The sequence below is a fragment of the Setaria italica genome, chromosome II, assembly GCF_000263155.2.
Source record: "Setaria italica strain Yugu1 chromosome II, Setaria_italica_v2.0, whole genome shotgun sequence".
In the NCBI taxonomy this organism is placed as follows: Eukaryota; Viridiplantae; Streptophyta; class Magnoliopsida; order Poales; family Poaceae; genus Setaria; species Setaria italica.
The window spans coordinates 37048903-37110416 of NC_028451.1; the positions used below are offsets into that span (position 1 = coordinate 37048903).

Here is a 61514-nt window from a genome sequence, read left to right on the forward strand (position 1 = left end):
CCCGCCTATCAGCCCCCCCTTTCATCCTTCTACCACCTCCGGCTGTACGCGTCACGCGCGCCGGATGGGATGGCCGCTCCTCACCGTCCGTGCTGGCACGCACTCCTGCGTGGGAGCGCGCACCCATGACCTCACCCGCGGCCGTCGCTTTTGCGCTGGCGGTGTCGAATAGCCGCCATAGCACCCTCCACCGCATCCCGGCCGTCCACTCACCGCGCCGCACCCCTCGAAACCCTAGCACCGGCGCTGCATCCCTTCAAACCCTTGCCGCTCCTTGCCACTATAAAAGAAGGCCGAGCCCCGACCCTCTCGCCATCCACACGGGGCTCCGCCCTAGCACCGCTAGCCACCTGAGAGAGCAGAAGGGGGAATGAGGAGAAGGCAGAAGGAGGAGAAGGGAAGGAGAAGGAGGAGGGAAGAAGAGAAGAGAAGGGAAGAGAAGCAGGAGGAGGCCCGCGTCGGAGGAAGCCGTGCCCGAGGGGAAGCTGCCGCCGTCGCCACAACAAGGAGGAGGAGGAAGCCGCCCGCCGCCATCCGCCGTCGAGCCAGCGGCACCTTCGCTTCACCGTGAGCTTTGGCGCCCCATTTTCCTTTCTCTTGCCACCTCGTATCGCCACAAGCTGCCACGAGCCTAGGATGCCAGGCCCCGCACGCCACTGCAGCCGTACCGCGGGCGGGGGCTACCCCATCACCGTGCGCACGTGCCACCTGCCACGTCGCACCGTGCCACGCGCCTACGAGCGCATGGCCGGGGGCGAGCGTTGGCCCGGCCGCCGCATGCCGCAGCCCCTCCGCCACGCCCCCACGCGCGCGTGCCGCTCGCCGTGCACATACCGCACCTAACCGCCGCACGCTAGCCATGCCACGCCGCGACGTCACGCCACGTTGCATCGTCGCAGTCACCACCGCCTAAACCCCAGGACGCCGCGTAGCCGCCGCGTGCCGCGTGGATGCCACGTAGGCACCACGTGGCAGTGCCACATAGGGTAGAGCGCGCCACATGGCACTGTCGTGTCCAAGCCCTGAGCCACTCATGGGCCCACTGACCTGTGGGGCCTACCGGCTGACCAGTGGGACCCAGTTGACCATTGATCGGTCAACATTGACTAGGTTAACGCTGACCATTGACCAGTCAATGCTGACATGATGCTGACCTCAGCAAACACGTGGCGCACTCCCGCGCTGCCATGTGGCACAACAGGAGCTGACACGTGTCACCTTTAATAAAATATGTTCTGAAATTTAATAAATAATTAAATAAATCCTTTAATCTTTAAAAATTCATAACTAATTTATTTTAACTTTGAAAAATATGAAGCTAGTTGCATTAAATTTGTAAAATCGAGCCCGTGCTTTTTTAGCTAGTTTGGTGTTATTTGGATCTTCTAATTTTTTTCTTTCTTGGAGTTTTTGCCTAGATGTAATGCCATTTAGTTTACTTTACGTCATATATCGTTCTGTTCAGACCTGAGCTACGACCCGAAAGACCCTCAAGATCAAGATTACGCCGAGGTAGATCCAAACGACTACGGTCAAGGTGTCATGTCACTTCCAATCATATAGATCCTATGCATGCTTAGTTCCTAGCGTTTTATTTATGATGCTTGATGAAGATGGATTGCATAGCCAATATTTTTAGCCATGCCTTGATAATTGTTTATCATGTTTTCCTTATTACCTATTTTTGTGGATTAGCTATAGATCCCTAGCTAGTCCACCACTCATATATCCATATACATGCTTTTGAGTTATGGATGGGCATGTGACATGGTTTTGGTGATGGGATTCCTTGAACACTCTTGCATGTGTTTTGGGTGGGTGTGACTCCTGTATGTGTTTTGGAGGGAGCGAGCCATGGTTGGTACTAAGGAGTGCCTTACCAAGAGAGAGCATTCTAGACTCTCTCTATACCCTGTACCTATGGTAGGTACCTTATTTGTTACAGAGGGACTCTCTCTATACCCTGTACCTATGGTGGGTACCTTTTTTATTATTGAGGAGCAGGTGGCGTACTTGTACGTTGCAGGTGCTTCGGCACATACTTTTGGAGTAGAGTGCTTGCTCTGAACCGCTTAAAAACTGAGTCAATTTACCACCAGTCACAGCATCTATTTTCGTACATACCACGCTTACGTTATCGGTGGGGTTTGGTCCGAGACTAGTGGTGGATAGTGCTTAGCCTGTAGATGGATTGGAGGATCATGTAAGGAGTTCGAGGCGTTGGCCTGCTCTGACCAGACTACACCCTGACATGTGTAGGTTTCACAGTTTCGAGATCCTCACTGGTGATGGCGTGCCCTGCAGTCAAGGATAGTTCCAGACTCGAGGAAACAAGAGAGAGCTATCCACCTACTAGGGCTCTAGCTGTGAGGTGGGGTTTGGATGGATTGCTACCGTTTAGGCTCCATCCGTGCGGGTACAGTTGTACAACCTCTGCAGAGTGTATAAAGTTATAGCTATAGTCCGTGTCCACTGGTTATGGACAGTGTTGTTGATTGTCGTAACTTCTGACTAGACTTTTCTTAGTCTTGTACCTCCTCTTTTTGAGATAGGCCGGCGTTTGCCGTTGAGATGTAAGGAAAGGGAGCTCTCACATCGCCTAGTGTGTTTGAGTGCTGTATCCTTGGGTGAAGGATCCGGTGATTTGTGCTGACTTCCTTGATTGAGGTGTTGAGCTTGGAGATGGTGTTGCTTGCTGCTTCCTTGGTTGTTGTTGCTACAGCTGCATAAACCTCTACAGCCATTTATAGGTTTACTCATGCATGTAGTATAATTTTTCCTATTTCCTTGGCTTGCTGCTATAGGGAGTTGACATGGCCTACCCGCTTTTCGGGTAGATGGTGGCTTTTCAAGATCGGATACTACGACTTCAACCACGACGGTTGGGAATACTAGGAATGGTCCTTCGCTCGAGTCGCCTCTAGAGATGGAGTTCACCATAGCTTATGTTTCCACTGCATAGATGTTTTACCTTTCTTGATTCAGTCCTGATGGACTTGTACCAGCATGTGCCAAAGAGATGTACTCGATACTCATGATATTTATGATACTGTACTGTGTTATTGCTCTATATTTCTATGTTGGTATGGATTTGTACTATGTAAGACAGGAATTCAAACGTGATAGCCTTCATGGGACTATCACCAAGGTGCGTAGTTTTGAATTCTCAGAAATGAGAATTCAGGTCCATTTCAGCTGGTATTAGAGCCATACTTGACCATATGATGATCCTTAGCAACGGACAATAGTTTAGGAAGCCTAAACTATCCTTGAACAGAGTATCTACTCCTTGACTATTATACAACCCCTTGAACAATTATTATTATTATTACCTTGTTTGCTCTAACTTATATGACTTACTAACCACCCTTAACAACATTTTACAGATGACAACCGAAGAGTGGCGCCCGTTCGCTGGAGACGGAGTGTGCTATGCAGGTCTTTACACTCTGCTCAATGAGTGCTTGGAGAGAGCTAGAGTCTGCACTCAGAACGTGCGCTCCGAGGGTAGCATGAGGGGTAGTGTGGACGTTGTGCCCATCGAGGTGAAGCTGACTATACCTGCCGACCCCTAGGTGCTTGAGTTCGAGGAGGTCGTGATGCACGCGTTCGAGCTGTCAGTGTCAGAGGCTCACCGGACTGCCGCTAGGAGGGCCATGCGGGAGGTGCATGCATAGCTCCGTGACAGGTTGGTTCAAACTCCTTACCATTGCCTACCCAGGGCTTGCCACGAGTCGAGGGACTTTGAGAGTTCAGTCCGTCAGTACTACAAGGACGCGTACACTGAGCCTGACGAGAAGTTTCACGTGGCTTCCCACTGCATCCATGCTCAGGACTTGGCACTATTACCTAGATCGATAGAGAGGTGGAGGTACTTCGCAAAGGATGAGACAACTGCATCGCTGCTAACACAATGCTCGAGGGAAAGGTGTTGGGACTCAAGCGTTGTTTGACTGCCCTGGACCAGATGAACCGTCTTCTGCTGCATGAGGTGGACACTGCACCAGACACACGACGAGAGGGACTCGCTGAGGATTGCCACGCTGGAGGCGAGAGTTGTTCGGATGGAGGAAGCACTAAAGGCCAAGGACAAGGTGATAAAGGAGAAGAACGCCTTGCTCAAGGAGAAGGAAGAGCTGACTGATACCTTGGATGCCGCACTGGTTGCCAAGAATGGAGTCATTGAGCAGCTTCACCACCGTCTACACAGGAACTACTACAACTTGGTCCACCTTGGGTAACATTGCTACCACAGCAGGGACTTGGCAGAGAGACTTCAGCTTGGGTGGGAGCACTCAGACCGCAGAAGGATGATTGTGCATGGTTTCCGGTTGAGTACAGGAGGGAGTCCCGTGTGGAGAGCTTCGACCTACCGCTGACCAGACTGTACACTCAGGTGATCCACCCACCAACTAGGGTTGCTACCGAGGAGATGACCAGGGCTCTGTCTACGCTCTCCCAGCTATACGGAGGAGGCCCGCTTGAGCTGCTAGTGTACTCATATAATGAGTCGGGACCGTTCAAAGGCCCAACTTCTGAGTACCACCCGGAGATGTGGACGATGATGACTTCCAGAACTCCAACTGAGTGGACTACTTCTGATCTAGTGCTAGGTTTGAGTTAGACTCACCATGATGTAATGACATTAGAGACTACCACCCCATGACTCTCGAGGTAGTAGCATGATGATTGTCATGTAATCTTGAAGGTTTCAGTTGTAGACCTCGAGATACACCCCTCTTGTATGGTGCTTTTGCATGAGTGATATGGAGTTTCATGGATTTTATGGTTCTTATGCTTCTTATTGATTGTGTGAAATTGTTTTTGTGTTTTAGCTATATGTTCTTTTAATAATTCAATAACCCTCCCTATCTAATTTCTTAAGAAGTAACCGCTGATCGTGATCTCATTTGGAACAGATGTTGGGTTTGAGGAGATCGGGACGGTTGCTGTACTGTTTCGAGGAAGTAGCCAATGAAGACAAGCCCAACCCTGGTAGAGGTCGTGGTCGCCATGGAGGTCGCGCTCCCCTCAGAGGAGAACATGGAGGTCATCGTCGACGACGTGGTGGCCATGTCCCAGAGATGGAAGTATAGGGAGAGCCAGCTGGCGCTGAAGGAGAAGTCCACCAGGAGGGTCAGGAGGAGCAGGAGCAGAACGTAAACGCTAGAGGCATCAGGCTCTGCCGCCACCCAACCTAGCAAAGGTGATGGCAGTCCAGACTCAACTACTACAGACCATGGCCAACATCTTGCTCTAGCACAGCTAGCAGGGAGGACACCGTAGGAACCCTCCAGTTGAGTCCTTGTAGAAGAAAATTGAAGGATTCACCAAGCTCCGTCCACCTACATTTGACAACTCAGAAAACCCTCTACACATAGATGACTGGCTGAGGGAGATCGAGAAGAAGCTGGACTTGACAGACTACACTAACGAAGAGTACGTGGTGCTAGCTACCCACCAGTTGATTGGGACTGCACGTGCCTGGTAGGACAGCTTCTATAACTCTCATACAGACCCAGCGCACATCACATGGGACAAGTTCACTAAAGCATTTCATGACCACCACATTCCTGAGGCAGTCATGGATCGGAAGGCAGACAAGTTCCGAAACTTGAAGATGGGCAACATGAATGTCCAGGAGTATGCCAACAAGTTTCAGGAACTGATGAGGTATGCACCGGACAACTCCAACACACAAAAGAAGAAGATGTACTGGTTCCACAAAGGGCTTCACCGGGGCATGGAGATGCACTTGTCTGCTCACGACTGTCCTACTCTGCACGCTCTAGTGGGCAAGGCACTCCGAGTGGAGAAGTTGAGACTGGAGTACGAGGAGGAACGAGGGCACAAGAGGAAGCGTTAGGATCAATTTGGACGCTCATGGCCATCTCAGAGGCTGAGGATAGGACCCACACAGTTCCAGTAGCAGAAGTCCCGCAGCGACCCTTCTCAGCCGCAGCAGTACAGGAACACCAGTGGAGGAAGTGAAAGTTTTGGTACTTGGAAGCCAAGGCCCCAGTAGCCTACCGCTCTTGAGTGTGCAAAGTCAATTGTCTGCTACACGTGCCGTCAGCTCGGGCACAAGTCATTTGAGTGTCCACAAAAGACCTAGGCTGGAGGACAGAACCGCACCAACTAGTACCAGACGCTAGCCAACACACCCGCACCAGGAGACTCCAGCAGAGGAACCTGGCAAGGACCACAACGCCACCTACCCGAGGGCACCTGAACCACCTGACAGCCGAGGACGCTGCAACAGCCCCAAATGTTTGTGGCGGAACCGCCCAAATTAAACTAGCTCAAGTGCGCTGACCATCATCTTAATAGTTAATCCAGTCACACACACTTAAAATGGTGTAATCCGACCGTTCGTCGGGTCAAGCCCATTTTAACCACTGAATACCTCGGTCGGAACAACATGCAACAAGTCTCACACGAAGGTTAGCGCAGATGATACAACATGGTATTTCAGTTTACAAACATAGAGTTCTTAATTAATTTACAAACCGAGTTCAAAATTCATAAAAGATTACAAGCCATAGTTTTTAAACAAAACACAGCGGAAGTCTAAATAATAAAGTGCGAATAATGATGCATGACGACATGAGTAGCCCGCCACATGTCATCCAACGCAAGAGAACCTCAAGGCAAGGTCGGAGACCACTCAACCGACCACCCTTCAGGTAAAGGACAGCCATCCTAAGGTTGACCAGCAACCAAATCTATCATTTCTTCACTAAGACCTGAAAGTAAACAACAAAGCAAGGATGAGTATACTAATACTCAGCAAGACTTACCCAAATATGGTATATACATAGCTGACTCCTAGTATGCAAGGCCTTTTGGCTGAGGGGTTTGTTTTGCCAGAAAGCAAGTAACAGTGGATCCTTACTTTCAAGTTTTAGCATCCAATTTAAAGTTGAGCTAACCATTCTCAATGAGCAACATTTTCAAAACCTTTCAGCGTGGAAAAAACAATTGATTAGATAACAACATCAACAATATTTCACATTTTCTTTCATTCCACTTCTTACTACAATGTGACGCAGTGATCAAGGTTCTCTTAACCGAGAGCGGCGGTGAATCGATTCAATTTATTAACCTTGCAAGGTGGACCTATACACACGGCACATGCATGCCCCGTCGAGCCGCATATAGCAAACGGTTCCCTTAAAGAGCGATGGCAGTTGCGAACTCCTACGACCCTTGAGTGCTAATCCCCACTGGTACCTCCCTGGGCCAGCTATGAGTTACTGACTAGCACACGAATAGGAAACAGGACGAGCTCAATCTACGATCGCGCCATAAGGTACTAGGTTTTACTAGTTTCAACTACCCGTTACTTCCAGCATGTGTATAGTACAGTTCAAACTCGATCAATAGGGCCACAACGAACGAACCTTAATTGACACAGGCAGAGCGTAACCAACAACACTAACTTCAATTCATTTCTATCTCCGCCTGGTCTCAAACTTTTCTTTGTTTAGTGATTCATTCTCAAGTAACTTGCCATAAGTATTGAAAGGTCCTATGTCTCGCGAGCGACAGGCAATCACTCAACTTCTACTGTTCTTAATTAAGCATGGCACTTCTATCAACCTACACATACTAGTATTTGAACTTGGGAGTCCTAGGGATCATGCAACTAAGGTTCCATTCAACTCATCGGAACTTAATGCATAAAGTAAACACGTATTTAAGATAATTGCATAATTTTGAAATTAGGGGTTATGCTTCAGTGCTTGCCTTCGAGACTAGCCTTGGACTCTTCTGAACTCTGGTTCAGGTCTTGGGATGCTTCAACTTGAGAGTCTTCGAGCTGCTCACTATTGCACGCGGCGATCAATTCATAAAGATCGTCGACTAGCGGGTTATCTACATGAAAATGCATATGTATGAGTTGATTGAAAGGTGATGACACCTGCATGAAGTTGAGTTTAGAGAGTGCAGCAACTTAATCATACTAGGTTTTGAGTTCAAGTAGAGCATAAAAACATATTGCTCTCTACACAAGAAATATTCTTAGGGCTACAACTATAGCAATAATCACTAGAGACCAAACAAACGACACATGCAAGTAACCATAATGATTTTTCCAATGAACTTTTTAGAGATGAATGTACTACTGATAAAGAGCATAAAAGAATAAATTTATTGGCATCTAATTCTAGTAGCAATTATCTTTACTAAACATACCAACTCTCAACATGGATAAATGTTCAGGAAGCCTCTATTGGTATATGAACATGAATGATTTATAGGAGCTTTCTCCCTACACAAGAAAATTATTGCAAGAATTTTAGCTTGATTGGATTACTACAGAATTTATTAAAAATCAAACATGGTTAAACTGCAGATATGAAGAAGGGATTATAACTAGAGTTCTATCATCAGTTTAGTGCTACAAATTTTCCAGAATAGTTTTCAACACTAGTATATATTACTATGAATTTATCAGGATTTTATGAGCACGAGATCTCTTTATTCCAAAATAAGCAGATTAAACAACATGTATTTTAATAAGTAATAAAAACACATATTTCATAAGAGCAAGTATTTTTATGAGGTATATCTGAGCATCAGGAAGCTAACAAAATTTATTTAGCATTTTTATCATCTTTCTACGATTTTGTATGGATTTCCAAATTTTCAGCCTTTTCAAACCAAAACTAAATAATAAAAAGAAGAACTACTTTCGTGGATTCGCCCTCCGAAACAGTCTTTAACCTCAGCTCAGCCCTTCCTTTTACATTAAAACCCCCGAATCTAGTCCCTGGAAGTTTTCCACCTTCGTACTTAAACCCAAGGCTTAACGAAAAAACCCCTGAACTTCTAATTTCTTTACACCCAACACCCCCACAGTCTTCCTCCTTGGGCCAGCTCACGGCGGGCAGCGGTGGCACACCGGCGCCAGCACGGTGGCACCTTCACCACCCCGTTGACTACCCCTTCACCTTCCCCATGACCTGGCGCACCTTCTCCCCCTCTTTTCTCCTTAAGACTCTAACCCTGGCCTAGCCCTTGACTAACGAAGGCGCACGGCCGACGGCATGCTTGGGATTGAGCGCGGCAACTCGAATGGTTTGACTCAATAGCAAGCACATCACGGTCAGGGGCTCACCAAAGCTCGGTTTTGGTTGTTTGTTGGAGCGGAGGAGGCTAGGAAGGTGGCATCAATGGTGAGGTGGGTAGTGGCGGGTGGCGGCACTAGCGGTGGTAGAAACTTCAATCCCTAGAACCAGAGGCCATGGCGCTGCACAAGGAGAGGTGGAGGAGGTAGATGGGAAGGTGAGGCAGGTGTGGGCGGTGATGATTTGGAAATGGTGGAGGGGAGTGGGTGGATTTGGCCGGTGAGGAAAAATGGCTCGCTCAGCTCGGTTTGCTCTGGTTATTGGCTGTGGGGGTGGAAGTGAGAGCGAAAGGGAGGGTGAGGCTGGCTGGGTGGAGAAAAGGTTGAGGTGCGGTCGTCGGTCTCGCCCTGGCAACCAGTGGTGGGCGCAGGCATGAGCAATGGCATGACCAGGTGCGAACAGGAGCGAGGCAGCGCTGGCCATGGCGTAAGCAGCACGGGCACGGTGTAGCGGTTAGCGATAGGACGACAGTGGTACGGTGCGCACAGGGCTGACTGAGCACACGCGCGTTGACTGCGAGGCCGGGTGGTTGGAGGCAGGCGGCGGCATGGCGGTGAGCCCTACTCTATCTCCCGCGGCAAGGTAAATAGAGGGATGGGAGGAGGAAGAAGATGAAGGGTGATAAGTGGGCCCATGCCAATTTTTGAAAATAACTTTCCTCCTTCAAAAGTGCAAGGTTCAGCTGGTCAAAAACCCCCTAAAAACACCCATTGGAAAGATAAAATCACAAAGAACAAAAAGAAGCTTCAAACCACTATAGAGCTCAATAGGTTTGCAAAGAATTTGAAAAGGAAAACAGTTGAAAATTTGAACTTCACTTAGTTTTTATCACTGGCACACATAACCCAAAAATTAAGAAAAAATTCTTTAAATAAAATAAAAGGAGCCATAGTTATATTGCAAAAACCGAATTTTCTTCACAGAGCTGCATTTGAAAAATAAATGTCAATTTATCGGAGTTTAAACTGATGCAATGACATGGTGCTCATTATGCACTACTGAAGTTCTCTAATCCTAAGGTTAACACTTGGGGTGTTACAGCCCTCCCCATTTAAAAGAATCTCGTCCCGAGATTCCGGTGCAAGAAAAGTTGTGTGGAAGAGTTTTTGGAATACCTTGGCTTGGAGGAAAGCTTGGATATTTAGAATTTAGGAAGGATTCTTGTTCCCATGTGGCTTCATCTTTGGTATAATTACCCCATTGAACTTTACAGAACTTGATAGTTTGACGTCTAGTGACTCGTTCCTTTTGGTCAAGAATTTTAATTGGATGTTCTTCATAGAAAAGGTTCAGTTCAATTTCTAATTCTTCTTGAGATATAACTTCAGTAGGAACCCAAAGACATTTCTTGAGTTGAGATACGTGGAAGACATTATGAATAGCTACAAGATTTGGTGGTAGTTGTTTCCGGTAAGCAACTGGGCCACATTTTTCTATGATTGAAAAAGGTCCAATATAGCGAGGAGCAAGTTTCCCCTTGATTCCAAATCTTTGAACACCTTTAGTGGGTGATACTCAAAGATACACGTGATCACCAACTTCAAAAGATATAGGTCTCTTTCTCTGATCAAACTCTTTTGTCGGGGTTGAGCGATCCTAAGATTTTCATGTATAACTCTCACTTTTTCTGCAGCTCTTTGACTAGGTTGGGTCCAAAAATTGCTCTTTCTCCAGCCTCTGACCAATTTAGGGGAGTTCTACACCTTCGACCACACAAGGCTTCAAAGGGTGCCATTTTCAAACTCGCTTGATAAATATTGTTTTAGGAAAATTCTGCCAAAGGCAAACATTTATCCTAGTTTTTGTCATAATGCATGACACAAGCTTGAAGCATATCTTCTAGAATTTGATTTACTCTCTCAGTTTGCCCATCAGTTTGAGAATGATAGGTTGAACTACGGATCAGCTTGGTGCCTAAAGCAGTTTGCAAATGTTCCCAAAATCGACCCACAAATTGAGTGCCTCGATTAGAGATGATTGCTTTAGGAACACCATGTAAACAAACAATGCGGTCAATGTATAGTTCAGCATATTTCTTGACCATATGGCGGGTTTTCACCAGAATGAAATGTGTTGATTTTGTGAGCCTGTCAATGATAACCAATATGGAATCATGCTGTTGAGAGATGGGAGGTAAGCCCACAATAAAATCCATACTTATATCCTCCCATTTCCAAGATGATATAGGCAATGGTTGAAGTGGGCCTGCTACCTTTAAATGACTAGCCTTCACCCTTTGGCATGTGTCACATTCAGCCACACATTTAGCAATTTCCCTCTTCATTCTTGTCCACCAAAAAATTTTCTTAAGATCTTGGTACATTTTATTGCCACCCGGATGAATGGAGAATCTAGAAGATGGGCTTCATCAAGTATTTGCTTGCGAAGATCGAGACATTTAGGAACAACCAATTGATTTTTAAATCGTAGCACCCCACTCTCATCTTGGTGAAAACACTTAACTTTATCATCACCTTGAGCAAGCCTTTCTTTGATTATGAGTATTCCTTTGTCTTTTTGCTGCGCCAAGATAATTTGCTCTTGCAAGGTGGATCGAAGAGTGATATGGGCCAGCGTGCCATGAGGGATAATCTCCAAGTTAAGCTTTTTTGTTTCATGACAAAGAGTGTCATTAAAAGATTCAGCCGAAATGCAATTGCAATGAACCTTGCGGCTTAATGCATCGGCAACCACATTCGCTTTTCCTAGGTGACAATGAACCTCAAGGTTATAATCTTTTATTAATTCCAACCATCTCCTTTAGCGCATATTTAAATCAGCTTGGGTAAAAATGTATTTGAGACTCTTGTGGTCTGTGTATATATTGCAATGAGTGCCCATCAGATAATGCCTCCAGATTTTTAGGGCATGAACCACTGCGGCCAATTCAAGATCATGGGTGGGATAATTTTCTTCATGAGGTTGTAGTTCCCTTGAAGCATAGGTGATGACTCGATTTTCTTGCATAAGAACACAACCGAGACCAGTGCCCTATGCGTCACAATAGACATCAAAAGGTTTAGATGTGTCCGGTTGAGCCAGGATAGGTGCTAAAGTTAAAAGTTTTCTCAAGGTGTGGAAGGCAACTTCACATTTATCGTTCCACACAAATTTTACTTCCTTCTTAAGCAACTCTGTTATAGGTTTGGCAATCCTTGAAAATTCAGGAATGAATCGACGATAATAGCCTGCCAAGCCTAGGAAGCTTCGAATTTCATAAACGGAGACAGGAGGTTTCCAATCTAGTACTTCTTGTACTTTTCCAGGATCAACTGCAATTCCATCTTCAGAGATGCTGTGACCCAAAAATTTTACACTTCTAAGCCAAAATTCGCACTTGCTAAATTTTGCATAAAGTTGATGCTCTCTATGGTGTTCGAGAACAACGTGTAGGTGTTTGGCGTGCTCTTCTTCATTTTTGGAATAAACCAAAATATCATCAAGAAAGTCCACTACGAAGTTGTCGAGTTCAGACATGAAGATAGAGGTTCATGAGGTACATAAAGTAGGCAGGAGCATTGGTGAGTCCAAAAGACATGACCAGATATTCATAAAGTCCGTAGTGAGTAGAGAAGGTTGTCTTGGGAATATCGGTAGGTCTGATTTTTATTTGATGATAACTGGAGTGAAGATCAAGTTTGGAAAATACTCTAGCTCCAGCTAACAGATCAAAAAGAACATCGATACGCGGAAGTGGATATTTGTTCTTGATAGTGATGGCATTAACAGGTCGATAGTCCACGCGTAAACTTAAAGTTTTATCCTTTTTCTTCACAAATAATGCAGGACAACCCCATGGTGATGTACTTGAATGAATATAGCCTTTATCTAGAAGTTCTTGAAGTTGGACCTTAAGCTCAACTAATTCTTTTGGTTGCATTCGATAAGGTCTTTTAGAGATGGGGGTCGTGCCCGGTTGTAACTTAATGGCAAATTCAATCTTTTATCCGACGGCAAACCCAGCAAGTCCTCTAGAAAGACATAAAGATACTCACATACCACTGGAATGTCTTTTAACTTGGACTCTAGTATAGCATAAGCTGAAGAGTTTGTGCACATATAAGCCGGTAAGTAAAGAGTGGTGGCCCCCTGGGTGGGAGAATTTATTTCCATGGCCCTCGAAGAAATATCTATCAGAACCCCACATCGAGTCATCCAATCTGTTCCCAAAATGATGTCTATGTCTTGATTTCCCAAGATAATCAGATAAGTGGGAATTGTCTTACTACCCAGTTTAATAGGAACTTGGCGTACCATTTGATTGGACCCTATTTTACCACCCGGAGAGGAAATAATAAAATTTTGCTTGGTGTGCTCAAAAGGAAACCCATGTCTAACTGAACAAGATGTACTGATTAAGCTATGTGATGCACCAGAATCAAATAAAATAACTGCAGGTTTATTTCTGATAGAAAATGTACCCGCCATGACGGGTGCACCCTCCGGAAGCTCTGTGAGTGTGGTATAGTTGACACGTCCATCCTTGACTCGTACCATTTTCCTTTTGCCCTTATTGGAATTTTGCCCTTGAGCAGGTGCACTGGTGGTAGGTTGCTTGGGAGGCTCCTTGCAGTTGCGAGCAAAGTGACCCGGCTTCCGACAATTATAATAGGGAATGTTGTGGGGGCAGTTGGGTTGCTGCTGCTATGGAGCTGGAGCACGGTAACCAATTTAATGTTGCTGATGTGGAGCTCTGAATACCCACTGACCACGCTAGGAAGTCTGTTCAGACATCTGCTGAGAAGTCTGCTGGGGAGTATTCCGCACTAGGTGAAATTTCTGCGGGGGCACACTAGACTGTTCTGCGGGTGCCTTCCTCTTCATGTCAGTCATAAGAGCCTTGAGGCTATCTTCCTGGGTAATAGCCATGTTCACCAACTCATTATAACTGTTAGCCTTGATCAGAACAAAACAATCCTTTAACTCGACATCGAGACCCCTCCTGAAGTGGTCTTGCTTCTTAGCATCACTGTCCGCATGCTGCCCAGCATACTGCGCAAGATTATTGAAAACCTATGCATATTGGAGCACATTGCGCGTGCCTAGAGTGAGACCAAGAAATTTGTTCAGTTTTCTCTCCATGAGACCTTCAGGAATATGATGAGCTCTGAAGGCTTCTTTGAATTCATCCCAGCCAACTTGGTGCTCTGCTAGAAGCATAACATTGTAATTGTCCCACCATAACCTGGCGAAACCTCTAAGCTGCTGAGCTGCAAAGCGAACTTTGTTCACATCCAAGCATGGCAAGAGCAAAAGGTCAAGCTTGAACTCAATGGTGTGGAGCCAAGCATCAGCATCAAGCGGGTCCTCCGCCTTGTGGAAGAGAGGCAGCTGCATACCAAAGATTTCCGGGTACGAAGCCTCCTCCTGCTGAGGCTGTCGCTCACGGCAACCTCCATGTTGCTGTTGCTGCAGGAACACTTGCTGCCCCTGGACCAGTTGCCGGAGCAATTCAGTTTGAGCATCCATCACCTTAGCCAAGTTTGGAGGTGGCGGGGGTGGTTGATCATCATTCGCAGAACCATTCCCTCGAGTGATTGCCATTCTACAAAACAAGATTGCCACATCCTAATTAATCACGTAGTTTTGTGATGAATTCCAATGAGCTATGATAAAATATTTCATTACTCAAGAAAGAATTATTGCAAGGTTAGTGCATGATCAGAGCATGATTCCCATTTCTTGGATCCATCGAATCAGTCGGGACGTTAGCAACTATCGTAGTGATACATGCAGGGATTTCAGACTTGGGAAGACACCGGATGACCAATCCCCAAAAAAATTCATACCCCTGAATTGGCTTATCCAATCTCACCAAAATTTTGACAGCAGAGACTCAAGTAAACTTCCTACATCTTTGTTAGTCAACTCAAGTGCCATTACAAGTGTTAAGAAGATCGAATAATTCATTTCATCTCTGCTGCTCCTGCTGGAGATTTCAGAATTCGGATCCACACTAAAGTAGGCATAAATAGAGATCCATTGGGCCAATTGCTCTTAAATTTTTACAGCACTTAGATTGGGAAATTTGCAACAACTTTGGTATTCGTCACTTTATCCAGAAAAATCATTGACCAAGGGTAAAAATTTCAACCAGATTGGGACTGCAGATTGTTCAGGAGTTAACCATACATTCAGTAGCAAGGAACATAGTTCATCACAACCATACATCCACGGGTTATTTACAGGACCAAACAGTAGTAGTAGAGCAAGTTCTAAGGTTCACTAGGGATTATTTATTACAAGCATGATTACACAAAAGGTGATCAAGTCATGCCCTTCTACTCGGAGGGTGTAGCTAGAGGTACTCGGAGGGTGTAGCTGGAATGAGCTCCTCCGGGTCTTCCTCTTCTTCTTCGGTGTCAGAAGTCTCACTAATCCAACCACAGCAGGGAGAACGAATGCGAGGAGCAGGTTGATTCACCAAGCTCTCCTCATCCGACATTGCCCCAGCAGCTGCTTGCACGCCGGGGGCACTTTCCATGCCGGAGTTCCCTTGTTCAGGCTCCTCAGGTGGTGGCTCGGGAATGACCGGTATGGCCACTCCTTGAACTTGATTCTGCTGGGCATGGAGCTGATCATTAGCGTCCATTAGTTCATTCTCAATGTGCTTGATCAAGGCATCCTTATCTTGCCCTTCCTCCTCTAGTTCTTCAATTCGGTCATATTGATCCTACGATTTGTGGGCCATCATGGTATACTTATTCCCCATGTTTGAGCAAGCCTGAGAGCAGCCTCTGCAATCTCTCTCATCTCTTTAAGCCCTTCATCGTAGTTGGGATTAGCAGGATCATGAAGCCGAGCCACACAACTGGCTATCAGTGGATTGCAATCATTCATACATGAAAACAGACCAGCAGTGGTGTTATGGAGCTTGATCGGATTTTGGTTGCAAAACCTTTCCAAAGCTCTCCACGCCGCTAGTTCACAAGTGTCCTCAAAGTGCTCCCCCTTTTCAGTCACCACCAGTTCATCCCTAATTTGTGGCGTGGTGTTGGGGATGGTGACAGTGACCTCACATTTAGCAATGCCCTTCTCCATGCGGTTGGTACCCACATAGCGAGGAGTTTCGTAACCGCATTTCTGAATGGTTTTCCACATAACTGCCGGGAAACCCCCCAAGTGAAGGCATGTGGAGAGCATGCGTCCCTGATCATCCACTTCTACATGGGAATTGCTCCAACCAGCCATCTGAAAACAAATGGTCAAAGGAGTTTAGCTCACAAGTTGATCAAAATGTATGAACAGATGAATAAATTACTGGCAGTGAGGAAAAATTCATCACTCAAAACTTACTCGTCCAAAAATCATGAAACTTTACCAGAATGTTCTCTACTAATTTATCTACTACTTTGCTTTTATGGAACCAGTCCAAAACTGAACTTAAGAGCGTCGAAAAATTCAACCTCGGGTCTACTGTAAACTCAGAAATTTCAGCAAACAGCGGGTTACCAATTTGAGGATAACCTGGGTTCTACTTGGCCAAATTTTATGAGATTTTTACAGAAGAACCCATACTAAATTTGGAACAATGTTTGTATAAAACGCTTCTGGAGCAAGGATCATCTGGTGGCCCGAAAAATTCCAACCAGCAGATGGATACAAGTTGTTGACAGCTAGAAAATCCTTAGCTGATTGACAAGAGGCTTTTTTTGTGAGCGTTGCATAAAGTTGTTATGCAACCCCACAACCAATTTTTGTTGTTTTTAACATGATGCATGCACGTCCTATACATCCTCACAAAATTCAAAGAATTGCCAATAGCTTGGACTTAGCGAAGACAATTTTGGTGGCATTCAATACATCTCTCCCTATAATATCTAGTTGAATTGTACACGTCTTAATTTACGCAATCGTTGTTAGTATACCTGCAGAAGATGACAGAATATATCCATTTCTACACCCTTTGTGCCAGCACTCACGAACGGTCCCCACGTGTCCTACGCCACACGGGTAACGCATATGCAGTTTCCCACATATCAACACATACATTACCATCCACTATAGTGATGGCACTCAGACGTTTAACCCTAAATGGGCAGCGCTTCATACGTTACCGTGGTAATGTATTCATCCCGTATAAATCACCTTACGGGACAGTGGAACGTGTCACTTGCCATACCGTGGATCTTTATGAGGGATATGGGTACCCCATGGGTCCCCACTGACCAGGATATTGGCCGGACCTGACAAGTGGGCCCGCCCGACTAGGACGTGCGGGCCGAGGACATGAAGTTACTTGGAATACACCTCAAGGCAACTAGACAGTCCAAATCTGCCCAGATATCGTAGGACACGTGTTATAATCCGACTTAGATTACCTTCCATGTAACTACCGAATATATTAAGTTCAAACCGACTTGTAACTCTTGGTCGTCAGCCTATATAAGGTGGTCAAGGGACGCCCTAGGGGCAAGGAAACCCAATCACTCTCATACCGAGCAATACAATCCACGCATACAGGATATAGGCTATTACTCTTTGGAGGCACGAACCTGTCTAAAACCCCTGTGTTCCTTCGTGTTCTTGTGATCACCATCGAGTTCTTGATTTCGTAACCGCCCTCACCCTCAAATCAACCACCTGGGTAACCCCCTAGTGGACTGCCGGATCCATAACATCGACAGTTGGCACGCTAGGTAGGGGTGGTTGCGAGATCCCTTTTGCGACCTCGATGGCATCCCGTCTCGGCGTAGTTTTTCTAGAGAGCATGAAGGATTTCCTCAAATAGTTCACATGAAGCCGCGGCAACTACAGCGGTTGCTCGGCCACCATGATGACAACTCCAACATGGATGTTGCAGCATGTAATCTAACGTCTGCTCGATGAGTTCTATATGGAGGAGGACGTCACCTGTACTGGAACGTCTATACAGCACAAATCTCCAAAAAAAACATACACGAGAAGAACACCTTCCTTTTCTTATTTCAGATTTCCTTTCTTATGTTATACATGTTCATAATTATTTTCAGTGGCTAATCTGTGTTCCGATTACACGCACGGATGGCTCAGGCATCCCCAATCCATGGAACATCAAGCACCTACGACACTTCTACCTTCAGAATTTAAAAGCTATGTTCTCTTTTTTCCTTTTTTATTGAATAAATAAAACCTCCAAGGTTCTTTTTTGCATACCTACTACCTTACTGTTCTTTTTCTTGAGCTGTTCCTAAATCTCAGGGGGCTGTCCAACTTATTCAACAGCCCGCTTGTTATAAAGCTCGAGGGCTTCCCCCAAGGCGCCGACCTCCGGGTCACGCTTTCTCCTCCTCTCCCTCTTGAGGCTATACGACTAACTCGTGTGGTCGATGTTCTAGATCACGAAACCTAGAACACCTTGGGTTCACCCCTCCTACAAGCTTGAGATCCGCTCTCAATAGGATGCTGGTTAGGCAAGGCTAGGCACTTAGCAGCTACAGGCCTCAGCTACGCGTCATCTTGTTGTATGCACCAAGGAAGGGATGGAGCATCTTTTATCAAACCGCATACGATTAAGTTCATTACATCACATATTTCATGACATAGATTGATACACTGCATGATTTATTTTACAGGTCCCGACTCGACGTACTTTGATGACTCGTCCGACTCCTAGGCTCGGGGGTTGGGCGCCGCCGCCGACTCGGCGTGCCTCCCATCTCCAGGCCGACCCCTCTAGCTTGGGGTGGGAGGCAAGTAAGCGTACTTTGATGACTCATCCGGCTCCCAGGCTTACGGGTTGGGAGCCGTCGCCGACTCAGCGTGCCTCCCGTCGCCCTGCCAACCTCTCTGGCTCGGGGCGGGCGGCGACTCGGCGTACTTCGACGACTCGTTCGGCTCCTAGGTTCGGCGGCTGGGCGCTGCCGATGACTCGGTGTGCCTCCCGTCTCCTGGCCGACCTCTCTGGCTCGGGGCAGGAGGCAACTCGGTGTACTTCAACGACTTGTCTGGCTCCTAGGCTCGGGGGCTGGGCACCGACGACGACTTGGCGTGCCTCCCGTCGCTCGGCTGACCTCTTTGGCTCGGGGTGGGAGGCGACACGACAAGCTTCCATGACTCGTCCAGCTCCCACGCTCGGGGGTTGAGCGCCTACTTCAGGTCGGCGTGCCTCTGTGGCTCCGCTAGTCCTCGTCCTTGGGAGCTAGGCACCTAATTTTAGTCGGCGTGCCTCTGTGGCTTCGTCTATCCTTATGCTCAGGCACTTTGACTTGCTTCTGGGATCTACTTCAAGAGTCAACTTTTTTCTTCTTTGACCATTGGACTGATTATTCTAATCGCTTCAATGCTCGGGGGCTACTACTATGGAGTGTGTCTTGCAACGCCCTCCATAACCATCGCTTCAACTAGCTGGACACCGGCTTCCATTAGCTCGGCACTCGTCTTTGCTCTGCGCGTTGGCTCTGCGTTCGCTCGAATTTTCTTCTTTTTTGAGCACTGTGCAGCCTCTCCGTCACCATGACGTCATTGTAGTTTCAGCCGCCCTAATTTCAAGCTTCGCTACGATGACTTCAAGTTCCTGTTCGCCTACACATCGCTCGAGGGTTTGAGGAATATGGGTACCCCATGGGTTCCCACCGACCAGGATACTAGCCGGACCTGACAAGTGGGCCCGTCCGACCTGGATGTGTGGGCTGAGAACATGAAGTTACTTAGAATACATGTCAAGGCAACTAGACAGTCCAAATCTACCCGGATATCGTGGGACGCGTATTGTAATCCGACTTAGGTTACCTTCCATGTAACTACCAAGTAACTTAAGTTCAAACCAACTTGTAACTCTTGGTCATCGGCCTATATAAGGTGGCCAAAGGACACCCTAGGGGCAAGGAAAACCAATCAACTCTCATACCGAGCAATACAATCCACGCATACAGAACGTAGGGTATTACTCTTTGGAGGCCTGAACCTATCTAAAACCCCTTGTGTTCCTTCATGTTCTTGTGATTACCATTGAGTTCTTGATTTCGTGACCGAACCACTTGGGTAACCCCCTAGTGGACTGCCGGATCCATAACTCTGACACTTTATACCCCGTATATTGCTATACGGGCTATGCTCAAGTAAGCCACTACTTGAGCGCAGCGTTCGGATCACACTCACCGACAAGAGGGTCATTGTTGTGCAAGAAAGTAACTTTTGACAGAAAGTAAATGTGCTGGAAGTCAGTTATAATAGTAGCCACCTTAACAACATATACCCATTAATCCCTAGGGCTTACGTGCTAGAGGAAGCACTGAAGGCTAGGGATAGGGTGATAGAGGAGAAGAACGCCTTGCTTAAGGAGAAGGAAGATATGACTGATACCTTGGATGTCACACTGGTCGCCAAGAATGGAGTCATTGAGCAGCTTCACCACCGTCTACACAAGAACTACTACAACTTGGTCCACCTTGGGTCACGTTGCTACCGTGATAGGGACTTGGTAGAGAGACTTCAGCTTGGGTGGGAGCGCTCAGACCGCAGAAGGATGATGGAGCTGGAGGAGATGAGTACATGGGTTACAGTCGAGTACAAGAGACTGCCCCATGTGGAGAGCTTTGACCTACCACTCACCAGACTGTACACTCAGGTGATGCACCCACCAGCCAGGGTTTCTACCGAGGAGATGACTAGGGCTCTGTCTACGCTCTACCAGCTATATGGAGGAGACCCGCTTGAGCTGCCAGTTCACTGAAGCGTTTCACGACCACCACATTCCTGAGGCACTCATGGATCGGAAGGCAGACGAGTTCCGAAACTTGAAGATGGGCAACATGAAAGTCCAGGAGTACGCCAACAAGTTTCGGGAACTTATGAGGTATGCACCGGATGACTCCAACACAAAAATGAAGAAGATATACTAGTTCCGCAAAGGGCTTCACCAGGGCATGGAGATGCACTTGTCTGCTCACGACTGTCCTACTCTGCATGCTCTAGTGGGCAAGGCACTCCGAGTGGAAAAGTCGAGACTAGAGTACGAGGAGGTGCGAGGGCACAAGAGGAAGAATCAGGATCAGTTTGGACACTCATGGCCATCTCAGAGGCCGAGGATAGGAACCTCACAGTTTCAGCAGCAGAAGCCTCGTAGCTACCCTTCTCAGTCGTAGCAGTACAGGAACACCGGTGGAGGAAGTGGAAGTTCTGGTACTTGGAAGCCAAGGCCCCAGTAGCCTACCGCTCTTGAGTGTGCAAAGTCAATTGTCTGCTACACGTGCCGTCAGCCCGGGCACAAGTTATTTGAGTGTCCACAAAAGACCTAGGCTGGAGGACAGAACCGCACCAACTAGTACTAGACGCCAGCCAACACACCCACACCAGGAGACCCCAGCAGAGGAACCCGGCAAGGACCACACCGCCACCTACCCGAGGGCGCTTGAACCACTTGACAGCCGAGGATGCTGCAACAGCCCTAGACGTTTGTGCCGGAACCGCCCAAATTAAATTAGCTCAAGTGCACTAACCACCATCTTAATAGTTAATCTGGTCACACGCACTTAAAACGGTGTAATCCGACAGTCCGTCGAGTCAAGCCCGATTCAACCACTGAATACCTCGATCGAAACAACATGCAACAAGTCTCACACGAAGGTGAGCGCAGAAGATACAACATGGAATTTCACTTTACATACATAGAGTTCTTAATTAATTTATAAATCGAGTTTGAAATTTATAAAATATTACAAGTCAAAGTTCTTAAATAAAACACAATGAAAGTCTAAACGTTAAAGCGCGAATAACAATACATGACGACATGAGTAGCCCACCACATATCATCTAACACGAGACCACCTCAAGGCGAGGTCGGAGACCACTCAACCAACCACCCTTCAGGTAAAGGACGGCCATCCCAAAGTTAACCGGCAACCAACTCTATCATTTCTTCACTAAACCTGAAAATAAACAACAAAGCAAGGCTGAGTATACTAATACTCAACAAGACTTACCCAACTATGGTATATACTTAGCCGACTCCTAGTATGCAAGGCCTTTGGCTGAGGGGTTTGTTTTGCCAGAAAGCAAGTAAGAGTGGATCCTTACTTTCAAGTTTTAGCATCCAATTTAAAGTTGAGCTAACCATTCTAAATGAGCAACATTTTCAAAACCTTTCAGTTTGGAAAAAACAATTAATTAGATAACAACCTCAACATCATTTCACATTTTCTTTCATTCCACTCCTTACTACGATGTGATGCAGTGATCAAGGTTCTCTTAACCGAGAGTGGTGGCGAATCGATTCGATTTATTAACCTTGCAAGTTGGACCTATACACACGGCACATGCATGCCCCGTCGAGCCACATATAGCAAATGGTTCCCTTAAAGAGCGATGACAGATGCGAACTCCTACGACCCTTGAGTGGTAATCCCCACCGGTACCTCCTCGGGCCAACCATGAGTTACTGACTAGCACACGAACAGGAAATAAGACTAACTCAATCTACAATCGCGCCATAAGGTACTAGGTTTTACCGACACAAACTGAGCGCAACCAACAACACTAACTTCAATTCATTTCTATCTCCGCCTGGTCTCAAACTTTTCTTTGTTTAGTGATTCATTCTCACGTAACTTGCCATAAGTATTGAAAGGTCCTATGTCTCGCGAGCGACAGGCAATCACTCAACTTCTATCGTTCTTAATTAAGCATGGCACTTCTATCGACCTACACATACTAGTATTTGAACTTGGGAGTCCTAGGGATCATGCAACTAAGGTTCCATTCAACTCATAGGAACTTAATGCATAAAGTAAACATGTATTTAAGATAATTGCATAATTTTGAAATTAGGGATCATGCTCCGGTGCTTGCCCTCGAGACTAGCCTTGGACTCTTCCGAACTCTGGTTCAGGTCTTCGGATGCTTCAACTTGAGAGTCTTCGAGCTGCTCTTTATCTAACGCGGCGATCAATTCATAAAGACCGTCGACTAGCGGGTTATCTACATGAAAATTTATATGTATGAGTTGATTGAAAGGTGATGACACCTGCAAGAAGTTGAGTTTAGAGGGTGCAGCAACTCAATCATACAAGATTACGAGATCAAGTAGAGCATAAAAATGCATTGCTCTCTACACAAGAAATATGCTTAGGGCTACAACTATAGCAATACTCGCTAGAGACCAAACAAACGGCATATTGCTCTCTACACAAGAAATATACTTAGGGCTACAATTATAGCAATACTCACTAGAGACCAAACAAAAGGCACATGCAAGTAACCATAATGATTTTGCCAGCGAACTTTTCAAAGATGAATGTCCTGCTGATAAAGCGCATAAAAGAATAAATTTATTAGCCTGTAATTCTAGTAGCAATTATCTTTAATAAACAAACCAACTCTCAACATGGATAAATGTTCAGGAAGCCTCTGTTGGTATATGGACATGAATGATTTATAAGAGCTTTCTCCCAACACAAGAAATTTATTCCAAAAAGTTTAGCTTGATTGGATTACTACAGAATTTATTAAAAATCAAACATGGTTAAACTGCACATATTAAGAAGGGATTACAACTAGAGTTCTATCATCATTTTAGTGCTACAAACTTTCCATAATAGTTCTAAACACTAGATTATATTACTCTGAATTTATCAAGATTTTATGAGCACAAGAATTATTTATTTTAAAATAAGGAGATTAAACAACATGCATTTTAATAAGCAATAAAAGCACATATTTCACAAGAATAAGTATTTTTACTAGGTAAATTTGGGCATCGGGAATCCAACAAAATTTTATTCGCTTTTTTATCTTCTTTCTAAGATTTTATATGGATTTCCAAAGTTTCAACCTCTTCAAACAAAAACTAAATACTAAAAAAACAACTACTTATGTGGATACACCCTCGGAAACAGTCTTTAACCTCAGCTCAGCCCTTCCTTTTACACTAAAACCCCCAGATCTAGCACTTAGGTCCTTGGAAGTTTTCCACCTTCATACTTAAACCCAACACTTAACGGAAAACCCCCTGAACTTCTAATTTCTTAACACCCAACACCCCCACCGTCTTACTCCCCAAGCTAGCTCATGACTGGCGGCGACGGCACACCGGTGGCGGTGGCGCACCAGCACGGGCGCGGTGGCACCTTCCCCACCCCATTGACTACCCCTTCGCCTTACACATGACCTGGCACACCTTCTCCCCCTCTTTTCTCCTCAAGACTCTAACCCTGGCCTAGCCCTTGACTAATGGAGGCGCACGGCCGGCATCATGCTTGGGATTGAGCATGGCAACTCGAATGGTTTGACTCAACGGCGAGCGCATCACGGTCGGGAGCTCACCAAAGCTCGGTTTTGGTTGTTTGTTGGAGTGGAGGAGTCGATGGTGAGGTGGGTGGTGGCGGGTAGCGGTAGGGAAAATAGAGGGATGGAAGGAGGGAGAAGATGAATGGTGACGAGTGGGCCCACGCCAATTTTTGAAAATAACTTCCCCCTTCAAAAGTGCAAGGTGCACCTGGTCAAAAATCCCCCAAAAATACCCATTGGAAAGATAAAATTAAGAACAAATAGAAGCTTGAAACCACTGCAGAGCTCAATAGGTTTGCACAAAATTTGAAAAGGAAAATAGTTCAAAATTAAGACTTCACTTAATTTTTATCACTATCACAGCTCACCCAAAAATTAAGCAAAAATTTTGTAAATTTGTCATTTTCCATCAAGTATTTAAATAAAATAAAAGGAGCCAAAGTTATATTGCAAAAACTGAAATTTCTTCACATAGTTGCATTTAAACAATAGATGTCAATTTATCGGAGTTTAAACTGATGCAATGACATGATGCTCATTATGCACTAATGAAGTTCTCTAATCCTAAGATTAATACCCGAGGTGTTACAATGTTTCCCTCGGTGAGTTCCTTGTTGATTCAGTCAAACCTAAAGTTTTGTTCGATAGTGGTGCCAAGTTTTCTTATGTTTCAACCAAGTTTGTGAAAGAACAGTCTCTCCCCACTACACCTCGACCAAGGCCTATTATAACCATTTCTCACTTCGGAGAAGTAAGGAGCACCCTAGAGTGCAAGGCAATTCCGCTGATGATCGAAAAGTAGCAGTTCCTAGCAGACCTGACAGTACTAAAGTCCTCAGGCATTGATGTGATTTTGGGAATGGATTGGATGGCCAAGCATAAGGGACTGGTCTCGTGTAACCCCCGATTTGTCAGGTTGGAACATCCAAGCAGAGTTCAAGTATAGTTTGAGTCGTTATATCCCAAGACAGCCCCGATGCTATGCAACATGAATCCCAAGACTATCAGAGAGGTACCTGTGGTGTGTGAGTTCCCAGACGTGTTTCTAGAAGAGCTTACAAAACTACCCTCAGATTGGGATGTGAAGTTTGTGATTGAGCTGATACCTGACGTAGGACCGGTAGCACAGAGGCTGTACCAGATTTCGATCGACGAACTGGATGAACTAAAGAAGCAATTGAAGAAGTTGCTAGAGCAAGGATTTATCCTATCGAGTGCTTCACCTTGGGGTTCGCTTATTCTATTTGTGAGAAAGAAAGATAGGTCAATGAGAATGTGTGTGGATTACCGACTCCATGACCATCAAGAATAAGTACCCGTTGCCACGGATTGATGATTTGCTTGACCGGCTTAGAAAAGCTAAGTACTTCTCCAAGATTGACTTGAGGTCAGGATAGCACCAAATGAAGATTCGAGAAAGTGGCATATCCAAGACCACCTGATATGGATTGTTTGAGTTCGCAGTGGTATCTTTCAGCTTGACCAACGCACCAGTATATTTCATGAACCAGATGAATAAGATCTTTATGGAGGAGTTGGACAAGTTTGTGGTAGTATTCATTGACGATATTCTGATCTACTCAAAGATAGCAGAAGAGCACAAGGAGCACCTTCGGATCGTGCTAGAGAGGTTACGACAACACCAACTTTACACTAAGTTCAGCAAGTGTGAGTTATGGATGGAGGAAGTTGCCTTCCTAGGGCACGTGTTGTCAACAAAGGGTGTAGCCGTTGACCCCGCTAAGATTGAAGTAGTCACAGAGTGGGAGCAGCCTTGCAACATGATAGAGATCAGGAGCTTCCTTGGATTGGCAGGATACTACCGGAGGTTTATTGAGAACTTTTCCAAGAAAGCCAAACCCATGACTGAGCTACTGAAGAATAATGTGAAGTTTGTGTGGTCTGAAGCTTGCGAGAAGAGCTTTCAGGAGCTTAAGTCGAGACTTACCACCAACCCAGTACTAACCTTACTGGATATCAAGAAGGACTTTGTGGTGTACTGCGACGCTTCCAAGCAAGGGTTAGGATGTGTGTTGATGCAGGAAGGAAAGGTCGTGGCCTATGCGTCTAGACAGTTAAAGAAGCATGAGGAGAACTATCCGACACACGATCTGGAATTAGTAACCGTAGTGCATGCTCTCAAGATTTGGAGGCACTACCTGATCAGCAACAAGTGTGAGATCTACGCTGACCACTAGAACTTAAAGTACTTCTTCATACAGTCCAAGCTGAACATGAGGCAAAGGAGATGGCTGGAGCTAATCAAGGATTACGAGTTGGAGATTTACTACCACCCCGGTAAAGCCAACGTAGTAGCCGATGCTCTAAGCAGGAAGGCCGATTGCAATACCCTGATGGTGAAGGAAGAGCAACCTGCCCTGTATGAAGAGAGGAAGAAACTTAAGCTGGAAATCATTGAGCATGGACAGCTGTGTGAACTACAAGTGAGATTTCCTTTTTTTTTCATGGAAATCATCTAGCCTAGATACTGCAACTTTAAATCTTAAACAGTGTAGATTTCCTTTTTTTTCATGGATTAATTGGAGGATATCTTGTGCTTTGAATTTAGGATTTTGGACCGAAGTATCTTGAATACATGCTGTCTTTTATTTATAGCACAGTATATAATGCATTATGCATTCCACTGGAAAAACGCAATTGTTTGGTGTTTATGAATCATGGTCAAAATGTGATTGTGCCTCTGCCCTTATACTTGTCGTGACAATCATATGTATGAAACGAGCGAGGTATGCAAATATGCAATGCAAGAGTATAGCGTATAGATGATACTTCAAATCCCTGTATCTTTCATATAAATTTAAGTCCATATGCAAACTACTCCCTCCATCCCAAATTACTATTTGTTTTGATTTTCTAAATACATAGCTTTTGCTATGCATCTAGTAAAACATATGTACCTAAAAAAGCTAAAATGAATAGTAATTTAGGACAGAGAAGGGAATAGCAAGGAAATTTGTAGTTTCTTATGCCAACACTTTAATTACCTCCTTTTTTTGTGTACAACTGCAAATCAGTCAAAGAAAACATGTACCAAGACCCTGCTGCCATCCTAAAACCCAAAGAAACATGTACCTAGACCGTACTCAAAGATCATCTTATTCAACTCGTCCCGCATGCATTTACCCAGCATATGAAACTATGAAAGGACTGTTATGCCACCCAACTATCCGTGCATACACGGGCTAAGTTCTTTCCACCTAGAGGGTGCTCATTTTTTTTTGAACGGACGGCAAGAGCCTAGAGGGTGCTCATCAATATGAACTCCGATCCTGTCAAGCTGGAGTGTGCTGATCACTGGGAGTAAGCTCCGTTAGGCAGAGCCACCGGCCTGAGCTCGCCTCCATGGAGGAAGCTGGAGTACCACTTCGCCGAATGCCTCTGATATCTTGTCCTTGCCGGCGAGTTGAATTCGACACCATAGACACCGAACCGGACGCGGTAGCCGAATAGGTACTCGAACACGTCCAGGAATGACCACACGAAGTAACCCTGCACATTTGATCCGTTCCTGTGTGCAAGAGAGTGATAAGATTTCAGAGCAAATATGGCATCGATTTCAGATAGTTTCATGCTCTGTCGTATCAGTTTCAGAAGGTTTCATGACCGTCACTTGCAGAGTTGAGTGATATTGATGTATCGGTACCTGATGGAATGAAGTGTGGCTTCGATGTAATCCTGCAAGAACTGAGTCCTGAACTCATCGTCATAGGTGTTTGCTCCGGATGGATCAGGTTGTCCAGCAGCTCCTGGTGTGACCGAGATGAATGTGAAATATGAGTATAGTGAAACGTTGCCCATTTCTTAGCACAGTATTTCAGGGTATCATCGTGTCCCAAATTACCATTTTCGTGGATCATCACAGCAGGGTTCTTGTATTTCACTTGGAGATGATTCAGCATTTTCTTCAGAGCCCAGGGGGTCGATTTCATAAAATCGTTCGTCAACCCGAACGGAAACTGGTTATTTGACTTGAGGAATGGCACTGCAAAAATTGAACTAGCTAGGTTAATGCATTCTCCATTGTATTCTGATGCATGAGAAAATCAAGGTCCTAAGATTCTTACTGTCGTATGCCACTGCTGCATCACACATATAATCTCTCAATTTCTGATCCAGTCGGCTAAGATCAGCTTTCACGTAGACGGCAACGTAGTGGTTAAATCCGACAAAATCAAAAGATCCTTTCACTCTTTTCCTCTCTTCATCGGTGAAGGACGGTAGCCTGGCTCCAACATTCTTCCTCATCACAGGAGGGTAGTCTCCATACACCATAGGATGCATGAACCTATATGATGAGCACATATTTTACATGCAGTTACACGATATAGTTGTTTGCATGAGACTTGAGATCCAGAGTGGATCTAACCATCCAATGTGGAAGTCATTCATCCTTGCAGCTGCTGCTACATCATCAGGAGTTTCCGTGGCGGGCTCATACCACCAACCAAGCAAAGTAAGACCAATCCGTCCTCCTTGCTCAGCCTGATCAGAGAGGAACAAAACAAAACAAAACAAAATATCATGTCTGCAAAAATGCTTTGTCCTGAAACAATGGCAGTTCGGCTCTGAAAGGATATGGCAACAGCTCAAACCTGGTACTTCTCTCTATATAGGGACACTGCTGAGGCATGTGCAAGCAGAAGGTGGTGTGCTACTACGTATGGCTCCGTGGTGGAGTTGCCTTCCTCACAAGCGAATAAGCCAAAGGGGAATGAGCATCGCCGTGGCGGTAGCATTCCTTGGTCGTATCCACCAATTGGTTCGATGTTAGGCTCGTTGACAGTGCTCCAGTACTTCACTCTGTCGCCGAAGTTCTTGAAGCACACATCTGCATACGCTGTGAAGTCCTCTCTGCATCAAGGCACATAACCCAAAGGCCAATGTCACTTCACCTCTCATGGATGTCGTGGCAGTAAGGTTAAGAGTTTTTTTTTGAAATAAAAGTAAGGTTAAGAGTTAGGAGGCAATAAGAAAAGTACATGAATCTAGGACTAAGCAGTCCGTTGTACTCATCTTGAAGAGCCTGAGGAAAATCAAAATGATAGATCGTTACATGAGGCTGTATTCCTACATACACAGAGAATATTGCATCATATATATTGCCAGAATTGGATAATTTAGTAATAGATCAGATTGGTAAAAGACTCGAAGGTAAATACCGTAACTAAGGAGTTCATCTATTAGATTGTTGTAGTACTCCAGTCCCTTTGGATTGATAGCTCCACGACCATCTAATAGAGTAACAATTGAAAAATTTAGCAACCAAAGCAGTCAGGCCAGAATTTTCAAAAAAGAAAAAGTGGAGCACATAAAAGAAACACATGCCAAATTTCCCGAACCACACTTTCTAGTATTCAAGCGGTTCAGTGGCTTCGATACTGAATGTAAGGCCCTACCAGGAATAAGTCGAGGCCAGGCAATTGACATCCTGTATGCATCGACACCCATCTCATGCAAAATCTTTACATCTTCCTGTCATCAAAACGTAAAATATCCATCTCTGTTAGTCTAACGCTTTTCTATATGAAAAGAATATATATCATTTTAGCAGCACTGTTACGTTGCTTGACAACTTACCTTGTACTTGTGATACTGATCTGCAGTTACGTCACCTGTCGCATTGTCAACAGAATAGCCTGGGAAAATTTAGCAAACCTCTTGTTAGCATTAAGAAGCCGAAGTGTACATAATAGATTCAGAATAACTGACCACCAAAAGATCAAACTAACCTCCATGTGTGAATGTGTCCCATATGCTAGGCTTCCTTCCATCCTCTGCAACTGCACCTTCAACCTAAACAAATGAGGTGACCAGCTCAGTAAACATTCACTAGTTTTTTAGGTGAAATAAAAATAGGCTTTTAGACATTTTGTATGAGTTGACAATCGATTTTTGCTGTACTCAACGCACTACTCTTCCAACCCTGGACACTTCCCTGTACTCTACTGTTATACAATTGATAGTTTTCCGTCAGAACAATACCATATTACTAAAAACAAGATCAATTTCAAACTCCTTACTTAAGCCAAAATAGTGACTGGTGAGAAGTGAGAACCCCGTAACCCAATGCGACTCTTCCAGCATCAGAACTCCAGTCCATCTACGCCGAAGTCTTTCAAGTGGCATGACTTCATCGCAAATTGCACAGATCAAGACAGTTCAACAAAAACTGCCAGGCAGAGATAGTAGCCACAAGACTAACCAGCAATCCAGTGGCATCTAGCTGAGTATGGGGGAGCAAAAAGAAAAAGAAAAGAAAACTGTGCCAAAATGACATATCGCTTGTTGAAATTCATGGACAAACATGTCCTTCTGGGTAAACTCCAAGAGCAGCAACCACCAACAGCTGTGGCCAGTGCCTTGTTTCCTGTGGGAGCACGGCTGCATGTGGTGGTGGTGAGTGGTGACCTGCTAGATGACAGGTGGAGTACTGATTCTACCAACGGAGAGCAGACAGACACATGTCCCGGTCAGAGTTCAGCAAAAATCTACGCTTCTAGAAGGAGCATGGGCTCTTCTTGTTGCACAAGATGCAAGCGTTGCAATCGGCATAGTTATTATAAGGATGGGACTAAGAGATGGAGTGAAGGGACTTCAGCTGCCGGCTGCTTTGGTCGATAAAAACGAAGGAGCAAAGTATATAGTTCAGGGGGTGCTGGATCTTGCAGTTTAGTCCATATCATATCGAATATTCGAAAGCTAATTAGAAAGACTAAATATGAATTAATTATAAAACTAATTACACATATACAGGCTAAACAGCGAGACAAATCAATTAAGTGTAATTAATCCATCATTAGCAAATGGTTACTGTAGCAACACATTGTCAAATCATGGACTAATTAGGTTTAATAGATTCGTCTCGCCGTTTAGTCTCCATCTGTGCAATGATTTTGTAAATAATCTATGTTTAATACTCCTAATTATTATTTAAACATCTAAACATTCGATGTGACAGGAACTAAAGTTTAACATGAGGATCCAAACACCCCTTTAATCATCTTTGTTTGCGTGCTCGGGTGGCGTGCTGGTTCAGAACACGAATTGAACTATCTTAAAAAAAAAGAACACGAATAATTGAAGCCCCTGGTGCAGGAGTGGAAATCAAGAAAAAAGGCAGGGACGAAAGGTCTCCAGGATTATTATCGATCTTCATGTCCACGACGTTTTCTTTTCCCGGTTACTTTGCGTGACTTCGGAAAGGTTCTCTCACTTCGGACGGAAGCACCGAGAGTTTTTACTTGGCATGGAGGCAGTCCAAAGAAGACAGTGACAGGATGATGTAATAGTAGTAGGGAGAAAGGGGAAGTCGGAAAGAGATGTGTGTGTGGTCTAGACCGAGGGAGAGCATGCAGCAGAAAAATATAAGGGTCTGTTCGCTTCAGCTTATAAGTCGGCTGAAAAGCTGAAACAGCTGATTTGATATAAGAGAAAAATACTATTTGGTGGCTGATAAGCCGGTTAAATAAACTGAAACGGTCAGACCCACTTGATTGGTTTCCTTCCGGTCGCAGCCTGACTCGCACAGGTTATGCAGGCCCCCGTTGGCCAGGCTCCCGAGGTGCGCTAGCGGGCTGATTGGTTTGCGTTTCAACGCAGCCAGGCCAACAAGAGAAATTGATTGGTTGCATGCACCGCTTTCTCTCCCTGACATGCTGCCCATGTGCTCGTCCAGGCTCCACGACGCTTTTTGCACGTAGCAAGCCAGGCCCAGCACCTAGTCCAGGTAACTAATCAGCTCGAGGTCGCACACGGGCAGCTCGTATCGGTAGTGAATTGGAGAAATGGTAAAACCACACCATCTTTTTTTTTTGAAAATTTGAACATGAAAGGAAAATTTTGCAGCTTGGCAATTTTTTCTCTTTTGGTTGGGGCAAGTTTGCCCGTGCACTCGAAATACTCGTGCACGAAATATTTTAAGACTGGATGCTGGTAGAAAACTCGCCTTCAATCCGGTTGATAGGGAGCAAATTTTCTAAAAATCCATCCGGGATAAACCAATCAAGATAAAAGGGGTTTTTTTATCCCGAGTTACTCAACCAGGACTAAAGACCCAAGATAAAAAGGGTCGCCAAGCCAGGCGCTGCAAAAGAAAATCCTAGGGTATCCCTGGAGGCCCCCACACGTCGCAAGTCACAAGTCATGCAATTTTTTCACGTGAAATACGCGCGTGCGCGGTGTGTGAGATTCGAATCCACGACCTCTAGCCTCGCGGGTAGCTTCCTTGCCATCCCACCTACAGCACATCTAACTATATAGGGGGATGCAATCCTTTTGTATTAACTCGTGAGGGATCCTTTTATCCCGGTTGAAAACACCAACCGGGATAAAAGACCCCCCTTTAATACCGGTTGGTATTACAAACCGGGATAAAAGGGTTCGAGAGATTTAGTCCTCTTTCAGCCACCCCGTGGGGGACCCTTTTATCCCGATTTGAAACACCATCTCAAAGATCCACTTTTATCCCGGTTGGTATTACAAATCGGAATAAAAGGTCCTCGACCCTTTTATCTCGGTTGGTAACATCAACCGGGATAAAAGGGGGGTCTTTTATCCCGGTTGGTGTTTCAAACTGGGATAAAAGGCCTCTCAGAGCCTTTTTTTTTCCACTAGCATTTGCAACCGAGATAAAAAGGTCTCGGTTGGTGAGCTCCCCGCCAGTGACTGAGCATTAGCTCCGGTTGGTGAACCTTTTATCCCGAACTAACTTTAAATCGGAACAAAAGGAAAGACTCCCTTTTATCCCGGTTGGTATTACAAACCGGAATAAAAGGTCATCGACCCTTTTATCTCGGTTGGTAACATCAATCGGGATAAAAGGGGGATCTTTTATCCCGGTTGGTGTTTCAAACCGGGATAAAAGGCCTCTCAGGGCTTTTTTTTCCACTAGCATTTGCAACCGGGATAAAAGGTCTCGGTCGGTGAGCTTCCAGCCAGTGATCGAGCATTAGCTCCGGTTGGTGAAACTTTTATCCCGAACTAACTTTAAATCGGAACAAAAGGAGGCGCATGGAAGGTGAGTTCTCTACATAGCGTGAACAAAAGGAGGCGCATAGAAGGTGAGTTCTCTACGTAGCATGACAGTACTAATGTAAAGATTTATTTCGATACGTTACTGTGAGGATACTGGCGTCGAACCTACGTACGTGCTTACCCCAAACTACGTCATTTCACTGGTGTCGTGTATGCATGCTAAGAAAAAGCGATAGTCAAATGTGCGCACTGCGCATGCCCAAACTACAATAATTCAATCGTTATCGGCGTTGATTTTTGTTCAGATTAATTAGGACAACCGCACTAGCTAGAATATTACTCCCACCGTTTCTAATTGTAGATCATTTTAGCTTTTTTTATTTATAGATATTATTATGCATCTATGTATATCTAGATGCATAATAATATTTACAAATTTAGAAAAGTCAAAACGTACAATTTGGAATGGAGGAGGGAGTAACAAATTGACCATCTGCGCAAGGCACTAGCTTGGCAAGCTTTGACATCAAAATTGCTAGAGCATGCAAACCCAAAATAAAATCTCTCCCTGCCCTGGACTAGTAGTAAACACCAGCACACATCCGCCATGGAAGCCGGATCAACAGAGTGCACGATCGGTCATGAGAGGCGATGGGGAGCGTGTGCGCGACGCAGCGTACCTGGTAGGCCGAGGAGCCGACGCCGAAGACGAACCCCGGCGGGAAGTCGGCCCGGGTGACCGCCTCCGCGAGCGCCGCCTGCACAAGCACGGCGGCCAGGAGGAGGAGGACGACACCGCAGCCGACCGCCTTCCCCATCGCGTTCAGTCCAAGCGCGCGCCGCCGGCCTCCACTTACGGGTCTCGTCTCTCTACTCTGTAGCTTATCTGTGGCCGGCCGTCCGGCAGCGCGGGCGGAGAGGCTTTTTTATACGCTGCGTGGGCCGGGCCGGCCGTCCTCGGTGGAAAATTGGCCAGTTCCCCTCGTCCCCCTGCGGACGTCGTCTCTGACGTCCGAGGCGCCGGGCGCCACGGGGGGGAGCTTCTGAGTTGCGACGCGAGCACAGGGCTCCGCTTGGGCTAGGTGCGGGTGCGCGGGCGTGTGTGGCTAGCAGCCAGGCAGCCGGCTAGAGTGGACGCGGTGGTGTTACATTGCGCTGTGGCTGACTGTGACACGGCCTACGCGGCAGAGAAGCTCAACTCAAATCGACAACCATGTCCGATCCGGATCCATCGTTTTCTGATCGGGACATTCAGCCTGCATCTAGAAGGAGGCGCGCAGATTTTCCACCCTCTGCTCTGCTACGCCCACGAGAATGTGTGCATACTGTCTAGCTCCCCTGGTTTTTCAACGAGGATATGAATTAAGTGGTCGGCGACATAAACCGTGACTTCACTGATGACTAGCCAGCGATTTGGAGCTTCGTGTAAAAGTGTAAGACAATTTGTAAACGTGGTTAGCAAACTCACATCCCACGGTTCCGTGTTTATATAGTACCGGATACTGTCACAATTACATGGAGATAGATCACAGCTTGTCTTTCAAGCATACGGTTAAACCATCCTATCTCTATCTATCTCATAATCTGTTACAAGGATGTTACAATACTCTAGGACTCTTATCTCTTGGAACTAAATAGATCCGTGCACCTTATCCTTGCCTTGCGTCATACCTCAACCAGGATTGCCGTGCGCTACACCTAAGTAGTCCTGCACCAACATGTTTTGCTTAACAGTCCCTCTCAATCTTAATCCGGTTTCTTAACCATGTTAAGATTGTGTCTCAGCATCTCAAATTTCTGTGTAGCTAGCGCTTTTGTAAAACCATCTAGTAGTTGATCTCCTGAGGGTATAAACCAAATCTCCAACTGTTTCTTTGTAATCCTTTCTCGCACAAAGTGAAAATCAATCTCAATGTGCTTAACTCTTGCATGAAACACTGGATTTGCTAAAAGATATGTTGCTCCAAGGTTTATCACACCATAAACGAGGAATTTGAAATTTTACTCCCAATTCTCTTAGCGACGTCTCTACCCAAATTAATTCAGCAGTAGCATTGGCAAGAGATTTGTACTCAGCTTCTGTACTAGATCTTGACACCGTAGGCTATTTCCTGGCACTCCAGGAAATCACGTTCGGTCCAAAGAAGACAGCAAACCCTCCTATCGACCGACGATCATCAACGCATCCTGCCCAGTCTACATTAGAGAATGCACTGATCGTAACAGAGTCTGAAGCTTTAATACTCAACACCATTCTGATCGTCCCTTTAACATATCTTAAAATCCTCTTTGCTGCACTCCAACGAGTTGTTGTTGGCGCATGCAGGAATTGACAAACTATGTTTACAGCAAATGCTATATCTGGTCGAGTTAGAGTTAAATATTGTAATGCTCCTACTATGCTTCGGTATCGAGTTGAGTCACCAGGCGACAGAAGTTCTCCATCTTCTATTGACATCCTTTCAGCTGAGGACAAAAGAGTTGGTGATTCTTTGCAATTTAACATACCAACTCTCGTCAAAATATCTCTTGCATATTTTTCTTGACACAATTGAATACCTCCTTGCATCGGCTGAACTTCTATACCAAGAAAACAGTTTAGACTTCCGAGATCTTTGAGGGCAAACTCCTCTTTCAAATCCTTTAGTAACACTGTCACAGCCTCAGGCGCGAGTTGGTTACAATGATATCATCCACATATATAAGCATGAGATTGTGACACCTCATTTTGAGTAGATAAATAGCGAAGTATCTGATTTTGAAGCCTTAAACCCAAGATCACACGATTTTGAAATGCGCCGAGCATACCAGGCTCGAGGAGCTTGTTTCAAGCCATATGACGTCTTGTCCAGTCTGCACACAAAATCAGGACACTTTGTATCCTCAAAATCTGTCGGCTATCTCATATACACCTCTTCTTCAAGAACACCATGTAAGAACGCATTCTAAATGTCCAACTTCTACTATATGACGATGTTTTCTTTCAGCGGCTCCATTCTGTTGATGTGCATGAGGACAGGAAACACGATGAGTTATCCCAGTCTTTTGAAAGAAGGAATTCAGCTTTTCATATTCACCTCTCCAGTCTGTTTGCATAGAAAGAATTTTCTTATCAAATTGTCTCTCAACTAGTTTTTGAAAATCTAGAAATACATCGAACACATCTGATTTGTTTTTAAGAAGATAAATCCAGGTGTAGAGACTGAAATCATCAATAAAATTGACATAGTAGGTAAACCTCCCAACAGATGTGGGGGCGCCCCCACACATCAGAGTGGATCAAAGCAAGTAGAGTAGGAGCTGAATTCTCAGACATAGAATAAGGTAACTGATGACTTTTAGCTCTTTGATAGGAATCACACACTGACTCGATAGTATTATTGTTAACAAAAGGTAGATTATGATCTCTAAGAACACAAGAAACTATAGGGAAAGTAGGATGTCCTAAACGACTATGCCACCGTTATGTCGTCGGTCTGCTCACGGCTAGGACTTCTTTATTTGGGACGCCACTTGACTTGTACGGCACCAAAGGATAGAGACCCCCTTCACATCTTCCTCGATGAAGAATTTTCCTCGTTGCCCGATCCTTGATAAGGAAAAAGTTGGGATGAAATTCAAAAAGAACATTGTTGTCAAGAGCAAGGCGATGAACGGAAGCAAGGTTTTATGTGAGTTTGGAACATGAAGAATATTTCTTAAGAAAATATCACGGAAAGGGGTTTGCAAAATAGAATGACTAATATTATTAATCCTCATACCTTGGCCGCTTGCCGAGTATACTTGATCTCGACCACCGTATTTTTCTTGCACAATTAATTTCTCCAGATTTGAGGTAATGTGATCTGAGGCTCCACTATCAACATACCAATTTGTATCAATCCCATAGGCTGCAGCAGGGCCGGAGTTGGACGTCTTATTGTTGTTTGCTTGATTATCATCATCATACCTGTACCAACACTCCTTTGCTGTATGATTTGGCCAGTCACATATTTGGCACTTTGGCTTGCTGTTTCCCTGGCCCTGACCGCCACTCCTGAATGCTTGACGGCTATCATCACCACCATAATTTCTGCCACCTCGACCTGCTCCACGGCCACAGCCAAAATTCTCTCAGTCACGTGGGTTGTCATTACCCCCACGGCCTCGCAATGCAACATTTGCAGACGAGGTGTGCTAACCACCAGAATTATCACGCAGCATCTCCATCCTTGTTTCATACACCATCACCTGAGCATACAACTCGCTCAAGGGAATTGGATCAGTATGGCCCATGATAGAAGTAACAATGGGATTATACTCACTATTCAAGCCAGTAAGGATGAAGGATATCATCTCGTCGTCTTCGACTTTTCTTCCAGCACCGGCAAGCTCATCGGCGATCGCTTTCATCTTGTTGAAGTAAACTGAAATCATCATACTTCCGTTATTGAGAGTTGACAACTGCATCCGTAGATGCCTTACTCTTGCTCTGAATTGGGCGGAGAATATATTCTCCAGTGCTGCCCAAACTTCTGCAGATGAACAGAGAGTTGCTACCTATCCAAGCACATCTTTTGTGACTGAATTGAACAGGAAGGCAAGGATCTGCTGGTCTTGCGCCAGCCATGAGGAGTACGCTGGGTTGCTAATAATTTACTTGGACTTGTCTTCCCAGACGATCTCCAGAAACTCAGATGGGACTTTGACGGATCCCTCTAGAATTCCGATCAGCTGTGCCTACCTGATAGGTAGGAGAACTTGCGCCTTCCACAAGATGTAATTATCTCTGGTAAGCTTCTCGGTGACTTGGGGGGCCAAGTGGCGCTAATGCTGTCGTCGAGGAAGAGGATATCGCCATGACAGTCGACGGTTCTTAGATAAAGATGGCTCTGATTACTAAGACAATTTGGTAAACGTGGTTAGCAAACTCACATCTCATGGTTTTGTATTTATATAGTGCCGGAGACTGTCACAATTACATGGAGCAGCTCGTCTTTCAAGCATACGGTTAAACCATCCTATCTCTATCTATCTCCTGATCTGTTACAAGGACGTTACAATACTCTAGGACTCTTATGTCTTGGAACCTTATCCTTACCTTGCATCATACCTCAACCAGGATTGTCGTGCGCTACACCTGAGTAGTCGTGCACCAACACGTTTTGCTTAACACTTCGGACATCAGACATGGACATGGTACATGCCTACACGATCTCTTCTTATTCTCGAACAGTCGAATGGACCCCTCGATCTCTAAATCATTTAACTCGTCACGCGACGTAGTACGCCCTGTCGGAGCGAGCCGGCGGCCGGAGCTCGCCGCCGCGGAGGAAGCCGGCGTACCAGCGCGCGGAGCTCCGCGCGTACCGCGTCCGCGCCGCGGCGCGCATGTCGACGCCGCACAGGCCGAAGCGCAGCCTGTAGGCGAAGATGAACTCGAACACGTCCAGGAACGACCACACGAAGTAACCCCGCGCGTCCGACCCGTTCCTGCAGAAATTAATGCTCCGCCACGATTGATGAGCAGTCTCTCAGCAAATTAGGCAAAGAACAAGGACGCGTCTGAATTCGCAACGAAATGAAGGATGGGGAACGAGGTGCACGTACCGTATGGACTGGTAGAGCACCTCCAGGTAGTTCTGCAGGAACTCGGACCTGTACTCGTCGTCGTACTCGATCGGGCCTCGCGATTCGGGGGAGTCTCCTAGTCCTGAACCGTGCAACAACACCAACAGCTCGTCCGGTCACAGACAGTGTAGCGTAACCTATCTTCAGAACAATTTCTTTTCAATGTGCGTGTTCCAGCACCTACCATTTTCATGGATGACGACGGGAGGGTTGCCGTAGTTCACCTTCAGGTGCTCCAGCAGCTTCCCCAGCGCCCATGGAGGAGACTCGACGCGGCCCTATGCACATGTCAGCGTCAGTGTCGGTGTCGTTGCCACATGAAGAAATCTGTTACAAACACTGTGCTACATCTGCTCGAAATTTTCGTTACGCCACTCCTTGAGATGTACTACTACACTACTACTCCGTACCTCCGTGATGGCCAGGAGTGGATCTGCATGAGGAGAGCACAAATCGTCAGACTCAGAACCAACACGGATACTGAGACTACTACATCTACATGTGTGCATCAACTGGACAGTGTGGTTCAGGACTCGTTACTCTGAACGCCCGCATCGACGTAGTAGTCCTTCAATTCCTCCTCCTCCGCGGACGATCGGACCCGTAGGATGAGGTAGTGGTTGAAGCCGACGAAGTCGAAGGACCCGCGCGCTCTCGCCGACTCCTCCGCGGAAAGACGCGGCAGCCGGTCGCCCACCCTGCTCCGCATCACCGGCGGGTAGTCCCCGTACACCAACGGATGCATGAACCTGTTTCACTTTCACATGCTGGTGATTTCTGCTGTAATGCCGTAACCGTGTAACAAATTGCTGTAAACCTGTAACTGTAATGCTGACAGGAATAGGTAACAGCAGTTCAGTGGTAGAAGTAGTACCGACCATCCGATGTGGAAGTCGTTCATCCTCGACGCAGCAGCTGCGTCCTCTGACGTGTTGGTGGCAGGCTCGTGCCACCAGCCCAGGAGAGTGATCCCTATCTGGCCTCCCTGAATGGGCTGTATAACAATCAGTTCAAATGTTCAATGTTCAGGTATCAGTATCATATCACTCGTTTTATCCAGCCATTCTTGGCATGTGTCGGAGTTCATGTAGGAGAATAGATTATGTATAATAAATAGATTGTATTGCATTGAGACCTTGGTCGGTATATATTGAGTATAAGATTTGGGGGGCAAGACTCCTCCGGATATATATGGAAGTCTACGATAAGTATATCCAACTACCAAATATACTCTAACATTCCCCGCAGTCACAGCGGGAGCGCAGTGAGACTGAAGAAGAAGCTGAAGATAGAAGCCGACGGACTGACAGTTCAGACAATGAAATAAAGCGTGCCTGAAGAGAGATACCTACCTGGTACTTGTTCCTGTATAAGGACACTGCAGAGGCGTGAGCGAGCAGGAGGTGGTGCGCGGCGATGTACGGCTCCGTCGACGAGTCGCCGCCGGTGCAGTTCTTGCCGAACGGATAGGAGCAGCGGCGTGGCGGCTGGGAGCCTTGGTCGTAGCTGCCGATGGGCTCTATGTTGGGCTCGTTGAGGGTGACCCAGTGCTTCACCCTGTCCCCGAAGTGCTTGAAGCAGACTTCTGCAAATGCAGTGTAATCTTCTCTGCAACACATGTTAGAAGCAACTTTCAGCTCAAGCATGATCTGAACCTGGTGATGGCCAGGTTTGTTTCAGGAAGCCTGAACATTGGCCCCTTTTTCCCGAGAACGCGCAAAAAATGTGCACTGTTTTTTCCACATTGTGTCAAATCAGGCTTCTCGGTACTTACATGAATCTGGGGCTGAGGAGTCCACCGTATTCATCCTGAAGTACCTGAGGAAGATCAAAATGGTAGATGGTGGCATGAGGCTGAATCCCTACGAACATGACAGGAAATGGAGCAGGATTAATCAGAACTGACAGAAAAGCAAATCTTTCTTTTTACAGAAAAGAAAAAAGAAGGGTCAGAACAGCAAGTCAACGTTGGGGTCAGTAGTTCAGTTCTACGACAGGAGGAGTGTTTGCATTGCCACAACTTTTTAAGAGCAAGCCTATACCGTGCAGTATCAGTTCGTCTACGAGATTGTTGTAGTATTCCAAGCCTTTTGCGTTGATCTCTCCTCTTCCATCTACACAATGTGGCATCAGAAATTTTCCGGAATATATTTTGTGCTGCATTTTTTGGAAGAAAAAAAAAGGAAAAATATTGCTGCTCTATTTGTACCTACCGGGAATAAGCCTGGGCCAAGCAATCGAGAATCTGTACGCGTCTAAACCCATCGCATGCATAAGCTTTACGTCTTCCTGGCATCGAATCAGAATCGAAAATTCGCTTTCTTAAAGATTGCAATATGTCTGAGTTTTTACTGTACACGCACAATACAAAACCTTGTAGTGGTGATACTGATCTGCCGAAACATCAGCGGTGGATCCATCGTACGAGTAACCTATCATTCACAGACAAATTTCAAAACATTCAATCCGTGAGCATGATTTGAAGCTCAACACAAACCTTGCAATTATTCAAAGTGTACTGTTTGTTATCTGAAGAAATCGTCTGTACCTTCATGGGTGAAGGTGTCCCAAATGCTGGGTGCCCTTCCATCCTCTGCAGCAGCTCCTTCCACCTAATATGTTCAAATTTTAGCTCTTCAGCACAAAATTCCAGGAAAGTGAAAGTTTCTTTTTTATATAGGACTAGTTGACCCATTCTACATGAAAGTGATAAGCACTCGCTAGGGGCTGTTTGGTTAGTAGAGCCAAATGTCGCCATACCGTGGGTCAGGCAAATGTGACCAAATTTCATTTGATTCGTAATTGTACCAGTGACAATATTCTTTCGCTGACATATCTAGAAATCTTTGGTAATGTTTTCTTTTGGTAGCCAACTAGTGTCAAATTTTATGACAGTTGTAGTCGAATCACATAAAAAAATCAGTAAACTCTGAATTAAAATCAGTACATGGCCCCTTCCAACCATGTGCTAGCATAAAAAAAAATGCTAGTTATAACGACTGGTTTATATTAAAAAGAAACCGGATGGGAACTCCCTTCTCACAGACTAACTATTTTTTTTTTTGCGAAATTCTCACAGACTAACTTTGTTCGACAAAAGTAAAGAAAAGGACAGAAAGTGCTGTGTATTTTTTAAAAATATTTTCTCTCCGTAGGTTGTCGATTTCATATCGTTAAGTTGCGTCTTTGAAATTTTATATGCTTTACATATCATTACCTCGTCTACATATCTGATCTTTTTTTCAGAAATTATAAAAACTTCCCACTGGATATTATATATTTCCTCCAGAAACCTATGAAGAAAAGCATCACAAAATGACCAAATTCAGAAGAACAGCATCGCGAACATCCACGAATTGTATACGTAGTGAAATCCTTCTTCGAGTCCTCGATTTCACGCACGCAGAATCGGAGTATGGATACACGGCGCTCGGCAGTACGGGTACCTGGAAAGCCGAGGACCCAGCGCCGAAGACGAACCCCTCCGGGAAGTCACGCCTGGTGATCGCGGAGGCGCTCCTTGGCGCGACGCCGACGACAACGGCGAGCAAGACGGTGAGCAGCCGCGGCGTGGCTTGCGCTCGGAGTCGCCGGAGCACGCCGGAGCTGCTGAGCGGCGCCATGCCTCTGCCGACGACTGGCTGCTGCTCCTCCTGCCGCGCGGTGGCGATGACTGGTGACTGGTGGGCGCGGGTGGGTGAGGACTTTAAGCTAGTGACTGACGTGCTTCCATGGATCATTCGGCCGCTGCTAACACTCCGGATCGTCCTGTCGTTTCGCTGGTGCTGACCACGCGAGCTGAGAGTTACCAGGGAGGAACCGGGTGGCTCAGCAAGCGAACAAAGCGGCGCCGAGGTCGTTGTCGTCATGGCCAACGTCGGCGGAGGATGGCACGTTGGGCCTTGATTCTGTGCGGCCCAGCGTTTAAATTTGGGCTGCACATATGGGGGGATGGAGCGTATGGGCCTACTGTATTTGTTTCGTGTTCGGTCGGACTCGACACTTGGGGACTCACAAGTGGGCCGGTTCCGGTGCGGGGCCAGCGTTTAGAATTGGGCTGGCCTTAACGATTTGTCAGGCGGCGTCACAGTAATGCTTCATCTAGTACTACGAACGAACGGCCTAGATCTCCGGCAGTGATGTCACCCGACCAATGGGAGGCGCCCGAACACCGGATCTCCGGGCCCACATGCCATAACCTCTCCAAAGTTATCCGTGTTAATCTTTAAATTTACAGATAGGTACTCCTCAAAATGGAAAACGGATCGCAACCAAAATACTAAAAAGTCCATACATGTAACCGAAAAATAAGTTCCCGAAACTATAAATTCAGGAACCACCCCCCAAGATTTCGAAAATTCGATAGCCAATTCCTTTTCCCTCCCCACTCCGCTGTTCTGCTCCTCTCGAAGCATCGATCTCTCTCTCTCTCTCTATCTCTCTCTCGAGCCATGGCGAAGGCAAGGGCACACTCGTCGAAGCGACCCACCCCCCACCTCCTCCTTGCGGTTTCCCTCTCCGTTTCCGTTCTCCTCCCGCTGCTCTTGCCGGCGGCGGTGGCGGTGGCGGAGGGAGATGGGGAGATCAAGTCGGCCCTGGGGGCCGGGAGGCAGTGGGCGACCGGGAAGGACAAGGGGGAGCTGGTTGCGGAGGGGGATACTGCTGGAGGCGGGTCGGTGGAGGAGGACGAGTTCGCGGGTGGCTTCGGCTCCCTCGACAGCATGCTGCAGTGGGCGATCGGTACGGGAAGCCCATACCCCGCTAAATTCTGCTGTACAATCTTTCGATTTGCTTTGGAAATTTTAAATTGGACACGAAAAGGTCCCGTTAGTGGAGCAAATCGTTCTGTGGTACTTTGCGTTGAGTTGATGCTGCATTTGTTTGGTTGGGTTTGAGCCTATAAAAGACATCTATGTACTTTGCTGAATTCTATCTGGTCTTGGTGGGGCAGGAAATTCTGATCCGGAGAAGCTGAAAGAGGAGGCGGCTGATGTGCAGAAGTTGTCTGCAGATGAGCTGCTTAAGCGGCGCCAGGAGATCAAGGTGAGAAATGCTGCTCCACTGCTTCAGTATTCTGAGTTCTGATAATATTATCAGCTTTGTGGTGTGTTATTGCTTCATCTTATTTGTTTTGCTAGTCATTTGTATCACTTGGGCAATATACATATATAAGAGTTCGGCATGTCTGCTTCTAGATTACTAGTGTTTATCTGGAGCGCTCTGCTGTACTGTACAGCACATACCTCTAGCAGGTGAATTAGTACTTTCGTTGTTGGAGCTGGGGACATGCTTTGCATTTGCTGTCATTTGGGCTACCAACACATTAGTGAACAAACTTGATCTCTTACTGATCTGTTGTATTAGCTGATTCTTCTGACATCCCTTTTCCTGGAGTGGCCCCAAGCTATTAGCATGTTCTTGTTAGTTGTAGGCTTCACAATGTCTGAATTTTACTCCACACATTTGTTGTAACTATTATTAGCCAAATAGAGGATAAAAGATTCTGTTTCTAGTTCTTATTGTTGCCAGACAAGGTGGGCATGCAATCTATTGTCGTATGTGTTCTGTCAGTAGTGAGTTAGCTGGTTCTTCTCTACTAAGATGTAAAAGCAAAGCTTAAAACATGGTTGTACACTGAACTTTTTATATATTTGTTGCAGGAGTTGATGGAGAAGTTAAAGATGCCATCCGATGCTGACTTAATGAAAATTGCAATTGCTGACTTAAAAAATTCTTCCATTTCTCTGGAGGATCGCCAACGCGCGTTGCAGGAACTTTTAGTTCTTGTTGAGCCCATTGACAATGCTAATGGTAAATCTGATCTTCTTTTCAGCTCATCTTTATGCTACTTATTGCTCTGTATATCAACCAAAATATCTGCTTATATCGACAGAAAACTGAGACATTTAACTTATCACCTTAGAGTCTAGGACGCTGACATAATGTAGCCACTGTATTGGTTTTATTCCTAAAATCCACCATGCTTGACGTGTATGTACAGATCACAACTTTGCAAAAATACAAAAGCATTCTTTGAAGTGCTCACTTGCATTTCTGAAAACCCGTCAGCATAAACCTGTATAACCATGCAACTATAACTTGCAAATATGTCTTCCAGAAAAGAAATTGCGCATGGCAGCATGTGAACTCTTTTGTGCTATTTGATATTTGTTAGTGTAATATTTTCTAAGATTTTTTGAAACTCTGTTGTTCTTTCATATGCTCAGATCTTGACAAACTTGGGGGCCTCCTTCCTGTGATTCAAGAGCTTAATAATGCAAATGAAGAAATACGGACCACCTCTGCTTGGGTCCTTGGTACAGCCAGTCAGAATAATGCGCATGTACAAAACCAGGTAATGGCATTCATCATGCAAGAATGAGCATTCTGATCCCTCTGTGTGCCTTTTGTAGTCAGGGAATGTGCATCATTATTCACTATCCTGTGCAAGTTTTGCAAGTACATTTTTTTTCTTGTTTAGCATTGCAGATTCTGATGGTTGGTTGCCAAACTTTGCCACGCCATAGTTTCTTAGGCGAACAAGTGCGGCTTGCCACACTTTGCCCACTTGTCATAGGCACGTTCTTTTGCCAAAGCTTGCCTAAGGTGTAGCAAGCAATTTGCTTGCCACACTTAGGCAAAATTTGGCAAAAACCAGTGTTACTGTAATATATCCTCATAACTTAATTACATGTGCTTGAAAGTGGTACCCTCTGTAGCATAGCATTTCATGATTATGAATGTGAATGCTTTCCCATTTTAATTTTTTTCTGTAATGTGATAAGTGGATTTGTTATTAACAATTCTTTCCCACGTGTTTCTGCTTTGAGCACAGTTCAAGTACTTTTGAATTGATCATTGCTTTCTACTCTAGTTATGCAATATGCCCCGATGATACGTTTAGCTGTGCTAATAGCCTAATGCTGACCCCTTCTCCCTTGGCTAGATCCTCGGTTATGGAGCTTTGGCAAGGTTAGTGAAGATGGGCTATTCTACATCTTCAGAAGAAGCTGCAAAAGCATTATATGCTATATCTGCTTTGATCAGAAACAATGTAAATGGTCAAGAGGCATTCCGTTCAGAAAATGGGAGTGCAATGTTGCAGGTAATGACATTTTCTTACTTCAAAATATGGGCACAATTGGCTCACATCTGACAACTTTGCCTGTTTTGCAGCACATATTGGTGAGCAACAGTATTGATGTTAGGCTACAGAAGAAGGCAGTGTTTTTAGTGACAGATCTGGCTGACTTTCAGCTAAATTCTGGAAACCCACAACTTCCTTTCTTAAGTGACCGCCTTTTCCTGAAGTCAATAATTGATATGTTGTCAAGGTTTGACCTAGATCTCCATGAAAAGGTAAGATTGGATTCGCCTCCAGTTCCTAGTATCCTCAACATACTTGTTGTTACCACTATTTAGCAGTATAGTCAGCATTTTTCATGACAATTTTTATTTTTGCATAATGATGTTGTCATTTTCCCTAAAAACGTTTTTCATTTTTTAGAAGAAAGGAATCGTGGCAGTACATGCTTGGATATGCATTTTTGGTGATGCAAAAAAATAATCTTGTCATTGAGTATATGGATATGTAATTTTTGAGTTATTGCCATAGATGCATATGTTACTAGTTACTACACTAGTACCTTTTTTACCAGCTTATGCACACAACTTATTTTCTTAGTTTGTCATGCCATCCTCCTCCATTAATTTTTGGCTCAAGCAGTCATGCATATCTAAAGTTCTGATTTGAAAGGTCTTGGTCACGACTTGCAACGTGTTTGGTTGTTCAGAGATGGGAGTGGCTACTGCACTTTACATGAGATTTACACCATCCAGAAAAACTAGCTCGCGGCACCTACCTAGTAAATTGACTGATCCTTCCTGTGCAGGTTTTGTTGGCCATTAAGAGTCTACTGAAACTTTCCTCAACTGATGCGGATGACTTTGAGTTCTATGACCTCGGGGGTGTACTGCTCAGACTAGGGGTGCAGTTGGAGGACTTGACACCTGAAGATCAAAAGGAGTTCGCTGGGGAAGTTGATGCCCTTCGAAGAGAAGTTGAGGCTCTCTTCCAACAGAAGCTCAAGCAGGTACGTGGTTGACCTTGTACCTTAAACTGGGGTCTAGCAATTCACTAAGCTAACTTGCATTATTTTGCTTATGATCAGGGTAAAGCGAGCGCGACCTGATATTTTTGGATGACCACCAGAAAGATTTGCCCTTTTGGATGCAGTGTAATCCATCATTTTTTTTTGTGGGATGTTACAGTTAGATGGCTGGTTTGGGTTTCTTTTTCTAGCAATACTCAGAATCATCAGTCGGAAGCGACGGGAGGATGTCAGGAAGCAATGTGGCAAGGTGTGTAGTAGTATATGATGCCGTGATAGGTAATAGGTTAGACACATGCTTATGACTAATTCTCACAACGTTCTGTAATACGGGCACTGCAACGAAGCCATTTTTCCTTGTGCCGTTTCGGCTGCAGCTTCCTTTCGAGAGCAATTGAATCTGATGTTGATCACATAGGGTGTGTTTGGTTGCATGCATCACTCATATATGGATGGTTCTGGATGGTGAGGTTTAACTAATTTGCTTGTAAATCCACTCTAATTAGTTCTAATTAGTAGAATAATTAGTAGAATAATGTATTAGGTGGGATGACTTCGTCTTGGATGGGTTGACACAATTCACCCAGCTAAATAAAAGGATCATTATTATTTTGAACCATTTCATACATGAATCAAATGATATAAGCAACCAAACACACCTATAACTTGCGAGGAAACTAAATTGAGGTCTGCGTAAATGTCCTAAGAGGATGCGGAGGATTGATTCTGAATTTCTGATTCTGTAGTAATCTAGCTTCGGAAATCGGAAGGAGAGAGCCGTGGCCCGTGGGCAAGAGGTGGTCGATGTCCTTACGTCGCTGGGGCAGAAGCAGAACGAGCAGTTCTGCAGTTGCCGTGTCCAGCGTGCGCGTCAGCGCGTGGCCGCGTGCTATGGCAGTGGAGGGAATCCTGCGTGCGTGTGCGCCAGCCCAAAAGAAGAGCTTCACCATCGCAGGCGACTAGGCGTACGTGTGGCGTGAAGCCGTCGCACGGATTCATCAAAAGGATATCGCCACTCCAGCTTATCCTCCATCAAACAGGTTTAGACCGTGTCATGTGGCTAGCTACGGGCTCGAGTCCTAACAATCTCGTGGTTGCTCGATCGTGGGGCACGAGACCCCCATGAGCAGGTTAGCAAGTGGCCTACCTACATCTCCCGCGCACCCGTTTGTCATCGAGTAAACAAGGCACCACCAACTTGAGGTGTTTAGGTATTTGGATATCCGGATTAAACTTTAATCCCTGACATATCAGATGTTTGCACATTAATTGAAAGTATCAAATATAATCTATGATAAAACTAATTGTATTGGGCTAATTCGCGAAACGAATCTATTAAGCCCAATTAGTTCATGATTAGCACATGTGTGAATTAATTAGGCTTAATAGATTCACCTCGCGAATTAATTCTTATTTATGCAATTAGTTTTATAATTAGTTCATATTTAATCTTTTTAATTGGTATCAAATATTTTGATGTAATCCCAATAAAAATTAGTCAACGGATCCAAACAAACATCTTGCACAAGCGGCTCTCGGGTCAAACTAACCAGCCAACACCAAACAACCATCAAGTGGACAGATCAGACGGCCACGGCCTTATCGCTTCCCGGCACCAATCATCCGCGAGCCGCCACCTTTCTCGGCACTCGGCAGCTCGTGGACCATGACCGGCGACCGTGACCGCCGTAGATCACACCGATAAAACACATGCCGCTTCACACCGCCAAGATCGCAGCCCCTCCTCACCAACCCAGGGCCTATCCCCGCGCGCGCCGCGCGACGCCACGCCACGCCACGCCGCTTCACACCGCAGCCTCGCGTCGCGCCCGCGCCCACGCCCACGCCGCAAGCCGGCAGCCCGGCACACCCACCCACCACCACCACCGGGCCGTCCGTTCCGCACCGCGAGCGAAAGCCCCCAAAACTCGGGTCCCGCGCGGCGAGCTCACGCGCCCCGCGCCGGACGGAGCGAGCGGTACGGGGAGTAGGTGGCTGGCTGGCCTCCTTCCCAGCCGGGTCCTTTTCTACGGCTCCGACCTCCTCCCCGTCCGGCCCCGCGTCCCCGCACCCACCACCCCGGAACCAAACGCATCCCCAAGTCAAACCGGGCCGAGCGCACGCATGGAGGCGACCGCGCTCCCGTTCGCGGCGGCGGCGTCCGTCGTCCCCGCGAGGGGCGGGTGCACGGCGGTGGGGTTGTGCGCCGCGCGGCCCCGGCTGCGGCAGGGGCGGTGGCGGGGCGCGTCCGTGGTGGCGAAGATGGAGGGCGGGCTGGGGAAGGGGGTGGTGCCCACCACAAACTACGTGGTGCCGCTCGACAAGGCCACCGGGATGACGCGCCCGCTCGTGGAGATCCTGCGGGACCTCAACAAGCGAGTCCCCGACAAGATCATCGACCCCGACACCAACACCGTCCACTGGTGAGTGCCGTCGTTCTCCTGCTGCTCCGCGGGGCAGCCCCCGCCCCCGTCTGCTGGTTGTTCTCCGCGTACCCTGCTCATTAGCTGTCCGTTTTAGAGGAGAATGCGCGATCCGTTGCTCTCTGGGAGGATTTAGGCATATCAACCTTACCGATTGGATACGCAAAGCCTCTCTGCGAATTTGTAGTTGTTTAGCCTGTAGATTGAATTGGTGGGATGCGAAAATGCCGCTGAGGCAACACAATTGATGGGATGGAACAGCTTTGTATTGAATGGGCACGGTGATATGTCACGGGTTTCCAACTGTGGCATTAATTCGATTGGTTAGCCTCCTTATCAATTACAAGGGCTGTTCTTTGTTTCTACTTCCTTCTAAGGGCACATTTGATCAGGTTGATGGTGTTGATTGCTGTGTTGTTGATCGGTTCAACACATCCATTCGAATAGTTTATCACAAGTTACCTGAGTAACCTGTTCTTCCGATAATATTTTTTAAGAAAACATGTACAAAGTCAATGGTCAATTGTTTCGTATGTTGATTGAGTTCTGAATTTCAGACAAGGTGGGGCGCCTGTTCTGTTTAATTTAAAAGGGAGTTAGTTATGACCTAATGTGCAAAATGGATCGAGCTATATGGTTCCAAGTTGGCATATATGTCCTGCCCTGTCACATCAACCTTTTGAAACCAACTTACCTCAAATGAAGCAGTAACTTTTGAGTTTAATCTTAAAAAACCATATCTTCATGGGATCTAACTTTGTGCATACATGATAAGTTAACTAATTTTTTGGCTTGTGTTATTGGAGTTGACTTGCCATCTTAAACGTTTTATTTTTTTTTCTTGTTTTCATTGGATAACTTTTAATGCAGTACCATATAACAATATATGCCTAATAATTATGCCAAAAATAGATATTCAGCTTGATGTAAACTATCCTAGTTGGTGAAATAGTAATTTGTGATTGAAGTCAACAGAGTGCCACTAGTGTAGGTATACGCCATGCAGTTCTATCTCTTCATCTCAGTCTTGAGCGACCATGTCTAAGCCATCTGAGATATCCTGAGCCAACAAAATAAATGAAGCATGATTTACTTCCATTTTCATAATGCAGGGATAATATGTTGTTACTATGTAGATTCCCATTCTCCATGTTGGCCGTCCACAAGGTCACATCATAGTGTTTCTTCTGTCATGAATCATGATTGTGCATTTGCTGGATGTACAATTACTTTGGTTATCAACACTGCTTCTATTCTCTTGATAAGCAAGGTTATTCATCCTTGGTTAAGATGACAATGGACTATTCAAAAATAAATTAACACACAACACCAATCATTCACATGATACTAATTGTACTAAGTACTAAGATAAGCAGGACTTACCTCTCTACATACAAGAAGCGTTTTACTTTTAAGGGTCTGACAGATAAATATATGGTGATGATTGTCTCTTAAATAGTATTTGATGTAAACTTCTAGGCGAAAATGTGCTAAACTCGAGGATACTGATATTGCGTGCATCTTGGTTGTGCAGGTATCATGCAAACAGAATGCTTAGTTTTTATGCACCAGGTGAGTTCTCTTCTGTATTATGATTTATTTTTCAATGAACACAATTATGATTTCCTTTTTCTCCTGGATGCTAAATTGAGTTTGCAGTTGTTTTCTGGTGCTTTCATATGGGTTAATCATACAACATAACTCCATCAAGCTTGTATTTTGGACGCATGTTTCTTGTTAATGTGCTCATAAATTTCATTTTCAGCTATCACAAGTGCAAATAGCCAGTTTATACCATTCCACACCTGTTTTATAGAACTTGCCTCACTTCGCTGACATTTGTAGACATTTATAGTGAAATGCTTTACCCTTCTTTTTTTTGTCTGAACTACTCTAGAAGGAAGGTGCTGAAATGTTTGTTAGCATTTGTATTCAATATCTGTGCTGTTATGACAGGAGATATTTAAGTAAAAAAAATTATCTGCAATCTGCACCTGTATTACTATATGGTAGTTTTTTACAAAAAGCACCGATCTGGATGCAGAAATCACTGATGATTCCTATTTTCAGGTTGGTGCGGAGAAGTTCGTGATGTTATTTATTCTGCGAATGGAACTGTAACCGTGGTCTATCGAGTGATACTGAAAGGAACTGATGGAGAGGTATCCTTTCTCACCTTTTCTGTATGGAAGTACTGCACAAATCATCCTTCATTGTGGTTCTGTTGTACTGATGCGAATTAAAAGTGGCTCTTTCTTGGAGCTATACAGTTCATATCAACTGTGTCATCTTTTTTATTTCTTTTTAGGCCAACTAGCATACATTGAAACAACCATCTTTATCTACTAGTATACTTATATCTCTGTTGGTTTAGGCATACAGAGATGCTACGGGCACAGCGCAGGTCCATGAGGGCCGCAGGGAAGACGCCGTTGCAGCCGCAGAGGAAGCAGCATTCTGCAAAGCCTGTGCACGGTTCGGTTTTGGCCTGTACCTGTACCACCAGGATGACACCCATCACGAGGACCACTTCCATTGAGGCTCCTTTCGCACCGGATTCCGGAGCTGCTCACAAGTCGCAACGTGCTTAGGATATGCCCTGGAGAACTTCGCATCCAGAGAAATTTTTGTTCTTTGTGTAGTATCATATTCATACCACAAGCGACAATGCGTGCTTCCACCTGAATGTGAATGTAGATACAAAGAAGCCTGTAACCTGTTCCTGTTCCTACCTTTGTTGTTGATCGAGTCGATGGTTGGATGCCATCCTGCAAGAACCTGTCCAGATAGGAAACCATTATGGAAATTCTGTTGTTACTTTATTGTTGTATTCTTCCTGTCCTCCATCTCATGCAGCATAGGTGTATTTGTAAGATTCTATTTGCTTCTCTTTGTGTACATGAGACCATGAGTGTTTATTTAGCTATCGATGATGTTGTTGCAGACTTGTGTAAATGATACGTCATTCATTTGATCACCGGGCACTGATATCGCTTTTGCGTAAGAAGTCTGAACACTTGAATCAGAAAGTAGTTTCGTAACTATGATATCTGCTATACTTCATTAGTATTTACTGAATTACAGTACATTTGAACGATGAAAGTTACATCTTGGACATGTCCAGAAACTCATCTTTGTTTCTAGAATTTACTAACTTTCTTTCTTTTTTTCTTTTTTTCTTTTGAGGCCAAGGGCAGGAGCTCTTTGTTGTTGTGTACTTATGGGAGCATTTTCTGCTTATTTTTATGTGGTTTAAGCCTCTTATAGGAGGCACATTGTTCGAATTCTATTCTTCTACAAATGACTGCATAGCTCTTATATCTTTTTAAATCGTGGTGAGACTAGAGTTTAGGCAACAAAGGCAATTTGAGAGCAAGAAAGAGCACCGAAATCATTCTTTAATCCTCATATATGCATAACTGAACCTTGATGATCATCTCTGTCTAAATGAGCCCACTAGAGGTCATCATTACTATTAATTACCCCCGATCGGAAATATAAGTTCATTAGAACACCAACCCGTCTCCTACATGATTCCTTAACCAGCACTATATAAAATAAATTATGTCATATGTAAATGAATTTAAAATATTTCTAGTCCACTCTTGAAATTTCTTAATTAAACAAATTTAAATGAATTATATTTCCGTGTTTAAAAAGGAAGTAGTGCTGTATTTGTTTTATAGAGAAAAAAGAGCGCATCTAAACAAGTCAGAAAAGCCCATGGTTGGGCTTGGGCCCATTTAGGACTGGAACAGTCTGGAGTCTGGCCCCCTTACGAACGAGAGAGAACCCGAACCCTCCACAGTCCACCACACACACACACAACAAAACCCACGCGCACGCGCGGCTCTAAAAACCAGGCCAGCCCATCGCGCACGCGTCCAGGCTGACAGGATCCATCCAACGAAGCAATCCAAAACCGGAGAAGCGAAACAGCGCGACGCAACCGACCCTACTGCTAGATACGCGAAGCATCGACGCGTTCCTTCCCGAATTCCCGATCTCAGTCACCACTGATTCGCGGGTCGGAGTCTTCGTCGTCGCTCGGCGATCAATCGAGCGGCGCGGCAGAGGGAGGAGGAATCGAAGCGGCGAGAGGGGAGGGGAGGAGAGGAGGGAGAGAAGATGGCGGAGAACCCGCAGCTGTTCGGGAACGGGATGCCGGTGCCGTTCTACGGCGAGATGTTCGTCCTCGCCCGCGACGGCGTCGAGTTTCACGTCGACAAGATCCCATCGTAAGTAACCCCCACGCCTGCTGATATCGCGATGTGGCGGGGGATTCTGGGTCTCCGGGTGGGGATTTAGGGATTACCGTGTTAGGTTAGGTTTTTCGGGTGGGAACTGAAGGGGACGTGGAGTTGGCCCAAAATACAGGGTGTTGCGAAGTGGCCGGCCGGAATTTAGCATTCGGCTGGTGTGTTTCGCCTTCAGGTCCTGCCTGGGATGGCCATTGGTGCGGTCGCCGCCCCTTTGTCTGGCAACGAATCTGTTTGGTTGCTGCTTGCTTGGTAATATTCCATCCATATGTTTTGCAGGGTTTTCATAGTACTACAATGCAAATTTGAAGTATGATCTGCATGATTTGTTGTATTTCGTTATTTAGAGAATTTAGAGCGCCAGGTGGGAAGAACAGTTGGATGAGAAAGGGAAAACTGTGCCTAATCTTGTATGGTTGGTATTTAAGTTAATCTTTGATAGGCAGTACAACCTGAGGCAGTAGTCCAACAGAGGTCCAGAATTCAAACATCTCTAATAAAATAGAAATTGTCTCGCCACTTGTAATATTGAGCATCGTTTGCCACCTCATTGCCCAATGACCACTATACCTGATTGGTAGATTTATTCTTTGGATAAGGCCTAAACTTATGCTTGTTTTGGAAGCTTATTTTCTTAATTACTGGTCTTTTTTTTGAGATAGCCTCGCTTACGAGAGTACAAGTTGTAGACACACTCCACACACACGCCACACACCCCTATGCGCAAGCTAAGGCCTACATCCTACACTCACTCACATGCCTGCCTTGAAGAGATGGTCTCGGACACCAGTTCCCAGCACATGTTGATGCTGCAACAGTCCAGGAAAAATCCTGGAAAATCCCCTCGAAATCTGCTTCCGGAGGGGTTCGAACCTGGGACCTCCTATTGATGCCGGTGCTACTTGGGCTTCTGGTGACCAACCGGTCCCCAGGCCCGTTCGCTTCTTAATTACTGGTCTGGGCAAACAGATATTGCAATGTTTTCTTACTATTGCTTCTCTTGTGTTATCAATCAGAGCTCCTGGCGGTCAAGTGAAAACAAAAGGCACAATTTACCTGTCTAATATAAGGATGGTGTTTGTTCCCAACAAGCCTGTTGGTAACTTCTTTGCTTTTGATATGCCCCTGGTAAGTACTGCCATGCTGAAAGTTGATTCTTCGTATCTGTTACATAGTTTGGACAAAATGTAAGGGCAAAGGCACAAAGCCATAGAGGGAGGTATAATCAGAATACAAGTTCTATTCCTTTTCTTTGTTTACATGTAGTTCTGGAGACATAATTTCCACTTCAAATCTCCCAGTGCCATTTTTTTGTGTGACAAACAGCACCGCGTTCTGGGTTTCTTTGTATTAAGTAAAGTGGGGATAAGTATAGGAATAACATGTAGGCTAGTCTTACCCCCCTCTCCCGGGCATATGGCAATGATCTTATCTGTATCCCAATGCCTCCATTGGCTAAAGTTTTATAAGTTTCACTGCATGTATTCTGAACAACATATGTTTGATAATTGTGGAGGTACTTTACGATGTTAGTACAGGGAATATTCTCTCCCACTGCCCCATAATTTGCCCAGAGGGCAGCAAAAATCTGTCAGACGGATGATTACCGTGCAGAAGCTTAATAGAATCTAGGTGAATATAGGATCTTGCTAGCCAATCCAAACAAAGAAATGAAATGAGCTGAAAGATGGGACTCTATTAAGTTCAGTCCAAAGCAGTTTTTAGCTTTAATTGCCATTTTTTTAAAAAAGGGTGCTAATATCATGTGTTGTTGCACATGAACTAATATCATCCACTAAGATCCATCAATCATTCATCAAGGTGGTGCTCCAGTAATATGATGTTCCTCAAATGCTTGGTGGATTTTATTGGATGAGAAACTTTTTATCTAGCTGTGCAACATGGTATTTTAGCATATGCTTTTTTAATGAAAATTGCAGCCTGTATGGCACTTTTTTTTTTACTAAAGTTAATAAAGTCTTCTTTTGTCTCTTTGTTCCTTACAACCTGGTTTTCGTTGAACCTGTGGGTTATTGTGTTGATTGTTGGCGTTGTCCCATGTATCATGGTTAACTGATTTTGTTAGTGCTCAAGTGCCATTATGGTTCCTTTTGCCCCCTCTTTTTAATGTGCTTTTACCTGATTCAGGGTTTGGGATTCTGTAAGTGTTGCTTTATTCACAATATCAATATGAATGCTCTTTCTTGCTTCACTCTCTGCAGTTGTTTGTGCACGGTGAGAAGTTCAATCAGCCCATATTTCACTGCAACAACATATCTGGATTCGTGGAACCAGTGAGTGTCATAGAATGCTTGGCATAAAATACTTCACTTCTGATACTTGGTTGCTAACATCGAATGTTGCAATGCAGGTTGTTCCGGAGAACCAGAACAGGGCCCTGTACTCAACTCACACCTTCAAGATCTTATTCAAGGAAGGCGGCTGTGGTACTTTTGTTCCTCTCTTCCTGAACCTGATTGCATCTGTGCGGCGCTACAACCAGTTTGAAGCCCAGTCTGCTGCCAACATGGCACCACGTGTGGACCCACTGCAAGCTGCGCAGACTCCTGTTGATGAAATGATGCGTCGTGCGTAAGTGCTCGAATCTAGCAATCTTTTCTGTTCCGCACTTGGTTACCGTTGTATCCTCTGGGAACTCATTGTTGCTGGATATGTTCAGGTATGTTGACCCGAATGATCCTACCAAGATTTTCCTTCAGCAACCTGCCCCAGAGTCCCAGCTGAGGAGGAGAAACTACCACGGCCCAGCTGACAACGCCTAGTAGCATTTGGCTGGATTTGCCTAAACCCTGATGCTCAATTCCATTAACTATTGTGTGCATTTGAGCATTTCACCTATCCAGGTCCAGCGTTCCAACTGACTTTCCGTTCGGGTGTGCCGTTTCTTGTGACTTTATATCGTACATAATGTTGTGAGTCGTCTCAATAAGTGGTGTACATAAAGCAGTGGCCTGTTTGAAATATTATTACTGGAGGATATTGGACGAACGCTACCTCGCATATTGCAGAAGCAACAAATATTGCCGGTGTCTAATGTTTCTGTGCAAATATCTTTATCCGGGGCTAGTTGGAATCGTAATGTTGGTATTTCCTGAAGTTGAGATCACGGTTTGATCAACTCTTGTAAATGAAGCGCAAGGCTCATTAGTGTCGTGGTTCTGGTCGCTGCATGATCAAACAAACCGGACACATTTGTGATTATTACTGGCAATATGCGAACTCATCACCTGATAGTGCTGGAATTCTTCGCCAACGCCTCGCTATTGCTGTTGTGGACTCACGCTGTACTCCTGCAGGCATCGTTGTCTGTGTGCGGCTGTGACGCAGCCCGCGAGGTCTTTCGCCAAAGCGGGCTGGTCCCACATCACGATTATCCTGCGCGATCCGTTACTGGATGGGACAGGCCTGTGCGACCTTGCCCAACCCGTACGCTCGTTGATCCATCTGACCCGTCCTTCGGTGAACGACCGGGTCCGATCTGCCGCAGCACCAAAGCTGGCAATTTCCCTGGCATAAACAATTACATCGACGTCTAAAAGGAAATAAAAAAAAATTGTGCTAATCAGTCATCGTCTTGTCGCCCAGCTCACCAGGGTTTCCTCTCCGAGTCCTTCGCCTCACAAGCATCGCCCTCGCGCCGCTCCGGCCGATTCCGCCATGGCTTCCGGTAACTATTTGCCTCGGGGCACACCCCTCGTCCGGCTTCCCTCCCCGCCGCCCACCCGGGATATGCCCGTGATTTTCAGTTTCTGTGCTTTTGTGTCCGCGTTGTTTGTTTGGCGATCCGTGTGTGGTTCCTTGGATCGCTTCCTGCCACTAGATCCGTACCGGGTGTTCGCGTTTGTTAGTTTTTTGCTTTGTTTGGGGTGCGCGGTTCGTATGGATAGGTTTGGATCGGTGCGGCTGGGGCGGAATTGTAGGGGATGACGCTGCTGGGTTGGGAAATTGAAGTTTGTGTGCTGAATGCCTGAATCGGTGGGAGTGATGGCAGTTGAGATTTGGTGGCGGATTCGGGATTTGTCGTGCTGCAAATTTCGTAGGCCTTGAACCGGTTCTTACATTACAGTTGTTCTGTTCTTCACTGATTGCTCTATGGATAATGAGTGATTTGTTAGATGGTGTATAGACATAAACTTATCAGTAGTGCTTAGTGACAAGGGAGCTCCATGGTGTCGCTTATATCCTGGTGCTCAATACAGGCCTAGTTCTGCTGTTACTCGATGCACCTTGGTTTCTTGTTCTAGGGAGCTAGTGATGCGTGTACATTAAATTATTTGCTACAGGTTGGGCTTCTTGAGCTATGTGACTTTGCCACTGTGACTAGGATAGAAGATGTAATGATTGTGTGTTTATTGTCTCTAATGGATAATTCTGTGTTATCTGATGTTCTCCTTATTGGTCAACCCAATTATCTTTCAGATGAGAGCAAAAATACGAAACCAGAGAAGCCATCTGCAGCGGCTGGTGCAGGCCTCCCCAACCCTTTTGATTTTTCTTCTATGAGCAGCTTGCTCAATGTAAGCTCTCTCCCTATTACCTTAATATGTTTTAATTAAGATGCTTGTACTATAATTTTTCTCCCTGCTGAGACACATTCTCATTCATACATTCAGTTAGTTTTACTGTATTTGTTATTATGCTTGTCATGTGCAGGATCCATCAATAAGAGAGATGGCAGAGCAAATTGCAAGCGACCCTATGTTCAACCAGATGGCTGAACAGCTTCAGAAAAGTGCTCAGGGTGCCGGAGAACAGGGTATCCCTGCGTTGGATCCTCAACAGTACATGGAAACAATGCAACAGGTTATGCAAAATCCTCAGTTTGTGTCAATGGCAGAGCGTCTTGGGAATGCTCTTATGCAGGTAATCAAGCAGTGATTTCCCCATTTATTGCCAGGTTTATCTCCATATCATAAGTTCCCTCATGTTCTCTCCTTGTGTGATAGGATCCTGCCATGTCCAGTATGCTTGAGAACTTGAGTAGTCCAGCTCATAAGGAGCAGCTTGAAGAGCGAATGGCTCGTATCAAGGAAGATCCATCCTTGAAGCCAATTCTTGATGAGATAGAGAATGGTGGTCCATCTGCTATGGTGAAGTGGGTATTGTTACTGTTGCATTGTGAGATCAGATAATGTCTTCAAAATTGCTAAGACAGTTCTGTTTACTAAATTTAGGTACTGGAATGACCCTGAGGTTCTTCAAAAGATTGGCCAGGCAATGGGAGTTAACCTTCCAGGAGATTCTAGTGCTTCCACTGTACTCTCTGGACCTGAAGAAACTGAGGAAGAAGGCGGGTACGACGATGAGTCCATTGTTCATCACACTGCCAGTGTTGGCGATGAAGAGGTAATGGACTTAAACAGACGGCTGTAGAATCTGAATTCTACAAGAGTTGCATCAACATTGTTGTTGGGGCCTGTTTTCACTGGACAGTTTTATGCTATATCTGGTTTCTTGCACTTATAGACCTCAAGCCACCTGCTTCAAACGTGGACCATCAAAACTACAGGGATGAAGTCAGCTTGCAAACTAGGCTTCATTCCTTCAATTAGTGTGAATCCGGCAAATGTTTTTATTATTAGATAAGATTTGTTCCTGTTTCACATTAGGAAACTATATGGTTAAATTATGACTAAACTTTTCATTGGGTTCCCTCTGCTTGGCCCTATTTGGAATGGAGGAATTCTGTAGAATTTTTAGAGGGATTCTACTGTTTCATGCAGATCTCCCCATTTATGTTTTCTTTTTCTAAATGCGCATTTTCCCTTAGCTTTTCACTTTATGTGAATTTACCTTTTATTTGTGCCTGAGGAACCTATTAAGTGTCTGTACAATTTTGATGAAACAATAGGGTCTGAAGAAAGCTTTGGATGGTGGAGCGGACAAAGATGAAGAGGATGCAGAGGGAAGAAGGGCCTTGCATTTTGCATGTGGCTACGGCGAGGTAAGTGAATCTGTTTAGCTTTCTTAAACTGAAATAAATTATGCAACATATACCGTTATACAACTGGACTTCCTTTTTTTTGTAATTTATCACAAGTAGTTTGAAAATCCCATGAGTTGATCAACATGGTTTTGTTCACGTTTTTTCGCAGGAAAGGTTTTCCTTGTGCTACCATATTGTTTTATTTGTATTATGTAATTTTTTTTCATTTTTGCAAATGCTTTGTTTTGTTGCAAGGAATTTCCTGGATATGTAGATGCTTTGTGGCACTTCTCTGCTGACTACTGTATAATTTAGATACACAGTCTTGTGCTTTAGGGCCACTAGTGATGTGATTAACAGACTGGAGCCTGCTGTAGTGCTGCATTTCTTTTTGCTTATTTCCATCTTTTAGATATCTTGATTAGTGGAAATTAATTGAATGATGTTCCGTATATTAGTTGAAGTGTGCGGAAATCCTTCTGGAGGCTGGTGCTGCAGTTGACGCCCTGGATAAGAACAAAAACACTCCGCTGCATTACGCTGCTGGGTATGGCCGGAAGGAATGTGTGGATCTTCTGTTAAAGCATGGCGCTGCTGTGTAAGTTTAAACAGCTGTTTTCTTAATTCTTAACCTAAGCAACTCCAACCCCTCGACTTGTGCTTAACTTGTCAAAACGGTCGCAGCACGGTCCAGAATCTGGATGGGAAGACCCCCATCGAGGTCGCCAGGCTCAACAATCAGGATGAGGTTCTGAAGTTGCTGGAGAAGGACGCCTTCCTATAAGAACCCCTGGGCTAAAGCGCATCAAGCTGTCAAGCTATTGGATTTACATTGGTTCATTTATTTCGGTTCAGTGTGGTCGTGTCTGTAACTTGTGAATTTTGGTGTTCTTTTCATGGTTATGCCGCGTTTCAACTAGTCCATGTCTAAGGAGTGCCTGTGCTTTGTTCGTGTTCATCCATATGGAGATGTCACACAAGTGTTACAGGAATTGATTGCAAGGTCAATTTGAAGGCATTTTTTCCCGGTGCTTTTTTGTGAAAAAGGGGCCGGCTGTCGTCGTATGGCCCCCCGGATTGATGTCCGTGCTTGAAATGGTGAGAGAGCCCCTCAGGCAACAGTTTTCAGCAGGCCTGGCAACGGATCGCCCCTGCTTCATCCGCCTGCTCGACGTGGCCTGCGCGCGCCGCACAGCTTCCTAATTGCTTGTTTTGGTCTCAGGAGAAGCGTGTGCCCCGCGCCTTTCAGCAGCAGCTAGAAATTCAAATTTTACGTTATCGGGGAACAACAGAGTTTATTTTTTCAATTTTAACACGATTCATTTTTTTAGTAGAATTCAATTTACGAGCAATAGAGTAAAATTTTCAATTTTTAACCACGATTTGAATTTTCCAGGGGGGCGGGGGGGGGGGGGGGGGGGGGGGCCAAAATTCCTTCTCCCCCTTGCTGGAGGAAAACCCGCATGGGGGTCATAAAAGAAACATGCAGGAGCTAATGAAAATTCCTTGGGTTTAAAAACCCCATATGGTTGCGGTATGCCGGGAAAAATTGCGGGAAGGCCCTGCCGGGTGCCCCTGGTCCACCTTCAGAAAAATAAAGATATTTTTTTTGGGGGGGGCTTTCATACAGGGGGGTCCCACCAGGCCAAATCATCGAGGGCTGTAAAGGGGGGACCCCCACTCGGAGGGTTGTGAGACTCTAGTCAACCGTCCTAAAGGTTGGGCTTTCCTTTGCTCGAACGCATCACACGAAAGCACGCCCCTGCTCCTTATTGAGCAAGGGATATCGTGGGCATCCCCATACCTCCGCAATGCAAACACTAGAGCATCCG

At 45.4% G+C, this 61514-nt stretch overlaps 7 protein-coding genes across 9 annotated transcripts; 5 read left to right on the forward strand and 2 right to left on the reverse strand.

The window, feature by feature from the left end:
- The first annotated feature begins 25633 nt into the window (after positions 1 to 25633).
- LOC106804165 (uncharacterized mitochondrial protein AtMg00860-like) lies at positions 25634 to 26536 on the forward strand. Its single transcript, XM_014804712.1, has 2 exons — positions 25634 to 25725; positions 25816 to 26536. The coding sequence occupies exons 1-2, from the start codon at positions 25634 to 25636 to the stop codon at positions 26534 to 26536; spliced, it is 813 nt and encodes a 270-aa protein (XP_014660198.1).
- Positions 26537 to 27125: 589 nt separating this feature from the next.
- LOC101784113 (beta-glucosidase 31) lies at positions 27126 to 34260 on the reverse strand. The gene is made up of 12 exons (XM_004957264.4): positions 34013 to 34260; positions 30089 to 30152; positions 29937 to 29995; positions 29756 to 29831; positions 29519 to 29590; positions 29339 to 29426; positions 28952 to 29210; positions 28726 to 28841; positions 28424 to 28644; positions 28201 to 28341; positions 28003 to 28105; positions 27126 to 27867 (listed from the first exon to the last, which is right to left on the reverse strand). Exons 1-12 carry the CDS (start codon positions 34148 to 34150, stop codon positions 27651 to 27653), a joined length of 1554 nt encoding a protein of 517 aa, XP_004957321.1. The 5' UTR covers positions 34151 to 34260; the 3' UTR covers positions 27126 to 27650.
- Positions 34261 to 38233: 3973 nt separating this feature from the next.
- Positions 38234 to 42757, reverse strand: LOC101784519 (probable inactive beta-glucosidase 33). 3 transcript variants are annotated; one of them, XM_012843817.2, is made up of 13 exons: positions 42389 to 42757; positions 41491 to 41554; positions 41316 to 41374; positions 41156 to 41231; positions 40985 to 41056; positions 40717 to 40804; positions 40295 to 40550; positions 39821 to 39927; positions 39483 to 39691; positions 39353 to 39375; positions 39127 to 39220; positions 38922 to 39024; positions 38234 to 38804 (listed from the first exon to the last, which is right to left on the reverse strand). In XM_012843817.2, exons 1-13 carry the CDS (start codon positions 42680 to 42682, stop codon positions 38585 to 38587), a joined length of 1665 nt encoding a protein of 554 aa, XP_012699271.1. In that variant the 5' UTR covers positions 42683 to 42757; the 3' UTR covers positions 38234 to 38584. The 3 variants fall into 3 exon arrangements, 2 of the variants coding, with proteins under 2 accessions (XP_012699271.1, XP_004957322.1); XM_004957265.2 differs by having other exon boundaries at positions 39821 to 39936; XR_002676307.1 differs by having other exon boundaries at positions 38766 to 38804; positions 39817 to 39936.
- Positions 42758 to 43313: 556 nt separating this feature from the next.
- LOC101784921 (hsp70 nucleotide exchange factor FES1) lies at positions 43314 to 47466 on the forward strand. The gene is made up of 8 exons (XM_004957266.2): positions 43314 to 43682; positions 43894 to 43985; positions 44603 to 44753; positions 45170 to 45297; positions 45889 to 46047; positions 46119 to 46301; positions 46835 to 47035; positions 47114 to 47466. The coding sequence occupies exons 1-8, from the start codon at positions 43394 to 43396 to the stop codon at positions 47132 to 47134; spliced, it is 1224 nt and encodes a 407-aa protein (XP_004957323.1). The 5' UTR covers positions 43314 to 43393; the 3' UTR covers positions 47135 to 47466.
- Positions 47467 to 48846: 1380 nt separating this feature from the next.
- LOC101785314 (DNA repair RAD52-like protein 2, chloroplastic) lies at positions 48847 to 52450 on the forward strand. Its single transcript, XM_004957267.4, has 4 exons — positions 48847 to 49476; positions 51011 to 51048; positions 51547 to 51638; positions 51851 to 52450. The coding sequence occupies exons 1-4, from the start codon at positions 49178 to 49180 to the stop codon at positions 52013 to 52015; spliced, it is 594 nt and encodes a 197-aa protein (XP_004957324.1). The 5' UTR covers positions 48847 to 49177; the 3' UTR covers positions 52016 to 52450.
- Positions 52451 to 53350: 900 nt separating this feature from the next.
- On the forward strand, positions 53351 to 56804 carry LOC101785715. Its single transcript, XM_004957268.1, has 5 exons — positions 53351 to 53714; positions 54752 to 54863; positions 55958 to 56029; positions 56107 to 56327; positions 56416 to 56804. The coding sequence occupies exons 1-5, from the start codon at positions 53605 to 53607 to the stop codon at positions 56516 to 56518; spliced, it is 618 nt and encodes a 205-aa protein (XP_004957325.1). The 5' UTR covers positions 53351 to 53604; the 3' UTR covers positions 56519 to 56804.
- A 468-nt stretch (positions 56805 to 57272) lies between these two features.
- LOC101786120 (ankyrin repeat domain-containing protein 2A) lies at positions 57273 to 60712 on the forward strand. The gene is made up of 8 exons (XM_004957269.4): positions 57273 to 57423; positions 58176 to 58273; positions 58410 to 58619; positions 58703 to 58851; positions 58931 to 59102; positions 59608 to 59700; positions 60141 to 60280; positions 60367 to 60712. The coding sequence occupies exons 1-8, from the start codon at positions 57414 to 57416 to the stop codon at positions 60464 to 60466; spliced, it is 972 nt and encodes a 323-aa protein (XP_004957326.1). The 5' UTR covers positions 57273 to 57413; the 3' UTR covers positions 60467 to 60712.
- The last annotated feature ends 802 nt before the right edge of the window (positions 60713 to 61514 follow it).

Coding starts and splice junctions, on each gene's coding strand:
- LOC106804165 (XM_014804712.1), top strand. CDS start 25,634: ATGACCATCAAGAATAAGTACCCGTTGCCACGGATTGATGATTTGCTT. Junction 25,726..25,815: donor TTCTCCAAGATTGACTTGAG/GTCAGGATAGCA, acceptor GGTATCTTTCAG/CTTGACCAACGCACCAGTAT.
- LOC101784113 (XM_004957264.4), bottom strand. CDS start 34,150: ATGGGGAAGGCGGTCGGCTGCGGTGTCGTCCTCCTCCTCCTGGCCGCC. Junction 30,153..34,012: donor TCGGCTCCTCGGCCTACCAG/GTACGCTGCGTC, acceptor TCATTTGTTTAG/GTTGAAGGTGCAGTTGCAGA. Junction 28,842..28,951: donor TATATAGAGAGAAGTACCAG/GTTTGAGCTGTT, acceptor CTCTCTGATCAG/GCTGAGCAAGGAGGACGGAT.
- LOC101784519 (XM_004957265.2), bottom strand. CDS start 42,682: ATGATCCATGGAAGCACGTCAGTCACTAGCTTAAAGTCCTCACCCACC. Junction 40,551..40,716: donor CTCCTCAGCCCCAGATTCAT/GTAAGTACCGAG, acceptor CATGTGTTGCAG/AGAAGATTACACTGCATTTG. Junction 38,805..38,921: donor GTGCTCTACCAGTCCATACG/GTACGTGCACCT, acceptor TAATTTCTGCAG/GAACGGGTCGGACGCGCGGG.
- LOC101784921 (XM_004957266.2), top strand. CDS start 43,394: ATGGCGAAGGCAAGGGCACACTCGTCGAAGCGACCCACCCCCCACCTC. Junction 43,986..44,602: donor AGCGGCGCCAGGAGATCAAG/GTGAGAAATGCT, acceptor TATTTGTTGCAG/GAGTTGATGGAGAAGTTAAA. Junction 44,754..45,169: donor GCCCATTGACAATGCTAATG/GTAAATCTGATC, acceptor TCATATGCTCAG/ATCTTGACAAACTTGGGGGC.
- LOC101785314 (XM_004957267.4), top strand. CDS start 49,178: ATGGAGGCGACCGCGCTCCCGTTCGCGGCGGCGGCGTCCGTCGTCCCC. Junction 49,477..51,010: donor GACACCAACACCGTCCACTG/GTGAGTGCCGTC, acceptor TTGGTTGTGCAG/GTATCATGCAAACAGAATGC. Junction 51,639..51,850: donor TGAAAGGAACTGATGGAGAG/GTATCCTTTCTC, acceptor CTGTTGGTTTAG/GCATACAGAGATGCTACGGG.
- LOC101785715 (XM_004957268.1), top strand. CDS start 53,605: ATGGCGGAGAACCCGCAGCTGTTCGGGAACGGGATGCCGGTGCCGTTC. Junction 53,715..54,751: donor CACGTCGACAAGATCCCATC/GTAAGTAACCCC, acceptor GTTATCAATCAG/AGCTCCTGGCGGTCAAGTGA. Junction 56,328..56,415: donor GATGAAATGATGCGTCGTGC/GTAAGTGCTCGA, acceptor GGATATGTTCAG/GTATGTTGACCCGAATGATC.
- LOC101786120 (XM_004957269.4), top strand. Junction 58,274..58,409: donor CTATGAGCAGCTTGCTCAAT/GTAAGCTCTCTC, acceptor TGTCATGTGCAG/GATCCATCAATAAGAGAGAT. Junction 59,103..59,607: donor CCAGTGTTGGCGATGAAGAG/GTAATGGACTTA, acceptor ATGAAACAATAG/GGTCTGAAGAAAGCTTTGGA.